Here is a 72,089-nt window from a genome sequence, read left to right as displayed (position 1 = left end):
CACTCACACTGTGCAGAGGGGTAAGGATGTAACAGGTCCATTATAAACATATTTTATGTTACTGTGCACAGTGAACACTCCTCCAATGATGATATCTCCATCCTGAATGTATTTGTATTCATACTCAGGCTTGGTGATGTGACCGCGGCACGGTGAGTCTGACCCACTCAGCTCAGTACTGCAGGGAGTTACCCATATAGCTGCCAAGCAGAATATCACTCTCAGCTGATCAGATAAGAGCTCTCTGGTAGGAATCCATGCACAATGTATCATTTCCCTCTCTGCTGTTTACGTAGCTGTATCCCCATATAATGTGTTCTCAAGCTAATGCTCTCTGACAGGGTGGCTGTATTTATATGTGCCCTTATACTCACTGCCCATTGATAGTTCTTTTGTGTTGTTTGTAAATCCAGCAAGTAAATACATTTTTATAAAACCCAGTGTCCCCTTGTGAGTGCTCCCTACAGGCAACGTCCATAATTGTCTCTGTGCGCCATGTTCTAAATCTGTATAGAGTTGGATATTTCTTTTCATTTAAATGTTCCAAAGAAATAAAAATGTAACTAGATTTGAATTAAATTGATTGAAAGATAACCCAGTCATGGACAAGTCAGATCTGCCCATGAGTGCAGCCAACTTATGCCATTGGTTTAAATAACTATAGGAATTGTAAACTGATATATGATTTGTTGGAAACATGGTTAGATCCTCTGATCCATCTGATGTTGGTTTGTTCTGCTGTACAGCGCTGTGTGTACAAGTAGCACCATATAACTAATAATACCCATAGTTACATACATATTTACTGCATATACAGCTTTTATTATCTTCCCTACACAATGCCAAGATTGCGTTCACTATAAGACTTTATTTTAAAAGGTTTTTGCTTGGTCATAGCTGAAACACACTGAGCATACAGCTTGAATTCATGAGTATTTAAATGTTGAGATCCAGTTTTAAAATTGCCAGTGTTTTTAATGGGGAATGTCAGTCCCACAGCCTGACAATCTGTGACAGAATACAGGAAAGAAGCGGAGTTGCTTGTTGAAGTTGTAGGAAGAGAGAATAATATATTTTTTGCTTTAATGACATCAGGCCCAGAGGGCACCTCCAATTTCAGTAGAAAAGATGGTTTTTGCCAAATGTAACAAAACATTGATTTATATGAAATCAATTCCCATATCAGCAAATTACTAATTACCTGCCCCTACTGCCAGTGCAGGAGCACTAAGGGGAGCAAATTCATATCCCTTAGGGATCATTCTCAACCACTTGCAGTCGGACCATATCTGCCCTCTGTACGACAGCCCACATTAAATACCCAGGGGCAGGGAGAGAGTGGGAGCAACTTAGCCTTGTATTTATCCCCGGCCATAGAGCCGCCCATAAGGAAATAGCTCCATAGCTTGGTACAACCACTGGCGCTCTGGTTTGAATATAATAATGTAACATTTGGGTAGGAATATACAGAAGAGAAGGCCACAGGATGAAGAGATGATGGCAAATATTTCCACTGCCACCATGTATTTGCCTTTGGTGCTCAGATAGGCCGGGATCATTGTGATCCAAACACTGCAGAAGAGCAGCATGCTGAAAGTGATGTACTTGGCCTCATTAAAACTGTCCGGTAAGCTCCGAGCCAAGAAAGCTACAATGAAGCTCACAGATGCCAACAGTCCCATGTAGGAGAGGACAATATAGAAGCCAATGGCTGAGCCCTCATTGCACTGAATGATGATTTTTCCAGGTTCAGAATGTGTGTTGTGCTCCACATAAGGGGGTGCAATGACCAACCAGATAACACTAATCAGAAACTGAATTAATGAGCAAATAAAAACAAGCCCATTTGCCAGTTTTACCCCAACCCATTTTCTCCAGGGACTCCCTGGCTTGGTGGCTTTGAATGCAATGGAAACCATGAGAGTCTTGGCCAGGACACAAGACACAGCTATGGAGAAGGTGATCCCAAAGGAGGTTTGCCAGAGCATGCAGGTTATATCCACAGGGCGACCGAGGAACAGAAACACAGAGAGGAAGCTCAGCTTGATGGAGACAAGGAGAATAAAGCTCAGAGTGTGATTATTGGCTCTCACTACTGGGGTGTCTCGGAATGAAATAAAGATTCCCAGTATAACTGCTGCTATTATAAAAAGGATTACAGATGAGATAATAGAAATTAGAGTTAGGGGATCACCAGCATAGGAAAGAAATTCTATTTGTTTCTCAATACACAGGGTCTTCTCCTGATTTGGCCACTCAGTGTCTTCACATTTGAGACAATTTTCCATATCTGTAACAAAAGTGAAAGAATATTATTTCTATCACATATATATGTTAATATCAGCCTAGACCTCCAATATGCATCCTACAACCATTATTGTTGTTATAGTATGAGTGGAACTGTGAGAGCAGGAAAGAGATGGAAAGTGACAGTAAGTGGTACAAGCAGAGCACAGGGTGGGGGTGGGAACAAGGGAAAAGATATTTGGGGAGGAAGGGCAGTGGGAGGGGAGGAAGGGCAGTGGGAGGGGAGGAAGGGCAGTGGGAGAGGATGAAATGAAAAAATTAGATATTAAGTTAAAAAATTACAGTGGAAGAGTGTGTAACTGAATATGTAACAGAAGGAAAGGGTAGGAAACATCCTACTCATTGCTGCTGCTGCTATTATTATTATTATTAGGACTCAGTACCTGTTCCATTAGAGATCTCCCCATGGGAGCAGGGCACACAGGCATAGCAGCAGGGCACCGCTGATTCCCCTGGTATTTTTCTGGAGCCAGGAGGGCAGTTTGCAGAACACTGGGATTTCACAGTCTGTAAAGAAGAATTGAAAATGCACTAGTGCTATTACTTATAGCAACCAATCAGATCTTTTGTTTCACTTTGTAATTTGCATGATTATTGCAGGGTCGCTGCGCTAGTGCAACTTAGTACCTGTGTTAGTAAATCTGCCTCGTTAGGTTTAGGGAAGATTTTCACTTAATATAAAAGGGAAATTAAAGTCCCAAAAATCATGTGGATTTTTGAAAAAAAATCATTAAAATTTCCCTGGATATTAATATAATATAGTACAACTAAATTAAAAAAAATAATAGTAATATCCAGACTAGAATAAGGCAACTGGTAAAATGATAGAAGTCACTATAAAATTTAAATAAAATCTAGGCATAATAATATGTTTTAGTCAGAATACCAAGTTACAAACCAAAAGTGATTGGCTGCAATAAGTAACTGCCCCGGTGCAATTTAGCAAATGTACCAAATAGGAACGTGGATCAGTTTCTGGGCAACCGAGGCCTCACAACTCATTGCAAAGAGCAGCATTGGCTGATATAATAGAAGCGTGTATGTGTATGTATATAAGGACTGGGTCAGGGCTGTGTAGTTTATGTGAGACCCTGAAGTTGGATGAGGTTGGGGCATTTAGGGGGCAATTACTTCAATATAAGTAGAGAGGTGTTACCCTTAATATACTGTAGGTATGTGCTAATATGTTTAATATTCTGCATTCAAACCTCACTGCCTGTATAATGTCTTTATGTTCAGAATTGTCATTTTATTCCATTAAATAGAAATATTAGAATGGTGAGGGGCGAGTGGGAATAGAAAGAAATGGAAATTCTCATTCCTACCTGATTCTTCTTCCAGATTATTTCTTGGATGTTAATTTGAATTTTGGGTTGGGATTCTGACAGCACAATTATTCCAACAAAGTTTCTATAAATACCCAAATCATAGTAATAGAAGTAGTTTATGATCCAATATTCCCTGAGAATGTCTCTGAACTCCTTATAATGAGTTTCTGTTCCCCAGGGATCACTGAAGTGCAGATTTCTCATATAGCGGTGTAACTGCATAATGAATACAATATAAAGGGGATGTAAACCAACCATAACACTGTCCCACTGCGCCCCCTAGTTTTGTTATAGAAGTTGCCAAAAAACATTATTATAGAAGCAAGACAATTCACCAATGAGAATTCAACTGATCAAAAACTTCATTATAAATATAAAAGAAGTGACCAATGAGAATGCTGATTCCCTGTGTCAGGCCCCTTGCTGGTACCTTACATATAGAGATAATTTAGTAAATTTATACTTACCAAAATTTACTTTTCCCTTAGTCCCTTTGGCAGCAACCCTGAGATTTATTTTCCTCCCTTTTTGGTAGGACAAGTGGAACAATAAAGTTTGATTAATTCATTCCTATAAAAAAAGGGTTAGTAGCGTAAGGCCTCAGTGAATAAACAAGTACACACCGAATGGGGGGGGGCACTTTTGCTGCCGAAGGGACAAAGGGAAAAGTACATTTGGGTAAATATAAATTTACTAATTCCCTTATGTCCCATACGGCAGCAACCATGAGAATTAGCAAGCTTAAGGGCGGGCTCTGGTAATGTCGCCTTCGGGATAATCTTCCTGCCAAAGAAAGCTTCCTGAGAAGCTAAGACATCCACTCTGTAATGTTGCATAAAGGTATTTAGAGCACTCCAGGTAGCTGCCCTGCATATGTTTTCCATGGAGACATTAGCACGTTCTGCCCATGAAGTGGATATGTTTCTTGTGGAACCCGAAAAGGTGGTATACGGTCATCTTTAATATATGCCATCTGAATGGTCTCCTTAATCCATCTAGATCAGTGCTGTCCAACTGGCGGCCCCCCTCTGTGTGGCCCCCCACCTGTCTGGCTGCTTTGATGGCTTACTCTTGTGTAAGCTTTAAATGGTATCAGTACTGTGATTAACTGCCCCCCTGCATGGTTCTCACCTCAGATTCAGGCTGTAATCAGGCTGTATTGTTTAAATATGTAATTCCCTGTGTTGTTCACACTTTTTAATCTCTGCATTGTTCACCCCCTGCAGTGTTCACACCTCAGGCTCAGGCTGTAATCACCCCCATTGTTCCCCTGTTCACACCTCAGGAGCAGTAGAAACCCACAAATAATCCCTGCACACTACAAAAAGAAAATATACTGAGGTGGTACTGCAATTAAAAAGTTTTTTAATATATAGTTATTGTGCAGACTGTAGGAGCAGTGCCAGCATTGTGTCACTGTATGCTGCCTGCGTGTGCCATACACACAGGCATCATAGGGCAAGCAGAGTATGGCACACACAGGCAGGGTAGGGAAGGCAGAGTATGGCACACACAGGCAGAGTATGGCACAAACCAACCAAGAATGGCAAACACAGTGAAAGTATAGCCCACGCAGGCAAGGTGGGGAAGGCAGAGTATGGCACACACAGGCAGGGTAGGGAAGGCAGAGTATGGCACACACAGGCAGGGTAGGGAAGGCAGAGTATGGCACACACAGGCAGGGTAGGGAAGGCAGAGTATGGCACACACAGGCAGGGTAGGGCAGGCAGAGTATGGCACACACAGGCCAAGTATGGCACAAACCAGCCAAGTATGGCACACAGGCAGGGTAGGGAAGGCAGAGTATGGCACACACAGGCAGGGTAGGGAAGGCAGAGTATGGCACACACAGGCCAAGTATGGCACAAACCAGCCAAGTATGGCACACAGGCAGGGTAGGGAAGGCAGAGTATGGCACACACAGGCAGGGTAGGGAAGGCAGAGTATGGCACACACAGGTATGGCAGGTTTTTGCTGTACTACAACCATTAATATGGGTATGGTCATGTGATAACATGGGTGTGGTTTCAAGCGGGTGCGGTTTCAAAAAGGGGAGTGGTCAAAACTGGCTTCCATTATCGGCCCTCCACCATGTAGGTCGGAAAAATTCCGGCCCTCGGTACAACAGAAGTTGGACAGCACTGATCTAGATAATGAGATTTTGGAAGGTTTGCAACCCTTGTTTTTCCCTGAGAAAGAGACAAAGAAACTTTGCTCCACATAAATCTAGATTTCCCTTCCTACATCTAGAAGAGGAAGCTGGTTAGAGTCTTCATCTGTAGTCTGGGTTATAAAAGGAAGCACAATTTCTTGATTGATGTTTGACATAGAGAAAACTTTTGGTCTAAAATTAGGAAGAGGCCGTAGGACCACACGATCGGGCAGTAAGGTAAGATACAGTTCTCTTATCGATAGGGCTTGAAGTTCCCCTATTCTTTTTGCAGAGGTAATGGTCACCAAAGAGAGAGTCTTGAATGATAAGCATTTTAGAGAGCAATCCTCAATTGGCTCGAATGGGCTGCGGCCCAGACAGTTCAACACCAAGGATATATCCCAGGCAGGACAGGAGTGAAACCTTCTGGGATGAATTCTAGAGATAGCCTTTACGAATCTCTTAACAAGAGCAATCGACGACAAGGACTTGTTAAACAGTGCGGAAAGGGCAAAAATCTGAACCTTAATGGTGTTAACAGCTAAGCCCTTATCGAATCCCTCTTGGAGAAACTTAAGCAAAAAGTTGATGGACGATTGATCTTCCACTTGATTCCTCAAGCACCAATTCCTAAAGGTTCTCCAAACTCTCGCATAGACCTTGTTAGTAACCTTTTTCCTGGACTGAATTAGAGTGTTAATGACATTAGGAGCCTGACCCAGAGATTCTAATATGGCCCAATCAGTCTCCAGGCCATCATCCGAAGTGCAGCCAAATTTTGACAACTTAGGGTTCTGTGAGAGATGCAATGGAAAAGATCATTGTTTGGTGTATTTTCCACCAGTGTTAATGGTGGGATACAAATGGCACCAGGTAAAATACCTGGTTTTGCAGCAGGTGATGCTGGGTTTATGTTACTGGCTTAGAAAAAGCCAAATGAATAGGTCCCTGGAGTAAATGGAGGGTTAATTGGGTAGGTCCTCCATTCCAAACTCCCTTTAATGTTTTCATTTGGCCAGCTGTAGGGAGCTGCCTGATTAGACTGCAGGTGAGCAGCAAATAAAAGGAAGTGTGATTACACAGGGATGTTGGAGTTACAGATTGAACCTTGACTGAGTGAAGATCACTCTCAGAGCGGGGCACAGGGCAGGAGGGTTGCTTGTGTTAGGAACTCCCAGAGGAGCTGGGGGTGCCTCCTGCCACTGCAAGGAGCAGAGGGAGTTATGACCAGGTGGATGAGTGCTGAGAGGTGTCAGCAAGGCTTAAGGAGAAACCTGAGTGTGAGTTACCCTAGAAGGTGAGAGCCTTGAAGAAGGGACAAACAATAATCCTGAACTGTCTGTTTATGAACTGCCTTATGTTGATGTTGGGAAGAATTGGCCCTAAATAATCTGTGTTTTGTCTGAAGACATGGTGTCCCTGTCTCTATGCTCCAGATCCTCTGCATGCCTGCCTGCCTGCCTACCATTGGTAATTCCCCCAAAATTGCATGTACAGCATGTCACAGTTCCCTGAGTCAACAAGGAGGGAGTCTGAGGAAGAATCCAGAATCTGTACTGAGCCATTCTCCAAAGTAGAAAAAACAAACTCCTCTTGGGCCAGAAGGGAGCTATTAGAATGGCATTCACCTGTTCCTGCCGGATCTTCTGTGGGACTCTGGGAATCATGGGCAACAGAGGAAATATGTAAACTAGGGGAAAATCCCACCTGAATGACATGGCATCCAGGAAATCTGGCTGATCTTTCTTGTACAGGGAAACAAAGGTCTGAAGTTTCCAGTTCCTCCTGGTCACCATCAGGTTGATATAGGAGAGACCCTACAACCGCAAGACTTCCCCAAATATGTTTGGGTCTAAAGACCATTCCCCCGGCTTTGCAAAATTCCTGCTCAATGAGTCTGCCAGAGTATTGTGTTCCCCTCTTGTATGGACTGCCAAAATCTTGGGCACATCCCTTTCTGCCCAGAAGAGATTCCTGTAAATCTCATTGTTCAGGATCAAAGATCTGGTTCCCCTCTGCTTGTTGATGTATGCCACAGTTGTGGCATTGTCTGATTGGGCTCTCAGATCCTTCCCCTTCAAATGATGTTGGAACACCTGTATGGCTTTGAAGACAGCTCTTAACTCCCTGAAGTTTGATTACATGGAGCTTTCCATCAGATCCCAGTACCCCTGGGCTGTTTGATGCCTAAAGTGAGCTCCCCATCCCACCTGAGAGGCATCAGTGGTTAATAGTGACCACTCTGTCTGTTGAAAGGAAAGTCCCTGAGAAAGATTCTTCTTCTGAAGCCACCACCTCAGTTGAATCTTTGTCTCTCTGGACAGGATGACTTCTGTATCCAAAGAAGAAATCTTCTTGTCCCATCTCAACAGGATTTCTAACTGCAGTGGTCTCTTGTGCAATCTGGCCCATGGGACTGCCTTTATGGAGGATGTCATGAGGCCCAATATCTTCATCAGTTCCCGAAGAGATGATGAGCTGTGTGTTTACATTTTTTGGACTTCCTCTAAAATCCTGTTTATCTTGTCTGGGGGAAGAAAGACCTTCATCTTTTCAGAATTGATAAGCAACCCCAGGAAGCAGACCAAGTGTGAAGGTGTTACCGATGACTTCTCCCAGTTCACTATCCATCTTAGAGTCTGTAGCATCAAAACAGTTCTGGTTAGATGTTTCCTCAGTAAGGAGGCTGACACTGCCATAATTAGCCAGTCATCCAGGTATGGAATAACTAATTCCCTGTTCATTCAGAACTGTTACTACTGCTGTCACAATCTTGGTAAAGATAGGGGGGCTGTGGTTATACCAAAAGGCAGAGCTGTGAACTGCAAATGGCATAGAACTCCTCTGATGTAGACTGTGATGTGCAGAAATTTCCTGTGAGCTTTGCAGAGAGAAGAACATGGAGATACGCATCTTTGATGTCTAATGAGGCCATAAAATCTCCTCGATCTGTTACAGATCTTACAGTTTCCGTACGGAAGGATCTTTTTTCTATAAATTGATTGACAAAATGAAGATCTATGATAGTTTGAAATTTGCCATTTGGCTTTGGAACCAAAAAAACCCTTGAACACGTTCCTAGGCCTTCTTCTGTCTGAGGAACAGGTTCTAACACCTTGGAGGAAATGAACTCCATAACAGATTCCTCAAGAGCTATTTGTTGTAACTGATCTGCTGGATGAGTGACTTTGAACTTTGAAGGAGGGGTAGATTTGAAGTCTATCTGATAGCTGATAGAGTAATTAACTGAAGAACCCAAGGATCTGCAATTGTTTCCCGCCATTCTGGAAGGAAGTAAGCAAGCCTTCCCCCTACAGGTAGGGACTCTCTTGTGTCAGAAGGTGTTCTTTTTCTTTTGAGCGAGGTTCTTATCATAGCTTCTGTCGCTTCTACTTGTGAGAGGCTTTCTAAAGGAGTGAAAGAGCCGAAAGGATTGATTGATTTAAATGATTGATTTATCAATGTGTGTAGCATACGCCGACCATTAACCTGCCTGTCTGGTACAGGGAAACTTCCTCCCACGCACCTTCTGCCCTTTTATTCTCCTCCACAACTTTCCCTTTATACTGGGTTTGATATGATGCTGAACATGCAGACATTCTGCTCTTTCTTTTCTGTGTACCCCAGCTCCTCCATTTTAACAGCCAAACTTTCTCTATTAGTAACTACATATATAAAATACTAGTACATCTATTTATATTGGGGATATTACAGTGTTTGCTCCCCTCTCCCCCCTCTCCAGCCCTCACTTTCCCCTACTCTGCCTAAATCCTCATTAAATTTATCATTTACACAACTGCTCAGCCTCCCCTGATGTTTAGCATCTTCTCCAGCCTTCTTGCCTTCCTCTTCCCTAAAGCAGCGGCACCCCCCTCACTGACCTGCACCCCATCCCTGGCAAAGAGCCTGTAACTGTCACAAATCAGCTCCCTGTTTGCACATCATTTACCTCCTTAAGATCCTTCAGCCAATCAAGTCGCATGGAGCATTGGTTATATATCAGAGATAAGTATTTGGATAGATACCACCTTCAGCTTGCTACCTCATTTTCTAAAACCAGTCTTAAGAACTTCCCCTACTTTTGATTTTGCCATTGGTACCAATGTCAACTACTAGTTCTCCCCCTACTTTTGATTTTGCCATTGGTACCAATGTGAACTACTAGTTCTCCCCCTACTTTTGATTTTGCCATTGGTACCAATGTGAACTACTAGTTCTCCCCCTACTTTTGACTTTGCCATTGGTACCAATGTGAACTACTAGTTCTCCCCCTACTTTTGATTTCGCCATTGGTACCAATGTGAACTACTAGTTCTCCCCCTACTTTTGACTTTGCCACTGGTACCAATGTGAACTACTAGTTCTCCCCCTACTTTTGACTTTGCTGTTGGTACCAATGTGAACTACTAGTTCTCCGGGGCACCCTAGGCAACCCGGTCGGCCTGTCCCCCCCCGAACGGTGAATGCACATCAAAGCACAAGCGACGGGTGGGGAGAGGTGCGAGGGGTGGGGAGATGTGCAGGGGGGGCGCGATCCGAATGGTCATTGTCTCCACTGCTAATGACAAGCAGTGGGGGCAATGACAGAGGAGGAGGACTAGGGGTAGGCAGGAGAGGCTCCTGCCTGGTGCCCCCCAATCGTTGCACCCTAGGCAGCTGCCTGCTCTGCCTACCCCTAGTTCCGGCTCTGATGACAATTGAACTAAATACAATAAAGTTAAGATGATGAACACGGAATACTTGCCAAGCCATGCTGGTCGCTTTCCTTAGCCCAATTCAGTGGGCAAGTCAGAGCAGGGAACCATGATAATACCCCCCGGGCCCTTTATCCAATGAACAGACTGCAGCATATTGGCGGCTCTCTCATTCTAATCAAGATGTTTGGGATTTCTGCAGCGGTCACTTTGTTGAATAGAGATCCAACTCACTAGTGAGGCTTTGGGGGACACAGTGTGATTAGTAAAGTAATAGTTACTTCCCCATGTGTCAGTAGGTGGTAAATACACCCTGGGGGGTTAGAGAGCTGTATGGGCAGCGAATCTTCACGGAGGTTTCACAAAACTATTCGACAATGGCGAAATGCGGAAATTTGCTGCCAATCCACGCCTGGTGAAAAAATTCACTCATCACTAGTAGCAACCAATAAGAAGTCAGTAGCTAATAGTTACCTGTTTAAAAACATATATAGAGCAGAATGGCGGCACACAAACAAATAAACAATAACATATATTTCATAAATGTTCAGTTTGTCTTTAACCCGAGATATTTCGGTTCCCCTCAGTGCCAGACGTTTTGTAAATATTCTGTGTTCTCTTAATTTAGGGGCTTTTACTGGGGGCAGGGTTAAGTTTAGGTAGGCAAACTATACATTGTTTTTTTTTAGTTGATCCAGGGACTGGTCCGATTGCCATCTTGGAGTCAGGAAGGAATTTTTTCCCCTCTGAGGCAAATTAGAGAGGTTTCAGATGGGGTTTTTTGCCTTCCTCTGGATCAACTTGTAGTTAGGCAGGTTAGGTATAGGCATTATGGTTGAACTTGATGGACGTATGTCTTTTTTCAACCCAACTTACTATGTTGCTATGTTACTATGTTTTCAGGAGAACCTGAGCTTTTTTGTGTATTTCCACATCTGGAACAAGATTTACAAATACAAAATACAAAAAAGAAGAAAAAGTGCTACTTTTCATTATATAGGGATTTATACCAGGAACATATTTTATTTTATGGACAAAAATTCAAATGATTTGGAAAGCCTCATGTCTCCCGAATGTGCCAATACCTGATATGTATAGTTTTATTGAGATTTCTGACTTCTATAGATCAAAAACTCCCAGCAGTAAATTACTAAATTTTCAAAGCATTACAGCAGAATATGGCATACTTTACATTCCAAAGCCAAAAATCCTGGAACATTAGGTTTACCCCAGGAAACTATATATTTTTGAAAAGTACACATTCTGACGAATCCAAAATGGGTAACTATGTCTTCCAACTCCTAAGTACCAAACAGCAATGCTTTACTGAATTTAACAGTTTCTATAAAAAATTATGAAAATTCTAAAAAATCACATCAAACCTTCCACTTTCAAGCACCTTATCTCCCACATAGCATTAGGTACCAAGACAACACACCCTAAATATGAAAGCCAAGGGTCCATGGGATTAAATCTGTTCAGGCACCTTGCTCAGGCTTTGCAGGAGACTCTGAAGCATGTGGGTGAGACAGTGAACCAGATCACAAGCACACACATGAACTGGTCTTGTAGAGAATAACTTTTACTAAGGATTAACACAGCAACATGTAATAGCACACTACAAAATGGTGGCTCTTGGACTTCCACACACACAGTTCAGGAACAGGAAGAAGAGAACATGTGACCAGCTGCTGTCCCAAGCTTACGGTGACAGCGCAATATATTACATCCCCCGTTTTTAACAAAGTCTCCCCCCGAGCATACAATCTACTTCTTTATTATAAAGTGTGCTTTCTTTCCACTTAGTTTGGATCTCACATCCTCAGGTGTAGGAATTGAGTAGTGCTGTCTTTTTATAGCTTTGTTAAGATCTCTGGGATCCAGACAGACTCTGAGGTTTCCATTTTTCTTTTCTGTTATTACTAGGCTATTCACCCAGGGTGTAGGTACAGTCACAAGGCTCACAACTCCTGTCACTTTAAGTTCTGTAAGTGTTTGCTTGAATTTGTCCATGATGGCATAGGGAATTTTCCTACAACCATGTATGACAGGTGGCACTGTAGAGTCTACATATATGTGATGTTTTCCAGGAAAGCAACCGAGTCCTTTGAAAACTTCAGGGTGTTTTGTCATTAAGTCTTTTTTAGTTGCAGGTGATGTTATGTTCACTGTATCTATTCTCTGAATGAGTTGTAGATCTACACATGCTTTCCGTCCCAAAATAGGTACTGTATTTTCATTTGCTTGCCGGCCTTTTGCCATAACTTCCAAAGTTGTACAGCCTCTAGGAATCAGCTTTGTACTCCCATATGAAACTAACACAGTGGTAGTTGGTTCAATTCTCACAGGAGTGGACATGGTATTAACCGTTGCAATTGGTAATACATTGGCTTCTGCTCCAGTGTCTAGCTTAAATTTAACTGTATTTTCTCCAATGGTTATTTCTGTGTACCAGGCATCATCCAATTTCTGGGCCTGTGTATATAAATCTGCTGCCTGCAGGACACCAATAAACAGAGAGTCTCTTTCCTTTGGCTTCTCTTTATTCATTTTCCAAAGAGGATTTTTTGTTCTGCAGCATTTAGCAAAATGATTCTTTCCATTACATTTATGACATGGTGCCCCATAAGCTGAACACTGTTCTGGTTTGTGCCTCTGCCCACACTGCTTACAGCTATAAAGCTGTGTATCAGGTGATTTTTGCATGCTTTGCTTTATGTGTCCTGACTTTCTGTCCTGGGCATATTGTTTGCTTGGTTTTCTCTGTGACAGTGCTTGCATTTGCCTCTCTGCTGCACTTGCACCCATAGCTTCAACTTGGGCTTTTGTTGTCTCTTTAATTCTGCAGATTTACACTGCTTTTTCTAATGTTAAATCAGGATCAGCTAACAGCTTCTCTTTTAGTGCAGGGTTAGTAATGCTAAACACAATTTTATCTCTGAGCATGAGATCTTCTGTGTCTTTAAATTCACAATCTTTTGCTTTTAATTTCAGCTCTGTCTGAAACTTGTCTATACCCCCAGTGTCTGGCATGGGATGTGTCCAGAACTGATATCTCTCAAACACACTGTTTTTTCTAGGATTGCAGTGCTTTCTGAATTGTGCCAGTAGTTCATTCATAGTTGGTGGTTCAGGAGTCTCATATACCACATTCATAGTATTATACAGCTCCAAGCCTTCCTCCCCTATGGTGTGTAACAGAATGGCTATTTTCTGTGCCTCTGGGTATTTGCAGGCACCAGTTGCAGTCAGATACAGCTGCAATTTCTGTTCCCATCTCCTCCAGTTTTCACTGAGGTTGCCAGAAAATATTAAAACATTTGGAGGTTTAAACTGCTCCATTCTTAGGCAGATGCACAGTCTTCTATCTGTATTGATAGTATCTGTATCTGTAATGTCCCTTATAGCAAACTATGTATTCTTCTTGAACTACTTTCAGTTCTGTGGGGATTTGCTTGCAGATTTCTGGTTACAGTCCAACTTCTAACACCATGGGCCCGATTCACTAAAGTGCGATAAAACGTGCGCTATTTATAGCGTGCGGTAAAAATTTTATTGCATCTTAGTTTTCGCGACTTTTTGCACAATTCACTATAAGCATACTTGCGCTATTTTACGCACGATATTGCATGCGTTATTTAACTCACAAAGACTATTTCAATGCGGTATTTGCCGGAACATGCGATAAATAACGCACGCGAATAGTCGCCGCATATGAATAGTAGCTTAGAAATAGTGTATAAAAATTGTCGCCGCATATAAATGGTGTATATAAATATTAGCCACATATAAATAGTAGCATATAAATAGTAGCATATAAATGGTAGCATATAAATAGTAGCCACATATAAATAGTAGCCACATATAAATAGTAGCATATAAATAGTAGCATATAAATAGTAGCATATAAATAGTAGCCACTAGTGATGAGCAAATGTGTTCTGGTTTCTTTAGTGAAAAATTAGCAAATCTTTCGAAAGATCCACGAAATGGCAAAAATGTTGTGCGGGCAAAAAAATTGTTGCCCGTGACTATTATTTTTTGATGCTTCTATAAATTTTTGGACGTGCAGTGAATTTTTGTGTGGCGAATTTTTTCATGCGTTTTGCCATTGGCGAATTGTTTTGCGAAACGCATGAAAAAATCCGCCGTGGAAAAATTCAATGCACGTCCAAAAATTCGCTGCGAATCCATGCCTGGCGCAACATTTCATCCCTTGTAGCCACATATAAATACTCAAATGAACGCACGCCATGTTAGCCATACACGCCAATACTTGCAGAAAATTACTGTATTAAAAATGACCATTTCCCTGCAAACTGGCGGCTGCGTCACTCTGGGGGACACGCAGACTTATTTTATTGCCAAAAGCTCATTTACTGTACTTTTCTGCCTGAAGTAGGTGTTAATTTTCGCGTAGCCGAATGCGATATTTAGCGCGCCTAAGTTATAGTGAATCATGCGTATTCTTTTCAGCGCGGAAATTAACGCATGCGGTAAAACTAGCCCGAGAAATACCGTATGCGAAAATGGCGACTTATCGCACGCGATAATACTATGGTGAATCGTGCGCTAATTATCGCAAGTTATTTAACACAAAAAAGCGTGCGATAAATTTTATCGCACTTTAGTGAATCAGGCCCCATGTCTTGTTCCTGATTAAATCTGTTCAGGCACCTTGCTCAGGCTTTGCAGGAGACTCTGAAGCATGTGGGTGAGACAGGGAACCAGATCACAAGCACACACACAAACTGGTCTTGTAGAGAATATCTTTTACTAAGGATTAACACAGCAACATGTAATAGCACACTACAAAATGGTGGCTCTTAGACTTCCACACACACAGTTCAGGAACAGGAAGAAGAGAACATGTGACCAGCTGCTGTCCCAAGCTTACGGTGACAGCACAATATATTACAATCACCGATGTAGCTGGCATTTAGAGACCCCATAAGGAAGTTAGTGCATAGAAATTGCCCCGGAGGTCTCTTTAGCTACTGAAGGAGTAAAGCCACAAAAAAGCAAGCTCTCTGTTTAAGCTGAAATTAAGCAGGGAAATCCCTGTCTGAGGGAAGATTTTTTTGTTTTCATTTGATGTGTGAAGGTGTCGGCCATTTGTTGGTTGAATTTTGAGAAGTTTTGAGTTGATTTACTTTATTTAAAATGAAATTTAATTTGCCCCAGAAGGTGAGTGATTGCCGCCCATTTCCTTTCACTTCTTTGGGCTACAAACTCACTGATAGATCCCCTCCCCCTCCCCCACACCTGGGTGGCAGTTTCATTTGCAGTTTGATTCTGTTTCAGCTTAAATCAATGACTTTTTTCTCACATTGTGTGGGTATTTTTATTTTCATATTGCAGTTTTAGTTTTGTAATGAGAGAAAGCTAAAGGGAGAAGGATTTGGGGATTTAACATCTTTTCTCGGCAGCAGTGCAATTCCCAGGCACCCGCTCACATTAACCCTCTCCCTGCCAGAGCCTCTCTCCTTTATATCTACTTTTTGTTGATTAATAGAATTAAGCTTTTTTTTTGTGGGGTATTTTGTAAAGTAATGGGAGGAAATAAAAACAAAAATGATAAAAAAAAATGCCTCAGGGTACTAAAGGCAAAGACCTGAAAGACCCACTATAGCTCTGGAGCAAAGCAGCAGTCAGAGCCTGTGTCAAAAACCCCAGCGCTTCTACGTCTGCTGCTTCAGCCAATGTGACCCCGGCTAAAACATTTGCGCAGGCAGTAGGTGCGGGCAGTAGCCCAAGCCAAGTCACCCCTGGGGCAGAGCAACTTACACGGAAACATGGGGTCCGATGTCTAATGTCGGGAGCTCAGGGCATAGAGGCTTATATAAAAGCTGCAGCTGAAATAGTGGCCCCTCTGCAATAGTGGCAGCCAGCAAAATGTATGGGAAAGCAATAATCTCTGCCCGTACACTGGCTGCAGTACACACTTTGGTGCAGAGAGGTATCACAGTGGGGGGGAGTTATGTCCCTGTGAAACCCCTAGAAGGGTTGGGCACTAGGATAGTCTTATCCAATGTGCCCCCTTTCCTACAAGACCCCATATTGCACCCCCACCTGCAAGCCCTTGGGGAATTAAAATCAAATATTTCTAAAATCCCCTTAGGATGCAAAGAGAGCAGACTGAAACATGTCCTCTCTTTTAAATGGCAGGTTCAACTGCTTCTTCCTCGAGGTCAAGACAGTATTGAGGGGTCTTTCTGGGTTCTGTTTGAGGGGGTGTTGTATAAAAATTTTTACAACACAGGAAGTGAGGTGTTTTCTTTGCAAGGAGATGGTGCACACATGCCAGAGTTGCCCTCAAAAGGCAAATTAAGACCACAGCCAATACTTGCACCCCTGGCACTTCATGTGCAACAGCTTGCCCGGCTAGGACTATCTCAGCAGGCCCTTTAACCTTTTTACTGCCAACCACGTATGGGATACGTTGTGGCAGAAAAAGGGCTTAACTGCCAACGACGTGTCCCATTCGTGGTGGGCATTTAAAGGTTTCTTTCTGCAGCGACGGCATGTGCCGCTGTTGCAGAGAGTTTCTACTGATGACAGCCCCCTGGGCAACGAGCCAGGGGGGCTGTCATGTGGGTCCTGCGATGATCACGTCGCAGGACCATCACAGAAGCAGCAGATGCGATCGCAACTGCAGCAAAGGAGAAGAGGGGGAATATATTCACCACATCCCCCAGTGGTACAGCTGTTTGTACCACACATCAACCTACCCCTGTGGGTGTGGGGGCACTCAAGATTGTAACATCTGCTGGGGTAGGAGCAGTGAATGACCCTTCCTCTTTAGGTGGCAAGGAAAAGAGGAAGAAATTTAAGTCCAACCACCTCATACCTGAAGAATGGGCATTAGTAGTCAATGATGGAGCACCCCCATCTAAGGGCAAGAAGAGCAGTGAAACATCTGGCCCTCATGTAGTGACATTGTCTAACCCATCTTTTAGACTCAGTCAACAAGTGTCAGACCATACACTCTCAACTCCAGATTCAGAAAGAAATAATGAGGTTAATGGTCTGGAGAGCCTAGAACAGGGGAACATGGGTTTCTCCACAGAGTCAAGGGTGCCTTCAACACATTTAGAGGTTCTGCACATGGAGTGCAAAGGGACACCCAATGAAACACCTGCAGGGTGGGTAGTCAATGTCCCTGAGTTTTGGGGACCACAACCGCCATACTGGAATCTTCAGGTAAGACTGTATGGGGGGATGATGGGGCTGGGGTAGTGGATATGAAGGAGGATAGCATGGCAGACTCAGGAAGAAATGTTTCAGGTACTCTCCTTTCTTAACCAAGGAAGATACTCTGTAAGTTTTCTTCAAGAGACCCATACCACTCCGGAGCTTGAAGCAACCTGGCATCTGGAGTGGAAGGGTAGGGTCTTTTTTAACCACCTCACATGGACTTCATGTGGGGTGGTGACCCTATTCTCTGAATCATTCCAGCCTGAGGTGCTGAGTGCTAAATCTGTCATCCCAGGCCGCGTGTTACCTCTCCAGGTCCAGGACTCGAATAGCACATACAACCTTATAAACATATATGCCCCAACTACCGGACCAGAGAGAACACGGTTCTTTGAAAGTTTGTCAACATACGTGGAGACAATTGACTCAGATAAAGAATTGATTATGGGGGGGTGATTTTAATTACACCCTGGATGCGCAAGACCGCAATGTTCCCCAGAAAAGGGACTCATCGGAGTCAGCACTGCAGGAACTCATTGCCCGCTTCTCTTTGGTTGACACTTGGAGAGAGCAGCACCCAGACACAAATACCTTCACCTATGTCAGGGTGAGAAATGGTCATGTTTCTCAGTCTCGGATTGATAGGATATATCGGGCCATCTCATGTCATGAGCCAGGTGCAGTACCATTAGGTTGGCTCCATTTACAGACCACAACTGTGCATCTGTGATAGTGGCAGATGCACCATCACTGGCCAAAGCTGCTTATTGGCACTTTAATAACAGTTTATTGGAGGATGAGTGGTTTGCAAAGTCGGTCCGAGAAATATGGATGGACTTAAGGGGTTTTCAGGATGAATTTGCCACTTTGAGTCAGTGGTGGGACGTAGGCAAGGTTCACCTAAAACTCTTATGTCAGGAGTATACTAAGAGTGTGAGCAAGCAGCACAATGCAGAGATTGAGGCATTGAATGAGGAGGTGCTTGATCGTGAGCAAAAGCTGTTGTGATGTGAAGACCAAAACCTGCAGCGGGAATACCTAGAAAAGAAGGAGACTCTGCATAACATAGAACAGCATCAGGCTCGTGGTGCCTATGTACGAAGCCGCATGCAGTTACTCTGTGATTTAGATTGTGGCTTGCACTTCTTCCATGCTCTGGAGAAGAAGAAGGGGAACCGAAAACAAATCACATGCCTCCTTGATGAAGATGGCACCCTCCTTGAGGACCCAGAGGCTATCCAGGACAGAGCTCGGTCCTTCTATCAAAACCTTTTTTCTCCTATCTCTCTCCTATCTCTCCAGATGCCTGCAAGGAACTATGGCAGGGCTTCCAGTAGTCAGCGAGAGGAGAAGAGAGAGATTGGAGAAACCTATCACTCTAGATGAGCTCTCTCAAGCACTCCGTTTAATGCCCCACAATAAATCTCCGGGGCTAGATGGACTAACTGTAGAGTTCTTTAAGTTTTTCTGGGATACTCTGAGTCCTGATTTCCAAAGGGTCCTAACTGAAGCCCTTGAGACAGGTGAGATGCCCCTTTCATGCTGTCGGGCAGTGTTGTCACTGCTACCTAAGAAGGGGGATCTCCGTCTTATTAAAAAGTACCTCTTAGGTACTCTGCAAGCCTATGGCTTTGGTCCACATTTTGTAGGCTACCTGAAAACGCTGTACACCTCTGCAGAGTGTCTGGTAAAAATCAATTGGTCTCTAACTGCACCTCTGACCTTTGGGCGAGGAGTTTGGCAAGGATGCCCCTAGTCAGGACAACTGTATGCACTGGCCATTGAACCCTTCCTGTGTCTCCTAAGGAAAAAACTTACGGGGTTGGTGCTCAAAGAAACAGATATGAAAGTGGTTCTCTCAGCCTATGCAGATGATGTAATCCTTGTGGCCCAAGACCTATCTGATCTTGAGCGGGCACAAGAGTGCCAAGAGATTTACGCTGCTGCCTCATCTGCTCAGATCAACTGATCCAAAAGTTCTGGAAGGTCCTTTAGAAGTAGACAATCTGCCTCCTATTTTTCAAGACATCCCATGGGAGACCAAGGTCATCAAATATTTAGGAGTCTACCTGTCAGCTGAGGAGTGCCCTGTCTCACTGAATTTCAGTGAACTAGAAGAGGGTGTCATCATCCGTCTTGGAAAATGGAAGGGTCTTGCTAAAGTGCTTTCTTTGAGGGGGAGGGCATTAGTGATCAACCAGCTTGTGGCCTCTCAACTCTGGTACCGGCTGGTGTGCCTTAGCCCAACTCAAGAATTCGTTGCTAAGATCCAGAGAAGGTTACTGGACCTTGGATGGGAAAGCACTGGGTATCTGCAGGTGTTTCAAGCCTTCCCTTGAGAGAGGGTGGACTGGGAGTTGTGTGCATAAGCTCCCAAGTGCACACTTTCCATCTCCAACAGATACAGAGATACCTTTATGCAGACCCTGCTCCACAGTGGTGTACAGATATGCAGCGCATGAAATTGCGCACCACCAGAGTTCCAAACCGTCTAATCATGGAGATCAAGGACACCATCTCCTCTGGCTCTCACACCTTTATTGATGAGGTTTTACATGTTTCATATTTACTTTTCATGTGCCAGACTGCAACCTTTTTTATCTCTTTTGAGGAAACTCCACCTGCAGTTCTGGTTACACTTTTCCCCTCATGTTTTTATTTTTGGACACCCAGTGTCCCTGGACAATCGAGAAAAATACATTCTCTCCAATTTGCTCGGGGCTTTGGCCAAACTAGCCATTTATAAGTCCAGGAAGCAGCATTTGGAAGGTGGCAACCCTCTGTCAGCAGAGGTATTGTTTTGGGTGCTGGTACGTTCCCACATCAGAGTGGAGTACACCCAGGTCATGTCTGCTTGTCGGTTAAGTGAGTTTGTTGACCAGTGGGCAATAAATGAAATACTCAGTATCCCCAGACTTGGTTTCTGTTCACACAACCCTCACACTCCATATTTAAGTGCATTTTAATTTGAGTGACAGTTTTAATACATTCAATTAATCATCTCCTTTTTAAAGAATGTGTGATTGACTTTGGCGAGCAACTACCCACCTGCAATTTGAATAATATATTAGCTACTGAAAATTCAACACGTTTACTGCTTTTTCTGTGGGGTAAAAACACAAAAAAATACATTGACCCCCCAAAACCATATATTTTTGGGAAGTACACATTCAGGCGAATTCAAAATTGGTATCCATGTCTTTCTACTCCAAACAACAGAGTCACAATGCTTTTCCAAAATTGCCAGTTTTGATGAAATACCTGAAAATCACATCAAATCTTCCACTTTCAAGCACCTTATCTCCCACATAACATTAGGTACCAAGAAAACACACCCTAAATATGAAAGCCAAAGGTCCACTGAACAGTTTGATGCCCATTGTGCATAGGATCACCAATGTATCTGGCATTTAGAGACCCCATAAGGAAGTCAGTGCATACAAATTGCCCCAGAGGTCTCTAGCTACTGAAAATTCAACATGTTTACTGCATTTTCTGTGGGGTAAAAACACAAAAAAATACATTGACCCCCCCCAAAACCATATATTTTCGGAAAGTACTCATTCGGGCGAATTCAAAATTGGTACCCATGTTTTTCTATTTCAAACTACAGAGATGCAATGCTTTTCCGAAAAAGCCAGTTTTGATGAAATACCTGAAAATCACATCAAATCTTCCACTTTCAAGCTCCTTATCCCCCACATAACATTAGGTACCAAGAAAACACACCCTAAATATGAAAGCCAAGGGTCCACTGAACAGTTTGATGCCCATTGTGCATAGGATCACCGATGTATCTGGCATTTAGAGACCCCAAAAGGAAGTTAGTGCATACAAAGTGTATACGCTGCAATAAAAGCTACCGGCATGTGCATTATGTGCCATAAGACCCCCTAACAGTAAGGAGACCCTAGACTCTATACATTTTCAGAAAGTACACATTCTGACAAAACAAAAATGGGTAAATACATCTTTCTACTGCAAACTACCAAACTACAAAGCTATGCTAAACAGAACGGTTTTTGTGACATTTTTGAAAATTGTCACAAAGCTTGCATGTTGCCCCATTATGAACCCCACATTTAGTAACGTACCAACATAAAACACTCTAAGTATGAACGCCAGGGGTCTCCTGAACAGTTTGATGCCCAATATGCATAGATTTACCAAACTATGTGGGGTACAGAGGATGCCAAATTGAAACACAGCATTTCAAAGGGCCCGATTCACTAAAGTCTGAAATAAGGAGTGCTATTTATAGCATGCGTTAAAAATCTTATGACTTCTTATTTTTCACTCGATTCACTAAAAGGACACTTGTCATAATTAAGAAGCGATGTTCTTGGCGTTATTTATCTTACGATGACATATTTTCAAGCAATATATTATGCAGAGTGCAATATATTACGCATGTAACCATTACTTTCGGAAAACCACCATTTCCCTGAAAACTGGAGGATGCATCACTCTAGGGCCAACATATACTTGAAAAAATACGACTGCAAACTCCATGTTGTGTTGCCAAAAGCTCACGAACCGCAATTTTCTTTATTTACCGCCTGCCCCAAGTAGGGTTAATATTCACACAGATTAACGCGATATTTTGCACGTTTAACGCTTCATATGTGTTTGTGAATCATGCGTTAGTACTATTTCTATTCGCTAATTAACACAATGTGTTTTTTTGTGCATGCGATATGCGGATTAACGCATGGATGCATGCAATAATTAAGTACCGATTCATCAAAGTCATTTCGCATGCATTATCACGTTAATCTGTGTGAATATTAACCCTACTTGGGGCAGGTGGTAAATAAAGAAAATTGCGGTTCGTGAGCTTTTGGCAACACAACATGGAGTATGCAGTCGTATTTTTTCAAGTATGTGTTGGCCCTAGAGTGATGCATCCTCCAAAAATATCCACATGCAAAGACAAGTAACAAAGAACAATGTGAAATGCAATAAAATTGATAAAAATAAAAAAAAATTACTAAAATCATTTTTTTTGCCTAATAATATCTGCGGTCAGAATAACAGTTTGAATATTTTGGCTTGGGCAAATAAGTTTTACAGACAAAGTCAAGCAAACAACAACTATGCATAACTGAAAATGCAATAAAATGGCTAAAAAATGCAATAAAATACCCAAAACTGCACCAAAGTCACAGAAACTGTAGTAGAAACAGCAATATAATACACAAAAGGTATTGCATAGTGCATTTAGCCAATACGCTATCCGCAATGGCAATAAAAAAAATTGCAGATAGGAATAAAAAGATGCGATAAAAAAAATTACAAAATTACATAAATGTGTAAGTGTGTGTGTACACTAGGTAAAATGTGTTTTGTGTGCATGTGTGTGTGTGCAAGTAAGTGTCAGTGCTGTAAGTGTGAAACCCCCCAACCCCCACCAAAAATGTATGTGTATGTGTGTAAGTGTGAGTATAAGTGTGTATTAGTGTAATAAGTGTGTGATTGTGTGTTTGTGTGTGAATTTTGAACTTACCTGGGCAGAAGAATCTGGAGAGACACAGGAGAGGCAGTTGCACTGAACGATCTGTGAGTAGGAGGTGCAGGAAGGGGGGGAAGCTGGGGAATGGGGAGGCAATGCAGTGAAAGCCATGTTCATTGCAGGCTTTTCATATGGGGCCCCTGGGAGATTGTGCCCCAGGGGCCACTCATTCCCCCCTTCTGCTTATTGCCTAGGGGTTGGGGAACAAGCGGGGAGTGAAGGAGTGGATTGGAAATCTGCTCCTCTGCTCCCAAATCTGGAAGTGTGGCAGGACGTAGAATCTATGTCCTGTGCCACTTAGGTACTTTTATACACAGGACATAGATTCTAAGCCCTGTGACACTTAAAGGGTTAAATAAGATAATACATACTATTACCATTATGTTTTATTCTCTATACAGATTTAACATCTTACCTGCTCCCCATGTGTGTTTATTGGGATGTATTTATCCCTGTGTGTTACAGATACAGAGAGCTTAGTGTGCAGGGCATGTACCATTGTATATACTGATCTGTACACTTCCGCATTGTGCCTGAAATAAACTTCCAGTTCTTTTAAAGTTTTACTCTCAGTGCAGTTCATAAAATAAGTTTTATTAATATTCTCTTGTTCCCAGCATGAGGGATAATGTGACAGAAGCTCTTTAAGAAATGTGGTGTCTTCAGTAACTGATAAGATATAATCATGGAACTGGGTATCTAATAATTCAATTGGGTAATTTGGATAGATATACATTAAACTGGCATTATATAACAAGTAACAACTATTGTAAGTTTCTCCCCATGACAATGTAACCACCACAGTCTTTTCATGAATCCCTGACTCCTGAGCGCATAGTGATAGATGTACTGAATCAGACGGTGTCCCACACAGGACAATAACCTCAGCAGTTGATATTCGGATTCTTTCAAGATTTCTCTTATTTGTGTCAGCATCTTCTGTAATAAAGATAATGATGTCAACACAGGCGCCATGTTTGCTGATCTCATTTTGAAGGTTCCGACTCTGTTTCTCTCCGCTGTCATTATCGGGGGCCACAATGATCACCCAGGTCCAACCCAACTGTTCCACCAGCTCTGCCACAGCAATGTGCTGAATATCATCACTCAGCCCTGTACTAAAATAGTATGGGAACATCTCTCTGTCACTCAGTGTAGGGTCTGTGGCGCCATAGCTGATCTGAAAGCAAAGCAATAACATATTTATATCAAGAAAAACCTTTATAAAATCTGCACAACATTAACCTTCAGCCTCTCATAAACCCGACTGCACAAGGGGATTTAGAGAACACAGTGAGGGGCAACACTTTATTCTCTTTCCTCTTTAGTTTTATCCCAGAGACACTGACAACAGTCTCATAATAATGTATCTAAACACAACCCTTTAACTATCAGGGAATATTTCTCTAGCCAATGAGAAATGGGAAAATCCAGTGCTGCTTATAAACAGAGGGTTATTAGGTTATTGCTTATATCTGACTGAATTTCAGAATTATTTGCTGAGATTTTTGTTCACTTTGTGTATCACAGTCCCCCCCCTACATATTCCTGATCCTGACCAACTGCAACATGACTGGAACCACAGGCAGAGTTTTTAAAATAAGAGTCAACGTTCCTGACTTACTGCTGAAAATTATAATAATAATTTCTATCTTCCCCAGCCAAAGCATTATGGTTCCTTTCAGTTGTATCAGTAGATCTCACACAGCCCCTCACAGCCTAAAAAAGAAAAATGTAGAACTTTGGTTGTGAAGGTTCAGAGTGACATTAGCACATTAATAAACGTACCTGTGAGTATCCATATACACCCAGCAGCTGGGCTATAGGCAGGGATGTGAGTGAGGACTGATCTCCAATAAATCCAGCAATTTCCCCTTTGCCCCTACAGGAGTAATTAGGCACCACATTCCCAGGGCCAGATAATATCTGCAGGGCACTCCCTATAGCGAGACGGGGATCCCCACAGGAATCATATACACGGTATCCCAGGGTGATGTTGGGTAACAGATCCGGGTTCCTGTTAATCTCATCAATAGCAAAGAGGAAGGTGCGGATTTGCTTATACAGATCTAAAGAAGGCCTGTGGGAAGATATTGTCTGTTATCCATCTAGAAATGTTTAGTTTTCAGCTGACAATTGGTACCGCATTGGTGAACAGTGTGCAGAAAAACTGCAGCTTTTTAGATTAAATCCCCAATAGATTGTACTTTTATTTGACTTAAATTTGCTCTTAGTACATAATGTTCAGGGCAACAAATAGCTTTTGTGTCTTATTTATAATGTATTTCTGTGTCCCCACTGTTGCTTCTTCCCTTTAGCGCTAATGTATTTTACTACATTCCCACTCATATTGCATATTACAGACAGAGTGCAATAAAAATTAGAAATAGTGTATGTACTAGAAGAGAGAGAAACAACATATCTTCTATGGCAGAAACATGAAAACATTACAGTGTGATATTTTGCCAGCTTTGTATGATTCTTTATTGGAGGCCCCCAAAAATCTTTCCCTTAACCCCTTCATTTGTTAGTGCAATAAACACAAAATCACTCACTCTGTGCAGACCGGTAAGGATGTAACAGGTCCATTATAAACATATTTCATGTTATTGTGCACAGTGAACACTCCTCCAATGATGATATCTCCATCCTGAATGTATTTGTATTCATACTCAGGCTTGGTGATGTGACCGCGGCACGGTGAGTCTGACCCACTCAGCTCAGTACTGCAGGGAGTTACCCATACAGCTGCCAAGCAGAGTATTACCTTCAGCTGATCAGATAAGAGCTCTCTGGTAGGAATCCATGCACAATGTATCATTTTTGCTGTTTACATAGCTGTATCCCCATATAATGTGTTCTCAAGCTAATGCTCTCTGACAGGGTGGCTGTATTTATATGTGCCCTTATACTCACTGCCCATTGATAGTTCTTTTGTGTTGTTTGTAAATCCAGCAAGTAAATACATTCTTATAAAACCCAGTGTCCCCTTGTGAGTGCTCCCTACAGGCAACGTCCATAATTGTCTCTGTGCGCCATGTTCTAAATCTGTATAGAGTTGGATATTTCTTTTCACTTAAATGTTCCAAAGAAATAAAAATGTAACTAGATTTGAATTAAACTGATTGAAAGATATCCCGGTCATGGACAAGTCAGATCTGCCCATGAGTGCAGCCAACTTGTGCCATTGGTTTAAATAACTATAGGAATTGTAAAACTGATATATGATTTGTTGGAAACCTGGTTAGATCCTCTGATCCATCTGATGATGGTTTGTTCTGCTGTACAGCGCTGTGTGTACAAGTAGCACCATATAAATAATAATACCCATAGTTACATACATATTTACTGCATATACAGCTTTTATTTGTAAGATTTTGACTATATATAATAATAATAATAATAATATAATATTAATAATAATATTAATCACCCCTCTTACTAGGGTTCCGGTTCTTTTGAGAAGCAGACAAATAACCCACACCAATAAGTGTATATTAAAATGAATATATTGAGTAGCAAATCAATGGATTGTTACAATGAAAAGATTAGTTAACAAACACAATATTTATACATTATTTACATTTACAGATTAATGACAAAATCTACATTATAGCTACCGATGAACAAAGAACATGGTGGTCTGATTCCTTGCCATGGCCTCCTGTCCGGTCTGTCTCACATCCTGCCCGGTCACTTCTGATGCCGTTCCCAGGTGCTCCTTCCACCCAGGTTCCTTTCCCAGGTTGCTCCCTTGACCACTGTCCAGCCCACATTTATGCACCTTTCAGCCACTGCCCCCCACATACCAACTGATCAGATGGGGTTGATAAAAAACCACACCTTGCCCATTGGTCAGAAACTGTTGAGTTTTATGGCTTCTCTGAGACGTACTGTCCCACCATCCACAGAAAAACTCTTAGATATGGAGATTTGGCTTCGGGTGCAACTTGAAAAACTGGTTTATAGTAATCAGTTTAGTAATCAGTAGAGCTCCCCCCATACTCAGTGTATAACACAATAGAGCCACAAACACACATATATATATTTATATATATCACAAATAATGGCACCCAAATACACGATTTCTTACAAATCCCCACCTAGAGGGCGAAGGACTTCACAAGGAAAGAGCCCTCTAAATACAAAAAGGTATAACATTCAGGGACACCCATTAATGTATAATATGTATTTGTGCTGAAAGTGAAAGGATTACTGAGACCCAAATTATATAACACTCACACATGCTTAAGTTTTAGGGTACTGTGAGGTAATATTTAACCTAATTATAAAAACACTCACAGTTTATACTCATAATTTGAACCCTTCTGCCAGTTAGAAAATCTCACACACTTTTAGAGGCTTTGTTTCCAGCTTACTTTGCTGTATTGTCTGTGCGCTGTACTCACCACTTACCCACGTGACACTAACCTACCCATGTCTGGGCTGGATCCAATCTCAGGCCTCTGCAGTAACCCATGGCCATTAAACTTTGGTGTTTGCAACACCCAACACATTTTGCTTACCACGGTTACCATATGAATGAGACCACACAGGGAAAATCCTTTATTATTGTGGGGTAGTGTGAGAAACTCTGTGGCACATTTATTAATCAGCATAGCTGGGATTAGCCCCTCAATTCATGGATAGGTGTGACCATAACCAATACTGACTTCAGGAAATTAAAAAGATACACTACACTAAAGTGTGCAGCACTATCTGAGCCAAATCACTAGTGAGTTGTTTGTCATCTTTGTCTCAGTATTTCCACCTCAGTTTCCTGCCTGATCATCTAAAATAGAGCAAGACAATTGTAAGGAACATCATTGTTTTAGCTGTTTTGGACAGGTACAGACCATAAACATAAACAAAATACTAGAAATGTATAGGACAAACCAAACTGGTAACTATAATGCAAATTAGTGAAGTTAAGTGGTTTTAACTGAGTTTTTAACCCTTTAATCTCCGATATACATTTTGAATTATCAGCCCCTACATTGCTGGTTGAGGTTGCAACCAAACTTTTAATGGTGCCCTCTGCATCTCTCAGCCTCTGTTTGAGCTGCGCAATCTCTTTCTTATTTTCTGCCATTGTTTGCTGGTTGCTAATGGAAATAGCAGCAGCATTTTCAACAGAAAATTTTAGAGAATCTATTGTATCATTCAAATAAAGAATCTTTTCCTCCAGATTCTCCTTCTGCACCGTTAGAGTTTTATACTGTTCTGCTATCCAGCAGGCAGCAAAAACCAGTGCACTTTTCCCTTTTGCTTTAGACATGCATTTTTCCTGTATTGCCCTGGTCACATAAACCTGAGCCTTAGCCCATGGATCTGGAGATCCCTGCATACACTTAACAATCTCCCCTGAGCACGTGACCGTGGCAATCTTTTTAGCTAAGACATCCATTTTTTATTTTTTTTTAAACTTAAAACAAAGACTAAAACAACACAAAACAAAACAATCGATTGGTTTGCTACACAATAATATACACTTATAAATATGAATTAAATGCCATGCATTGCTCTCCTGCCTGGCTCGCCATCTGTAAGATTTTGACTATATATAATAATAATAATAATATAATATTAATAATAATATTAATCACCCCTCTTACTAGGGTTCCGGTTCTTTTGAGAAGCAGACAAATAACCCACACCAATAAGTGTATATTAAAATGAATATATTGAGTAGCAAATCAATGGATTGTTACAATGAAAAGATTAGTTAACAAACACAATATTTATACATTATTTACATTTACAGATTAATGCAAAAACAAAGAACATGGTGGTCTGATTCCTTGCCATGGCCTCCTGTCCGGTCTGTCTCACATCCTGCCCGGTCACTTACATATTATCTTCCCTACACAATGCCAAGATTGCGTTCACTATAAGAATTTATTTAAAAAGGTTTTTGCTTGGTCATAGCTGAAACACACTGAGCATACAGCTTGAATTCATGAGTATTTAAATGTTGGGATCCAGTTTTAAAATGGCCACGATTTTTGCCAAATCTAACAAAACATTGATTTACAGTGGCTTGCAAAAGTATTCAGCCCCCTTGAACTTTTCCACATTTTGTCACATTACAGCCACAAACATGAATCAATTTTATTGGAATTCCACGTGAAAGACCAATACAAAGTGGTGTACACGTGAGAAGTGGAAGGAAAATCATACATGATTCCAAACATTTTTTACAAATAAATAACTGCAAAGTGGGGTGTGCGTAATTATTCAGCCCCCTGAGTCAATACTTTGTAGAACCACCTTTTGCTGCAATTACAGCTGCCAGTTTTTTAGGGTATGTCTCTACCCGCTTTGCCCATCTACAGACTGAAATCCTTGCCCATTCTTCTTTGCAAAACAGCTCCAGCTCAGTCAGATTAGATGGACAGCGTTTGTGAACAGCAGTTTTCAGATCTTGCCACAGATTCTTGGATTGGATTTAGATCTGGACTTTGACTGGGCCAGTCTAACACATGGATATGTTTGGGTTTAACCCATTGTTGCCCTGGCTTTATGTTTAGGGTCGTTGTCCTGCTGGAAGGTGAACCTCCGCCCCAGTCTCAAGTCTTTTGCAGACTCCAAGAGTTTTTCTTCCAAGATTGCCCTGTATTTGGCTCCATCCATCTTCCCATCATCTCTGACCAGCTTCCCTGTCCCTGCTGAAGAGCACCCCCAGAGCATGATGCTGCCCCCCCATATGTGACAGTGGGGATGGTGGGTTCAGCGTGATGTTCAATGTTAGTTTTCCGCCACACATAGCGTTTTGCATTTTGGCCAAAAAGTTCCATTTTGGTCTCATCTGACCAGAGCACCTTCTTCCACATGTTTGCTGTGTCCCCCACATGGCTTGTGGCAAAATGCAAACGGGACTTCTTATGGTTTTCTGTTAACAATGGCTTTCTTCTTGCCACTCTTCCATAAAGGCCAACTTTGTGCAGTGCACGACTAATAGTTGTCCTATGGACAGATTCCCCCACCTGAGCTGTCGATCTCTGCAGCTCGTCCAGAGTCACCATGGGCCTCTTGGCTGCATTTCTGATCAGCGCTCTCCTTGTTCGGCCTGTGAGTTTAGGGGGACGGCCGTGCCTTGGTAGGGTTACAGTTGTGCCATACTCCTTCCATTTCTGAATGATCGGTGGAACAGGGCTCCGTGGGATGTTCAAGGCTTTGGAAATCTTTTTGTAGCCTAAGCCTGCTTTAAATTTGACCTGTCTGGTGTGTTCTTTGGACTTCATGGTGTTGTTGCTCCCAATATTCCCTTAGCAACCTCTGAGGCCGTCACAGAGCAGCTGTATTTGTACTGACATTAGATTACACACAGGGGCACTCTATTTAGTCATTAGCACTCATCAGGCAATGTCTATGGGCAACTGACTGTACTCAGACCAAAGGGGGCTGAATAATTACGCACACCCCACTTTGCAGTTATTTATTTGTAAAAAATGTTTGAAATCATGTATGATTTTCATTCCACTTCTCACATGTACACCACTTTGTATTGGTCTTTCACGTGGAATTCCAATAAAATTGATTCATGTTTGTGGCTGTAATGTGACAAAATGTGGAAAAGTTCAAGGGGGCCGAATACTTTTGCAAGCCACTGTATATGAAAACAATTCCCATATCAGCACATTACTAATTACCTGCCCCTACTGCCAGTGCAGGAGCACTAAGGGGAGCAAATTCATATCCCTTAGGGCTCATTCTCAAGCACTTGCAGTCGGACCATATCTGCCCTCTGTACGACAGCCCACATTAAATACCCAGGGGCAGGGAGAGAGTGGGAGCAACTTAGCCTTGTATTTACCCCGGCCATAGAGCCGCCCATAAGGAAATAGCTCCATAGCTTGGTACAACCACTGGCGCTCCCTTACCCAGAGGGTGGGTGGGTGGGACAGGGGGACAGTATTTGTACCCTGTATGATAAATGAGCTTTTATGTATTACATTTTCCCAACAAATATTGTTTTGAGTTCATCTCTGGTTTGAATAAAATAATGTAACATTTGGGTAGGAATATACAGAAGAGAAGGCCACAGGATGAAGAGATGATGGCAAATATTTCCACTGCCACCATGTATTTGCCTTTGGTGCTCAGATAGGCCGGGATCATTGTGATCCAAACACTGCAGAAGAGCAGCATGCTGAAAGTGATGTACTTGGCCTCATTAAAACTGTCCGGTAAGCTCCGAGCCAAGAAAGCTACAATGAAGCTCACAGATGCCAACAGTCCCATGTAGGAGAGGACAATGTAGAAGGCAATGGCTGAGCCCTCATTGCACTGAATGATGATTTTTCCAGGTTCAGAACGAAAGTTTTTCTCTACATAAGGGGGTGCAATGACCAACCAGATAACACTAATCAGAAACTGAATTAATGAGCAAATAAAAACATGCCCATTTGCCAGTTTTACCCCAACCCATTTTCTCCAGGGACTCCCAGGCTTGGTGGCTTTGAATGCAATGGAAACCATGAGAGTCTTGGCCAGGACACAAGACACAGCTATGGAGAAGGTGATCCCAAAGGAGGTTTGCCGGAGCATGCAGGTTATATCCACAGGGCGACCGAGGAACAGAAACACAGAGAGGAAGCTCAGCTTGATGGAGACAAGGAGAATAAAGCTCAGAGTGTGATTATTGGCTCTCACTACTGGGGTGTCTCGGAATGAAATAAAGATTCCCAGTATAACTGCTGCTATTATAAAAAGGATTATAGATGAGATAATAGAGATTAGAGTTAGGGGATCACCAGCATAGGAAAGAAATTCAATTTGTTTCTCAATACACAGGGTCTTCTCCTGATTTGGCCACTCAGTGTCTTCACATTTGAGACAATTTTCCATATCTGTAACAAAAGTGGAAGAATATTATTTCCATTATATATATATATATATATATATATATAGCTAGCATCAGTTGCTTAAGAATTTTGCACCGCCCCCATAAAAAAATTTGTATTGGTCAACTGCTGTTGTTTATTATGAGATTATGAGTGGAACAGTGAGAGCAGGAAAGAGATGGAAAGTGACAGTAAGTGGTACAAGCAGAGCACAGGGTGGGGGTGGGAACAAGGGAAAATATATTTGGGGAGGAAGGGCAGTGGGAGAGGAAGAAGGGCAGTGGGAGGGGAGGAAGGGCAGTGGGGGGGGAGGAAGGGCAGTGGGAGCTGAAGAAGGGCAGTGGGAGGGGAGGAAGGGCAGTGGGAGTAGAAGAAGGGCAGTGGGAGGGGAGGAAGGGCAGTGGGAGGGGAGGAAGGGCAGTGGGAGGGGGGAAGGGCAGTGGGAGGGGAGGAAGGGCAGTGGGAGGGGAGGAAGGGCAGTGGGAGGGGGGAAGGGCAGTGGGAGGGGAGGAAGGGCAGTGGGAAGGGAGGAAGGGCAGTGGGAGGCGGGAAGGGCAGTGGGAGTGGAGGAAGGGCAGTGGGAGTATAAGAAGGGCAGTGGGGGGAGGAAGGGCAGTGGGAGTAGAAGAAGGGCAGTGGGGGGGAGGAAGGGCATTGGGAGGGGAAGAAGGGCAGTGGGAGTAGAAGAAGGCAGTGGGAGGGGAGGAAGGGCAGTGGGAGTAGAAGAAGGGCAGTGGGAGGGGAGGAAGGGCAGTGGGAGTAGAAGAAGGGCAGTGGGGGGGAGGAAGGGCAGTGGGAGTAGAAGAAGGGCATTGGGAGGGGAAGAAGGGCAGTAGGAGTAGAAGAAGGCAGTGGGAGGGGAGGAAGGGCAGTGGGAGTAGAAGAAGGGCAGTGGGAGTAGAAGAAGGGCAGTGGGAGGGGAGGAAGGGCAGTGGGAAGGGAGGAAGGGCAGTGGGAGGGGAGGAAGGGCAGTGGGAGTATAAGAAGGGCAGTGGGGGGGAGGAAGGGCAGTGGGAGTAGAAGAAGGGCATTGGGAGGGGAAGAAGGGCAGTGGGAGTAGAAGAAGGCAGTGGGAGGGGAGGAAGGGCAGTGGGAGTAGAAGAAGGGCAGTGGGAGGGGAGGAAGGGCAGTGGGAGTAGAAGAAGGGCAGTGGGAGTAGAAGAAGGGCAGTGGGAGGGGAGGAAGGGCAGTGGGAGGGGGGAAGGGCAGTGGGAGTAGAAGAAGGGCAGTGGGAGGGGAGGAAGGGCAGTGAGAGTAGAAGAAGGGCAGTGGGAGTAGAAGAAGGGCAGTGGGGGGGAGGAAGGGCAGTGGGAGTAGAAGAAGGGCAGTGGGAGGGGAGGAAGGGCAGTGGGAGGGGAGGAAGGGCAGTGGGAGTAGAAGATGGGCAGTGGGAGGGGAGGAAAGGCAGTGGGAGTAGAAGAAGGGCAGTGGGAGGGGAGGAACGGCAGTGGGAGTAGAAGAAGGGCAGTGGGAATAGAAGAAGGGCAGTGGGAGGGGAGGAAGGGCAGTGGGGGAGGAAGGGCAGTGGGAGTAGAAGAAGGGCAGTGGGAGGGGAGGAAGGGCAGTGGGAGTAGAAGAAGGGCAGTGGGAGGGGAGGAAGGGCAGTGGGAATAGAAGAAGGGCAGTGGGAGGGGAGGAAGGGCAGTGGGGGAGGAAGGGCAGTGGGAGGGGAGGAAGGGCAGTGGGAACAAAAGAAGGGCAGTGGGAGGGGAGGAAGGGCAGTGGGAGGGGAACAAGTGAAGTAGATACTGGGTTATATAATTACTTTGAGGGGAAAACCTTCATATGTTTTTTTTCTAATTGTATAACTGTGTTGGACAACTTGCTGCCAGGTCTCTAGATTTATAGAAATGACACAAAAGAAACCAACAACTCAGTAAATCCCATGCCCCACAGGCCGGTGCCCCTCACAGAGAGCCAAATGTCTGTTTAAAATGTCAACATCACAAATATTTTTCTAATCTATCTCTAAAATCCCCTTCTAAGCATTTCCTAATAGAAACATCCATGTACAGGGCTATTATTTTCTTTTTACGAATGGAAAAATTAATACATTGAATCATCTTGAACAAAAGAAAAGTGCCCCAAAGCCCCCAACCTTCCCATTGCTTTCACCAGCCAGTTTGCCAGACTCAGTTATTGTTTATTGAATTAAAATATAATTTCTACTTATTTTGTATGCATCTTACTTTGTTGTAAAACAAATAATAAAAACAAAGTTTAAAAAAAAAACATAATCTCTACTTTACTTTAGTAACATTTATTTGTTATTACTGGTTTGCCTTCATTTTGCAGTCATTTTCAGTTCTTTAAATATGAAATTGAATGAGAGATCTCAGCTGCCTTGACTGCCCTAAATGTCTAGAGCCCCTTTATTTGTAATTCCTCTCTCTCTAGTTCTAATTACCCCCCCCCATGCAGATCAGTCTGTAACTACAAACCTATGAAAGTGAGTGTGTAACTGAATATGGAACAGGCGGAAAAATCTAAACATCCTATTCGTCATCATTTATATTATTATTATTATTATTATTATGACTCAGTACCTGTTCTATTAGAGATCTCCCCATGGGAGCAGGGCACACAGGCATAGCAGCAGGGCACCGCTGATTTCCCCGCCATTTTTCTGGAGCCAGGAGGGCAGTTTGCAGAACACTGGGATTTCACAGTCTGTAAAGAAGAATTGAAAATGCACTAGTGCTATTACTTATAGCAACCAATCAGAGCTTTTGTTTCACTTTGTAATTTGCATGATTATTGCAGGGTCGCTGCACTAGTGCAACTTAGTACCTGTGTTAAATAAAGACTTATTTTAATATTAAATGGAAACTAAAGTCTCACAAATGATGTGGGTGCTGCAACATTTCTTTCATATCCCACAAAACAAAAACTAGTTCCGTGTTAGCCAGTGTCAAAAATAATAAAAAAAAAAACAACAAAACACAAATACAAGAGAATTGTAGAAATGATACCTATATTGGCTAACAAGAGGAATAGAGTGCAAGCTTTCGGAGCTCTAAGGCCCCTTCATCAGGATATATACAAATGAGAACTGAAATGGCACAACATTTATACTGATAGATCAGAGAGAAGTGTCAAAAGCAATAAATTAAACAAACTGGCTACCATAGGTCCACTTCCAGAGGGCACCATCCTAGCTACCATGGATGTGGAGTCTCTTTATACCAACATCCCACATGAAGATGGTATTGCAGCCTGCCAGTATTTCCTTGAAAAATCTTATATGTCCACAATGCCAACTCTACAACTAATCAGATTTATACTAACACACAACTACTTCTCATTTGGAGATGCCATATACCTCCAACTGATGGGAAGTGCTATGGGAAGCAAAATGGCACCTCAGTATGCAAACTTGTTTATGGCCCATTTAGAAGAAAATTTCCTGTCTTCCTGCAACACCAGACCGTTGACCTATTTACAGTATATAGATGACATACTTATAATATGGACAGCATCAGAAAAGGAACTATTGACATTCCACCAAAGATTCAACCAATTTCATCCCACGATTAACCTTACCCTTAACCATTCCTCTTCACACATCAATTTCCTGGATACCACTATCTACATCAAAAATGGAATCATACAGACATCCCTATACCAAAAACCAACAGGCCGTCCAGCATATCTTAGGTGGGACAGTTTCCATCCACATCACATTAAAAAATCAATTGTTTTTAGCCAGGCTCTTAGATACAACCAAATTTGCTCAAATCCTGATGAAAGAAATAAACATTAACAGTAATCAGGGCTACCATCCACAGGTTATTGATGATCAGATCCACAGAGCAACTGAAATACCCAGTGTCACGATCTCCCTGAGGAGACGCCATGGAGTACCAGGAAGGTGGGAGCCTGAAGACTGTGTAACCCGGAGTGTATCCATAAATCACAGAACTGGTGTCAGAGGCCTTGGGACTGGAGGGGTAAACAGGAAAGGTTTAACAGAACCAGCAGTCACAGTGGTAATTGAAGAAAATAAGTCAGAGGAAACTGGGAATAAATCCCCAGTAAAAGTAGCTTTCAGATAGGACAAAAAAGCACAGGGATTCTCCAAAAAACTGGCATTTTCTGCAATGCACCATTCCGCCCATACACGAGCATCTCCCTCTAGGAGATAACGAGCTATAAGTCTACTCCTTAATGAATTAGTGGCTTGTACAAAAAATGGAGCAGAACTTAAGTCTTTACATGAAAGCAGAAAGGCAGAAAAAGAATCTTCCTCATCTTTGTATTTCTTCAGATTAGAGCAGCAGAGAGTTGTAGTTCAACATCACAGGACATGGAGGAGTTACCAGCAGGCTCCATTTTGTAGGGCTTGGTCATTCTGTCACGATCTCCCTGAGGAGACGCCATGTAGTACCAGGAAGGTGGGAGCCTGAAGACTGGGTAACCCCGAATGTATCCATAAATCACAGAACTGGTGTCAGAGGCCATGATACAGTGAAGAACTTTAATAACTAGAAGCGTAGCAGTGCATACAATGGTAATACAGACTGAATAGAACGGCAGGCAGAGGCGGAATCCAAAACAGGCAAAGGGTCAGGGCAAGCGGCAGTCAAGTGAAGTCGAGGACAGGCCAAGGTCAGAACCGGGAGATCAATGCAGAACTAGGAAGGGCACCAGGGAACAGGAACAGGGTAGAAAGCAGGAACAGGACACGGGAACACTGGAGCTTGGAACCAGTACGATAACAAGAAAGTCACAGGAACAGGAAACATGGAGGCAGGGTCACAAGAAACAATTAATGACCAAGCAAGGGGCAATAGTCAGGGAAAGGCTTATAAAGGGTGAAGATTAGGAGATGGGAAACACATGAGGTTAATCAGGTGGGCGGAGGAAAGGAGCAGACAGAAAGCAGATGACAGACAAAAGAAGAATCAAACAGACAGCCCAAAATGCCTCCAGTGGCTACAGAGGCAAATGCACACCGCCAGGAACACCCCAAGTGGTGTTCGAACCCTGGCTGATCCTGACACACTCTTGGATTACAAACAAAAAATAGGAATCAACAGGGTACCAATTGTAGTCACCTACAACCCACAGCTGAACATTATAAGAAAAATAGCCAGGGGCCTGCAGCCCATGCTCCATACAGATACCAGACTAAAGGAGATATTCCCTGAACTGCCCCTTCTGCCCTATAGACAACCACCCAGTCTGAGGGAAATGATTGTTAGAAGTCTCTTCCCCAAACAACTAAAGCAGGTACATTTCCCTGCAACAGCAAAAGATGTGAGACTTGCAAATACATCCTGTGCCAAGATCCAATTGCAATACCGAATACACAAAAAGTCTACACCATTTGGGACTATTCATGTGCTTCCTCCAATGTGGTGTACTTGATCATATGTACTAAGTGCCCTACAGGAGGAATGTACATTGGGGAAACAGGGCAAAAACTGCGCACAAGGATCCTATCTCTCTAACCGCTCCTTCTCTGTCACTCTCGCTAACAAATCCTCTACCCCGGTTCCACTTAGTGTGGGGGTTCCGCTTAGTGTGGGGGTTCCACTTAGTGTGGGGGTTCCGCTTAGTGTGGGGGTTCCGCTCAGTGTGGGGGTGCCTCAGGGCTCTGTGCTTGGTCCCCTGCTGTTCTCCCTGTACACTCTCTCTCTAGGAGACCTTATTTCGTCGTTTGGGCTTAAATACCACTTATATGCAGATGCACCCAGATATATTTAGACACCCCTGCACTAACCACTGATGTTCAAACCCAGATTGGTAACTGCCTCCTGGCTATCTCCTCCTGGATGAACCGACGCCAGCTCAAACTTACCCTAGCTAAAACAGAGCTCATGGTCTTCCCACCCAAACCTGGCCCTCCTCCTCCTTTCCCCATTACTATAGATGGCATGACCATCAACCCTGTAAATTCTGCACGCTGCCTTGGGGTTATCTTTGACCAGTCCCTCTCCTTCTCTAACCATATTAATAACACTGCCAAAACCTGCTGCTTTTCCCTCTGCAATATTGCCAAGATACGCCCCTTTCTTTCCCAAGCAACAGCTAAAACACTAATCCATGCCCTTATGCTTTCCCGCTTAGATTACTGCAATCTCCTACTAACCGGCCTCCCAGACTCCCACCTCTCTCCCCTGCAATCAATTTTAAACTCTGCTGCCAGGATCCTCCTGCTCTCTCCTAAGAGGGAACCTGCTCAGCCTCAATTAAGCTCACTAGCATGGTTACCTGTCAAGCAAAGGAGCTTACAGAATCCTTCTGCTGACATTCAAAGCCCTTCACTCCTCTGCTCCTCACTACATTACTTCACTGGTCTCCCTGCTCCTCACTACATTCCCTCACTGGTCTCCCTGCATGTTCCTGGTCGTCTCCTCCGCTCCTCTCAGAGCCTCCGTCTTTTTACACCATCCACACCCACTGTGCTCTCTCGTCTTAAACCTTTCTATCTCGCTGCCCCTTCCCTCTGGAACTCTATCCCTGAATCCCTCCGTAGGGAACACTCACCCACTCTCTTTAAGATAAAACTCAGCTGTTACCTTCTGGAGCACTAAGACATTGTCTTGCCCAGTCCTGCGCTTAAGGGCAAATGCCCATACCTGATGCACTCTTACCTTCCGCTTTGTGCCTGTATGTTACCCAACCACTTAGATTGTAAGCTCTACGGGGCAGGGACCTCCTTCCTACTATGTCTCATACCACATGGCACTTATATATATATTTATTGTATTTATTATATCACTTGCCCTCCCTGTGTGTAATTTTATATTCTGTAACACTGTACAGCGCTGCGTACCCTTGTGGCGCTTTATAAATAAAGTTATACATACATACATACATACATCACAGACATAAGATCAAGACCAAAGCATGTGATACACCAGTGGGACAACCGTTCTGCAATCAGGACCACAGGCTTCAGGGCATGAAGGTGTTAATTCTAAAAGGGAACTTTGGATCTGAATGAGAAAGAAAGATCTATTAATATTTATTTATTGCTTGTGCCACTTCTCTCTGATCTATCAGTATAAATGTTGTGCCATTCCAGTTCTCATTTGTATTTTGCCTGACGAAGGGGCCTTAGAGCCCCGAAAGCTTGCACTCTATTCCTATTGTTAGCCAATATAGGTATCATTTCTACAATACTCTTATATTTGTGTTTTGTTGTTTTTTTTATTATTATTTCATATCCCAACAACTCTCATTACCTCCATTGATGTCACTGCACGGAAAGCAAACACTGTTCCACAATTACAAAACACTAATAAATTAAAATAGACTTTGGGGAATAATGTTCTCTCTTTCTCCCCTTACGCCTTACATTGCTTGGGGTTCATGTGACTAGAGGCAGCCAACTATATGCATCACAGGGGTAGGAAATAATTATCCACCAATGTTTCATAATGAAGAAGCTCATTTAATTAGCAGGACAAACACTAATTTGGTTTTTCAAAGCTGGATTTTTTTATCCCAAATTTAAATGAAAGAGAAATGATTGTGTCAGGCACTGGGTGTTTCCTTATGTGTTCCTGCTGGGCCTGTAATTGAATTGAATAATGTGCTGCCTCTAAGATGGAACGCATGGACTTATTGTCTAACTGTTTAAGCTGCCCGTACATTTGTACATCTTGGGGTCTCTAAATCAACTTAGTTTTGTCCATTTTGAACCCCCGTCAGATGTTGGTGTAAAACTTAGGATAGGGACTGATTCCATGGCCAAATGCCCACCGGGATTTACTTCTATAACACTCAATTCCTGCCCTGAGGCCTGCCTTCATTAAATAGAAATATTAGAATGGTGAGGGGCGAGTGGGAATAGAAAGAAATGGAAATTCTCTTTCATTCCTACCTGATTCTTCTTCCAGATTATTCTTTGGATGTTAATTTGAATTTTGGGTTGGGATTCTGACAGCACAATTTTTCCAACAAAGTTTTCATGAATACCCGAATCAGGGAAATAACACCAGTTTATGATCCAATATTCCCTGAGAATGTCTCTGAACTCCTTATAATGAGTTTCTCTGCCCCAGGGATCACTGAAGTGCAGATTTCCTATGTAGTGGGGTAACTGCATAATGAATAAAAATTAAAGGGGATGAAAACCAACCATAACACTTTGTTGCAGAAAAACATAATTATAGATGCAAGAAAATTCCCCAATGAGAATTCTACTGATAAAAACATCATTATAAATGCAAGAGAATTGACCAATGAGAATGCTGATTCCCAGCACTGTGTCAGGCCCCTTGCAGGTACCTTACATATAGAGATAATGATGGCATTTTTCAAAGAAAATCTCACCTAGACACACGGAAGCTGCACAGACGGCGGCGTATCGGCACTAATTCTACTGGCGCTGTTTGGGATTTCTGCAGCGGTCACTTTGTAGATGTTCCCTGATCTACAGTAAATCACTAGTGAGGCTTTGGGGGACACAGTGTGATTAGTAAAGTAATAGTGACTTCCCCACGTGTCAGTAGGTGGTAAATACACCCTGGGGGGAGGGTTAGAGAGCTGTAAAGGGAGTGAATTGGGGGCTAGGGACTGGCTGAATAGTGACTTAGTTGGTGACTTCATCTGTATAAATAATTGGGAATAGAGAATCTTGTTATAGATTACAGCCATACAACACTTTTCCCCATGATGCTCATGGTTGATAATATATATATTGATAATATATGTAAACTTTATTTATAATTCACAATTGTGAATAACGGCCCCATTTGGGAACCAAACAGGTCTAAATGGCACATACACCCATGAGTCAGAGAACCTGGGGGTAACTCTCAAGAATGTTGTGTTTATGTTATGTTGAAAGTTAAGTTTTAGCTAAATACACACAACCTTACAGTATGTGACTAGATACAAGTAAATAAATACACACTATCGGCACACAAATAAACCTGAGGCCTTGCCCCCACTCATTGCTCCTCAAGCTGTGATTGGATTAAGATCAGACCTCCCTCCCCATTGACTCTCAATATGTTTCTCCCAGGTTTTCTAGGCGTTGTAACATTGTTATTAGACTGGGTTCTTACATGGGACTTGGAGCTTTCTGGACCTGCCAAGCTCACTATTTTGAATTTTGCTCCTTTAGACCCCCGGAAGCAACAGGATGTAAATAGTTTTGATTTTCCATCGTCCTCTTCCAGAAATCCACGGCAAAGGCATAGATTCCTCCCGGGACTGAGACTGCTTTTGTGCTTTTTGTCTTGTCAAGTTCTTCATCGGGACATTTGGCCAGTGGACTGGAGAGGTGAATTTTAGTTGTAAGTTGTAATTATTGGCCGGCATGTCGGTCTGAGTTATGTTAATTCTTTCTTGTGAAGTTTTTAATAAAAACACATAAAAACCCTATCTGACGTGGGTAATTACTGTTCAATTTCCCTTTTTCCGACCTTGACATGGAATTCTCTCCCCGGGTTCGGGTATTCTGCAACTGGATTCAGGATAAAGTTTGGAAAGTGGAGCACAAAGTTAACACTGTGACACTCAATGATCCTGAAATCCTAATGTACAAAGCCAACCAATCAAGGGGTCATGTCTGCAGCATAAGTTGCATAATCTTTGACCCTTTGGAACCAACATACTTCTAACATGTGACCAATTACAATGCATTGTGGGAGTGCAGACTCCATTTTGTAGCCCATGCTGTGGAAGGAGCAGACTATATTCCTCTATGGCAGCAGCACCGGTAAGCACACAGGCTTCTACACCTGCCGGCGCCTCAGGGTCACTCCGGCACGTACGGCTTGTGTCAGTGTATATATGTCTGATCCCTGCAGCCACTTGCTCCCTGCAGCCATGCTTTCATGTCTTTGTTCTTCATGGGAGTTACTGTATCGGGATCCAAGTTGGGGCTGGCCAAGTACAGAGACTGTGCCAGGAGTGGATAGCCCACACAAGTTTCCTCAGGGCAGGATTGTCAGTCATCCCTAAAGCTGTTCTACTGTCTATTTCAAAAGTTATATAAAGTTTGATATTGCTGCAACCCGTGTGTTATTATTCCTAGTGGAAATCCCCTAGAGGTGTGTTCCTCAGTGTCCACTAGGGGGAGGCACTGCGCTGTTCCCAGTATCAATATTACTCTGAGAACACATATTTCCTTGAAATACAGCCCAATATAAGTGAATGTGCCAAGAAAGGGTTACACAAACAAATAAATAGTAGCAGTATATTTCATAAATGCTTAGTTTGCCTTTAAAGAAGATAAAGATATTTGTACCATTATGTTTTAACATCTTACCTGCTGTGTGTTTATTGGGATGTATTTATCCCTGTGTGTTACAGATACAGAGAGCTTAGTGTGCAGGGCATGTACCATTGTATATACTGATCTGTACACTTCCGCATTGTGCCTGAAATAAACTCCAAGTTCTTTTATAGTTTTACTCTCAGTGCAGTTCACAAAATAAGTTTTATTAATATTCTCTTGTTCCCAGCATGAGGGATAATGTGACAGAAGGTCTTTAAGCAACTTACTGTCTTCAGTAACTGATAAGACATAATCATGGAACTGGGTATCTAATTCTTCAATTAGGTTATATGGATAGAAATACATTAAACTGGCATTAAATAAAAGGTTACAATCATATTCATAGTCACCCCATGACAATGTAATGACCAAAGTCTTTTCATGAGTCACTGACTCCAGAGCGCATAGTGATTGTTGTACTGAATTAGACGGTGCCCCACACAGGACAATAACCTCAGCAGTTGATATTCGTATTCTTTCAAAATTTCTCTTATTTGTGTCAGCATCTTCTGTAATAAAGATAATGATGTCAACACAGGCGCCATGTTTGCTGATCTCATTTTGAAGGTTCCGACTCTGCTTCTCTCCGCTGTCATTATCGGGGGCCACAATGATCACCCAGGTCCAACCCAACTGTTCCACCAGCTCTGCCACAGCAATGTGCTGAATATCATCACTCAGCCCTGTACTAAAATAGTATGGGAACATCTCTCTGTCACTCAGTGTAGGGTCTGTGGTGCCATAGCTGATCTGAAAGCAAAGCAATAACATATTTATATCAAGAAAAACCTTTATAAAATCTGCACAACATTAACCTTCAGCCTCTCATAAACCCGACTGCACAAGGGGATTTAGAGAACACAGTGAGGGGCAACACTTTATTCTCTTTCCTCTTTAGTTTTATCCCAGAGACACTGACACCAGTCTCATAATAATGTATCTAAACACAACCCTTTAACTATCAGGGAATATTTCTCTAGCCAATGAGAAATGGGAAATTCCAGCGCTGCTTATAAACAGAGGGTTGTAAGATTATTGCTTATATCTGACTGAATTTCAGAATTATTTACTGCACAAATAAGTTAGATTTTTGTTCATTTTGTGTATCACAGTCCCCCCCACATATTCTTCCCCAGCCAAAGCATTATGGTTCCTTTCAGTTGTATCAGTAGATCTCACACAGCCCCTCACAGCCTAAAAAAGAAAAATGTAGAACTTTGGTTGTGAAGGTTCAGAGTGACATTAGCACATTAATAAACGTACCTGTGAGTATCCATATACACCCAGCAGCTGGGCTATAGGCAGGGATGTGAGTGAGGACTGATCTCCAATAAATCCAGCAATTTCCCCTTTGCCCCTACAGGAGTAATTAGGCACCACATTCCCAGGGCCAGATAATATCTGCAGGACACTCCCTATAGCGAGACGGGGATCCCCACAGGAATCATATACACGGTATCCCAGGGTGTTGTTGGGTAACAGATCCGGGTTCCTGTTAATCTCATCAATAGCAAAGAGGAAGGTGCGGATTTGCTTATACCGGTCTAAAGAAGGCCTGTGGGAAGATATTGTCTGTTATCCATCTAGAAATGTTTAGTTTTCAGCTGACAATTGGTACCGCATTGGTGAACAGTGTACAGAAAAACTGCAGCTTTTTAGATTAAATCCCCAATAGATTGTACATTTATTTGACTTAGATTTGCTCTTAGTACATAATGTTCAGGGCAACAAATAGCTTTTGTGTCATATTTATAATGTATTTCTGTGTCCCCACTGTTGCTTCTTCCCTTTAGCGCTAATGTATTTCACTACATTCCCACTCATATTGCATATTACAGACAGAGTGCAATAAAAATTAGAAATAGTGTATGTACTAGAAGAGAGAGAGGGCAAAAACTACATATCTTCTATGGCAGAAACATGAACACATTACAGTGTGATATTTTGCCAGCTTTGTATGATTCTTTATTGGAGGCCCCCAAAAATCTTTCCCTTAACCTCTTCATTTGTTAGTGGAATAAACACAAAATCACTCACTCTGTGCAGATGGGTAAGGATGTAACAGGTCCATTATAAACATATTTTATGTTATTGTGCACAGTGAATGCTCCTCCAATGATGATATCTCCATCCTGAATGTATTTGTATTCATACTCAGGCTTGGTGATGTGACTGCGGCACGGTGAGTCTGACCCACTCAGCTCAGTACTGCAGGGAGTTACCCATACAGCTGCCAAGCAGAGTATCACCTTCAGCTGATCAGATAAGAGCTCTCTGGTAGGAATCCATGCACAATGTATCATTTTTGCTGTTTACATAGCTGTATCCTCATATAATGTGTTCTCAAGCTAATGCTCTCTGACAGGGTGGCTGTATTTATATGTGCCCTTATACTCACTGCCCATTGATAGTTCTTTTGTGTTGTTTGTAAATCCAGCAAGTAAATACATTTTTATAAAACCCAGTGTCCCCTTGTGAGTGCTCCCTACAGGTAACGTCCATAATTGTCTCTGCGTGCCATGTTCTAAATCTGTATAGAGTTGGATATTTCTTTTCACTTAAATGTTCCAAAGAAATAAAAATGTAACTAGATTTGAATTAAACTGGTTGAAAGATATCCCGGTCATGGACAAGTCAGATCTGCCCATGAGTGTAGCCAACTTGTGCCATTGGTTTAAATAACTATAGGAATTGTAAAACTGATATATGATTTGTTGGAAACCTGGTTAGATCCTCTGATCCATCTGATGATGGTTTGTTCTGCTGTACAGAGCTGTGTGTACAAGTAGCACCATATAAATAATAATACCCATAGTTACATACATATTTACTGCATATACAGCTTTTATTATCTTCCCTACACAATGTCAAGATTGCGTTCACTATAAGAATTTATTTAAAAAGGTTTTTGCTTGGTCATAGCTGAAACACACTGAGCATACAGCTTGAATTCATGAGTATTTAAATGTTGGGATCCAGTTTTAAAATTGCCAGTGTTTTTAATGGGGAATGTCAGTCCCACAGCCTGACAATCTGTGACAGAATACAGGAAAGAAGTGGAGTTGCTTGTTGAAGTTGTAGGAAGAGAGAATCATATATATTTTGCTTTAATGACATCAGGCCCAGAGGGCACCTCCAATTTCAGTAGAAAAGATGGTTTTTGCCAAATGTAACAAAACATTGATTTATATGAAATCAATTCCCATATCAGCAAATTACTAATTACCTGCCCCTACTGCCAGTGCAGGAGCACTAAGGGGAGCAAATTCATATCCCTTAGGGCTCATTCTCAACCACTTGCAGTCGGACCATATCTGCCCTCTGTACGACAGCCCACATTAAATACCCAGGGGCAGGGAGAGAGTGGGAGCAACTTAGCCTTGTATTTATCCCCGGCCATAGAGCCGCCCATAAGGAAATAGCTCCATAGCTTGGTACAACCACTGGCGCTCCCTAACCCAGAGGGTGGGTGGGTGGGACAGGGGGAGGGGATTCATGTGGAAGAAGCAGATCTCTGTGCTATAAAATGTGCTGTAGCAATGCAGAAATCTGGTACAGGAAACAAATTCACTTTGTACCCTGCTTGTTAAATAAGCTTTTATGTATTATATTTTCCCAACAAATATTGTTTTGAGTTCAACTCTGGTTTGAATAAAATAATGTAACATTTGGGTAGGAATATACAGAAGAGAAGGCCACAGGATGAAGAGATGATGGCAAATATTTCCACTGCCACCATGTATTTGCCTTTGGTGCTCAGATAGGCCGGGATCATTGTGATCCAAACACTGCAGAAGAGCAGCATGCTGAAAGTGATGTACTTGGCCTCATTAAAACTGTCCGGTAAGCTCCGAGCCAAGAAAGCTACAATGAAGCTCACAGATGCCAACAGTCCCATGTAGGAGAGGACAACATAGAAGGCAACTACTGAGCTCTCATTGCACTGAATGATGATTTTTCCAGGTTCAGAATGTGTGTTTTGCTCCACATAAGGGGGTGCAATGACCAACCAGATAACACTAATCAGAAACTGAATTAATGAGCAAATAAAAACAAGCCCATTTGCCAGTTTTACCCCAACCCATTTTCTCCAGGGACTCCCAGGCTTGGTGGCTTTGAATGCAATGGAAACCATGAGAGTCTTGGCCAGGACACAAGACACAGCTATGGAGAAGGTGATCCCAAAGGAGGTTTGCCGGAGCATGCAGGTTATATCCACAGGGCGACCGAGGAACAGAAACACAGAGAGGAAGCTCAGCTTGATGGAGACAAGGAGAATAAAGCTCAGAGTGTGATTATTGGCTCTCACTACTGGGGTGTCTCGGAATGAAATAAAGATTCCCAGTATAACTGCTGCTATTATAAAAAGGATTACAGATGAGATAATAGAGATTAGAGTTAGGGGATCACCAGCATAGGAAAGAAATTCAATTTGTTTCTCAATACACAGGGTCTTCTCCTGATTTGGCCACTCATTGTCTTCACATGTGAAACAATTTTCCATATCTGTAACAAAAGTGAAACAATATTATTTCTATCTCATGTATATGTTAATATCAGTTGTGTAACAATTTTGCACCCCATAAAATATTTTGCCCAGACCCCGAATATGTATCCGACAACCACTATTGTTGTTATAGTATGAGTGGAACAGTGAGAGCAGGAAAGAGATGGAAAGCGACAGTAAGTGGTACAAGCAGAGCACAGGGTGGGGGTGGGAACAAGGGAAAAGATATTTGGGGAGGAAGGGCAGTGGGAGGGGATTAAATGAAAAAAGTAGATATTAACTTAAAAAATTACAGTGGAAGAGTGTGTAACTGAATATGCAACAGAAGGAAAGAGTTAAACATCATTTATATTATTATTATTATTATTATTATTATTATTATTATTATTATGACTCAGTACCTGTTCCATTAGAGATCTCCCCATGGGAGCAGGGCACACAGGCATAGCAGCAGGGCACCGCTGATTTCCCCGCCATTTTTCTGGAGCCAGGAGGGCAGTTTGCAGAACACTGGGATTTCACAGTCTGTAAAGAAGAATTGAAAATGCACTAGTGCTATTACTTATAGCAACCAATCAGATCTTTTGTTTCACTTTGTAATTTGCATGATTATTGCAGGGTCGCTGCGCTAGTGCAACTTAGTACCTGTGTTAGTAAATCTGCCTCGTTAGGTTTAGGGAAGATTTTCATTTATTTTGATATAAAATGGAAATTAAAGTCCCAAAACTCATTTGGATTTTTAAAAAAAAAAAGTCATTCAAATTTCCCTGGATATTAATATAATGTATAGTAAGAATTAAAAAAAAAAAACAGTAATATCCAGACTAGAATAAGTAACTGGTAAAATGGTAGAAGTCACAAAAGAATTTAAATAAAATCTCGGCATCCATCATGAAAAGAACTAGGAAAATGCAGCAGTGCAGTTATCATTAGCAACTAACCAATAATATGTTTTAGTCAGAATACCGAGTTACAAACCAAAAGTGATTGGCTGCAATAAGTAACTGCCCCGGTGCAATTTAGCAAATGTACCAAATAGGAACGTGGATCAGTTTCTGGGCAACCGAGGCCTCACAATTCATTGCAAAGAGCAGCTGTTACAGTCTGTATGCTTAGGAGCCTGGTAACTGCCCAGAATAACCCCTTAGATAAGCAGGAGAGCCCTGCCGACCCCGGTGTTCACCGACGCCCTTTTGGGGCCCCGGACTTTCTGCGGCGGGAGAAGCAGGGATCCTACTTACAGCCAAGGTTATTCAAACGCGGTACAAAGGGATGAGATAAAATCGGAGTCGTGGTCAGGCAACGGTCAGTGGCAGGCGGCAAGGATCGTAGTCAAAAGTCAGGGAAGAAGTCAAAACCAGAGAATCAGATACAAAACAAGCTTAGCAAGGCACCAGGAAATCAGGACCAGCTTGGCAAGAAAAACAAGCAAGGAAACGCTTTTAAAGTTTGAATTTGGCACCAAAGTGACATCAGCGCGTCCGCTGACGTCATTGCGCAGTGCCGGGAGAGCCCAAAGCTACTGTGCATGCGCGCGCGCGCCCCTTGCCATTGCGCCAAAGAGAGGTGTGTGCAGGAGTGCTGTACAGGAGGAGGCCGGGGACCGGCGCGCCTGAAGGTAGGAACGCACGCCGGTCTCCTGTTACTCCTTACAGCAGCATTGGCTGATATAATAGAAGCGTGTATGTGTATGTATATAAGGACTGGGTCAGGGCTGTGTAGTTTATGTGAGACCCTGAAGTTGGATGAGGTTGGGGCATTTAGGGGGCAATTACTTCAATATAAGTAAAGAGGTGTTACCCTTAATATACTGTAGGTATGTGCTAATATGTTTAATATTCTGCATTCAAACCTCACTGCCTGTATAATGTCTTTATGTTCAGAATTGTCATTTTATTCCATTAAATAGAAATATTAGAATGGTGAGGGGCGAGTGGGAATAGAAAGAAATGGAAATTCTCTTTCATTCCTACCTGATTCTTCTTCCAGATTATTTCTTGGATGTTAATTTCAATTTTGGGTTGGGATTCTGACAGCACAATTATTCCAACAAAGTTTCTACAAATACCCGAATCAGGGAAATAACACCAGTTCATGATCCAATATTCCCTGAGAATGTCTCTGAACTCCTTATAATGAGTTTCTGTTCCCCAGGGATCCCTGAAGTGCAGATTTCTCATATAGCGGTGTAACTGCATAATGAATACAATATAAAGGGGATGTAAACCAACCATAACACTGACCCACTGCGCCCCCTAGTTTTCTTATAGAAGTTGCCAAAAAACATTATTATAGAAGCAAGACAATTCACCAATGAGAATTCAACAGATCAAAAACTTCATTTGATCTACAGTAAATCACTAGTGAGGCTTTGGGGGACACAGTGTGATTAGTAAAGTAATAGTGACTTCCCCACGTGTCAGTAGGTGGTAAATACACCCTGGGGGGAGGGTTAGAGAGCTGTAAAGGGAGTGAATTGGGGGCTAGGGACTGGCTGAATAGTGACTTAGTTGGTGACTTCATCTGTATAAATAATTGGGAATAGAGAATCTTGTTATAGATTACAGCCATACAACACTTTTCCCCATGATGCTCGTGGTTGATAATATATATATTGATAATATATGTAAACTTTATTTATAATTCACAATTGTGAATAACGGCCCCATTTGGGAACCAAACAGGTCTAAATGGCACATACACCCATGAGTCAGAGAACCTGGGGGTAACTCTCAAGAATGTTATGTTTATGTTATGTTGAACATTAAGTTTAAGCTAAATACACACAACCTTACAGTATGTGACTAGATACAAGTAAATAAATACACACTATCGGCACACAAATAAACCTGAGGCCTTGCCCCCACTCATTGCTCCTCAAGCTGTGATTGGATTAAGATCAGACCTCCCTCCCCATTGACTCTCAATATGTTTCTCCCAGGTTTTCTAGGCGTTGTAACATTGTTATTAGACTGGGTTCTTACATGGGACTTGGAGCTTTCTGGACCTGCCAAGCTCACTATTTTGAATTTTGCTCCTTTAGACCCCCGGAAGCAACAGGATGTAAATAGTTTTGATTTTCCATCGTCCTCTTCCAGAAATCCACGGCAAAGGCATAGATTCCTCCCGGGACTGAGACTGCTTTTGTGCTTTTTGTCTTGTCAAGTTCTTCATCGGGACATTTGGCCAGTGGACTGGAGAGGTGAATTTTAGTTGTAAGTTGTAATTATTGGCCGGCATGTCGGTCTGAGTTATGTTAATTCTTTCTTGTGAAGTTTTTAATAAAAACACATAAAAACCCTATCTGACGTGGGTAATTACTGTTCAATTTCCCTTTTTCCGACCTTGACATGGAATTCTCTCCCCGGGTTCGGGTATTCTGCAACTGGATTCAGGATAAAGTTTGGAAAGTGGAGCACAAAGTTAACACTGTGACACTCAATGATCCTGAAATCCTAATGTACAAAGCCAACCAATCAAGGGGTCATGTCTGCAGCATAAGTTGCATAATCTTTGACCCTTTGGAACCAACATACTTCTAACATGTGACCAATTACAATGCATTGTGGGAGTGCAGACTCCATTTTGTAGCCCATGCTGTGGAAGGAGCAGACTATATTCCTCTATGGCAGCAGCACCGGTAAGCACACAGGCTTCTACACCTGCCGGCGCCTCAGGGTCACTCCGGCACATACGGCTTGTGTCAGTGTATATATGTCTGATCCCTGCAGCCACTTGCTCCCTGCAGCCATGCTTTCATGTCTTTGTTCTTCATGGGAGTTACTGTATCGGGATCCAAGTTGGGGCTGGCCAAGTACAGAGACTGTGCCAGGAGTGGATAGCCCACACAAGTTTCCTCAGGGCAGGATTGTCAGTCATCCCTAAAGCTGTTCTACTGTCTATTTCAAAAGTTATATAAAGTTTGATATTGCTGCAACCCGTGTGTTATTATTCCTAGTGGAAATCCCCTAGAGGTGTGTTCCTCAGTGTCCACTAGGGGGAGGCACTGCGCTGTTCCCAGTATCAATATTACTCTGAGAACACATATTTCCTTGAAATACAGCCCAATATAAGTGAATGTGCCAAGAAAGGGTTACACAAACAAATAAATAGTAGCAGTATATTTCATAAATGCTTAGTTTGCCTTTAAAGAAGATAAAGATATTTGTACCATTATGTTTTAACATCTTACCTGCTGTGTGTTTATTGGGATGTATTTATCCCTGTGTGTTACAGATACAGAGAGCTTAGTGTGCAGGGCATGTACCATTGTATATACTGATCTGTACACTTCCGCATTGTGCCTGAAATAAACTCCAAGTTCTTTTATAGTTTTACTCTCAGTGCAGTTCACAAAATAAGTTTTATTAATATTCTCTTGTTCCCAGCATGAGGGATAATGTGACAGAAGGTCTTTAAGCAACTTACTGTCTTCAGTAACTGATAAGACATAATCATGGAACTGGGTATCTAATTCTTCAATTAGGTTATATGGATAGAAATACATTAAACTGGCATTAAATAAAAGGTTACAATCATATTCATAGTCACCCCATGACAATGTAATGACCAAAGTCTTTTCATGAGTCACTGACTCCAGAGCGCATAGTGATTGTTGTACTGAATTAGACGGTGCCCCACACAGGACAATAACCTCAGCAGTTGATATTCGTATTCTTTCAAAATTTCTCTTATTTGTGTCAGCATCTTCTGTAATAAAGATAATGATGTCAACACAGGCGCCATGTTTGCTGATCTCATTTTGAAGGTTCCGACTCTGCTTCTCTCCGCTGTCATTATCGGGGGCCACAATGATCACCCAGGTCCAACCCAACTGTTCCACCAGCTCTGCCACAGCAATGTGCTGAATATCATCACTCAGCCCTGTACTAAAATAGTATGGGAACATCTCTCTGTCACTCAGTGTAGGGTCTGTGGTGCCATAGCTGATCTGAAAGCAAAGTAATAACATATTTATATCAAGAAAAACCTTTATAAAATCTGCACAACATTAACCTTCAGCCTCTCATAAACCCGACTGCACAAGGGGATTTAGAGAACACAGTGAGGGGCAACACTTTATTCTCTTTCCTCTTTAGTTTTATCCCAGAGACACTGACACCAGTCTCATAATAATGTATCTAAACACAACCCTTTAACTATCAGGGAATATTTCTCTAGCCAATGAGAAATGGGAAATTCCAGCGCTGCTTATAAACAGAGGGTTGTAAGATTATTGCTTATATCTGACTGAATTTCAGAATTATTTACTGCACAAATAAGTTAGATTTTTGTTCATTTTGTGTATCACAGTCCCCCCCACATATTCTTCCCCAGCCAAAGCATTATGGTTCCTTTCAGTTGTATCAGTAGATCTCACACAGCCCCTCACAGTCTAAAAAAGAAAAATGTAGAACTTTGGTTGTGAAGGTTCAGAGTGACATTAGCACATTAATAAACATACCTGTGAGTATCCATATACACCCAGCAGCTGGGCTATAGGCAGGGATGTGAGTGAGGACTGATCTCCAATAAATCCAGCAATTTCCCCTTTGCCCCTACAGGAGTAATTAGGCACCACATTCCCAGGGCCAGATAATATCTGCAGGACACTCCCTATAGCGAGACGGGGATCCCCACAGGAATCATATACACGGTATCCCAGGGTGATGTTGGGTAACAGATCCGGGTTCCTGTTAATCTCATCAATAGCAAAGAGGAAGGTGCGGATTTGCTTATACCGGTCTAAAGAAGGCCTGTGGGAAGATATTGTCTGTTATCCATCTAGAAATGTTTAGTTTTCAGCTGACAATTGGTACCGCATTGGTGAACAGTGTACAGAAAAACTGCAGCTTTTTAGATTAAATCCCCAATAGATTGTACATTTATTTGACTTAGATTTGCTCTTAGTACATAATGTTCAGGGCAACAAATAGCTTTTGTGTCTTATTTATAATGTATTTCTGTGTCCCCACTGTTGCTTCTTCCCTTTAGCGCTAATGTATTTCACTACATTCCCACTCATATTGCATATTACAGACAGAGTGCAATAAAAATTAGAAATAGTGTATGTACTAGAAGAGAGAGAGGGCAAAAACTACATATCTTCTATGGCAGAAACATGAACACATTACAGTGTGATATTTTGCCAGCTTTGTATGATTCTTTATTGGAGGCCCCCAAAAATCTTTCCCTTAACCTCTTCATTTGTTAGTGGAATAAACACAAAATCACTCACTCTGTGCAGATGGGTAAGGATGTAACAGGTCCATTATAAACATATTTTATGTTATTGTGCACAGTGAATGCTCCTCCAATGATGATATCTCCATCCTGAATGTATTTGTATTCATACTCAGGCTTGGTGATGTGACTGCGGCACGGTGAGTCTGACCCACTCAGCTCAGTACTGCAGGGAGTTACCCATACAGCTGCCAAGCAGAGTATCACCTTCAGCTGATCAGATAAGAGCTCTCTGGTAGGAATCCATGCACAATGTATCATTTTTGCTGTTTACATAGCTGTATCCTCATATAATGTGTTCTCAAGCTAATGCTCTCTGACAGGGTGGCTGTATTTATATGTGCCCTTATACTCACTGCCCATTGATAGTTCTTTTGTGTTGTTTGTAAATCCAGCAAGTAAATACATTTTTATAAAACCCAGTGTCCCCTTGTGAGTGCTCCCTACAGGCAACGTCCATAATTGTCTCTGTGCGCCATGTTCTAAATCTGTATAGAGTTGGATATTTCTTTTCACTTAAATGTTCCAAAGAAATAAAAATGTAACTAGATTTGAATTAAACTGGTTGAAAGATATCCCGGTCATGGACAAGTCAGATCTGCCAATGAGTGCAGCCAACTTGTGCCATTGGTTTAAATAACTATAGGAATTGTAAAACTGATATATGATTTGTTGGAAACCTGGTTAGATCCTCTGATCCATTTGATGATGGTTTGTTCTGCTGTACAGCGCTGTGTGTACAAGTAGCACCATATAAATAATAATACCCATAGTTACATACATATTTACTGCATATACAGCTTTTATTATCTTCCCTACACAATGTCAAGATTGCGTTCACTATAAGAATTTATTTTAAAAGGTTTTTGCTTGGTCATAGCTGAAACACACTGAGCATCCAGCTTGAATTCATGAGTATTTAAATGTTGGGATCCAGTTTTAAAATTGCCAATGTTTTTAATGGGGAATGTCAGTCCCACAGCCTGACAATCTGTGACAGAATACAGGAAAGAAGCGGAGTTGCTTGTTGAAGTTGTAGGAAGAGAGAATAATATATTTTTTGCTTTAATGACATCAGGCCCAGAGGGCACCTCCAATTTCAGTAGAAAAGATGGTTTTTGCCAAATGTAACAAAACATTGATTTATATGAAATCAATTCCCATATCAGCAAATTACTAATTACCTGCCCCTACTGCCAGTGCAGGAGCACTAAGGGGAGCAAATTCATATCCCTTAGGGCTCATTCTCAAGCACTTGCAGTCGGACCATATCTGCCCTCTGTACGACAGCCCACATTAAATACCCAGGGGCAGGGAGAGAGTGGGAGCAACTTAGCCTTGTATTTACCCCCGGCCATAGAGCCGCCCATAAGGAAATAGCTCCATAGCTTGGTACAACCACTGGCGCTCCCTAACCCAGAGGGTGGGTGGGTGGGACAGGGGGAGGGGATTCATGTGGAAGAAGCAGATCTCTGTGCTATAAAATGTGCTGTAGCAATGCAGAAATCTGGTACAGGAAACAAATTCACTTTGTACCCTGCTTGTTAAATAAGCTTTTATGTATTATATTTTCCCAACAAATATTGTTTTGAGTTCATCTCTGGTTTGAATAAAATAATGTAACATTTGGGTAGGAATATACAGAAGAGAAGGCCACAGGATGAAGAGATGATGGCAAATATTTCCACTGCCACCATGTATTTGCCTTTGGTGCTCAGATAGGCCGGGATCATTGTGATCCAAACACTGCAGAAGAGCAGCATGCTGAAAGTGATGTACTTGGCCTCATTAAAACTGTCCGGTAAGCTCCGAGCCAAGAAAGCTACAATGAAGCTCACAGATGCCAACAGTCCCATGTAGGAGAGGACAATATAGAAGCCAATGGCTGAGCCCTCATTGCACTGAATGATGATTTTTCCAGGCTCAGAATGTGTGTTTTGCTCCACATAAGGGGGTGCAATGACCAACCAGATAGCACTAATCAGAAACTGAATTAATGAGCAAATAAAAACAAGCCCATTTGCCAGTTTTACCCCAACCCATTTTCTCCAGGGACTCCCAGGCTTGGTGGCTTTGAATGCAATGGAAACCATGAGAGTCTTGGCCAGGACACAAGACACAGCTATGGAGAAGGTGATCCCAAAGGAGGTTTGCCGGAGCATGCAGGTTATATCCACAGGGCGACCGAGGAACAGAAACACAGAGAGGAAGCTCAGCTTGATGGAGACAAGGAGAATAAAGCTCAGAGTGTGATTATTGGCTCTCACTACTGGGGTGTCTCGGAATGAAATAAACATTCCCAGTATAACTGCTGCTATTATAAAAAGGATTACAGATGAGATAATAGAGATTAGAGTTAGGGGATCACCAGCATAGGAAAGAAATTCAATTTGTTTCTCAATACACAGGGTCTTCTCCTGATTTGGCCACTCAGTGTCTTCACATTTGAGACAATTTTCCATATCTGTAACAAAAGTGAAACAATATTATTTCTATCTCATGTATATGTTAATATCAGTTGTGTAACAATTTTGCACCCCATAAAATATTTTGCCCAGACCCCGAATATGTATCCGACAACCACTATTGTTGTTATAGTATGAGTGGAACTGTGAGAGCAGGAAAGAGATGGAAAGTGACAGTAAGTGGTACAAGCAGAGCACAGGGTGGGGGTGGGAACAAGGGAAAAGATATTTGGGGAGGAAGGGCAGTGGGAGGGGAGGAAGGGCAGTGGGAGGGGATTAAATGAAAAAAGTAGATATTAAGTTAAATAATTACAGTGGAAGAGTGTGTAACTGAATATGCAACAGAAGGAAAGAGTTAAACATCATTTATATTATTATTATTATTATTATTATTATTATTATTATTATTATTATTATTATTATTATTATTATTATTATTATTATTATTATTATAATTATTATTATTATTATCATTATTATTATTATTATTATTATGACTCAGTACCTGTTCTATTAGAGATCTCCCCATGGGAGCAGGGCACACAGGCATAGCAGCAGGGCACCGCTGATTTCCCCGCCATTTTTCTGGAGCCAGGAGGGCAGTTTGCAGAACACTGGGATTTCACAGTCTGTAAAGAAGAATTGAAAATGCACTAGTGCTATAACTTGTAGCAACCAATCAGAGCTTTTGTTTCACTTTGTAATTTGCATGATTATTGCAGGGTCGCTGCGCTAGTGCAACTTAGTACCTGTGTTAGTAAATCTGCCTCGTTAGGTTTAGGGAAGATTTTCACTTATTTTGATATACAATGGAAATTAAAGTCCCAAAACTCATTTGGATTTTTAAAAAAAAAAGTCATTCAAATTTCCCTGGATATTAATATAATGTATAGTAAGAATTAAAAAAAAAAAACAGTAATATCCAGACTAGAATAAGTAACTGGTAAAATGGTAGAAGTCACAAAAGAAGTTAAATAAAATCTCGGCATCCATCATGAAAAGAACTAAGAAAATGCAGCCGTGCAGTTATCATTAGCAACTAACCAATAATATGTTTTAGTCAGAATACCAAGTTACAAACCAAAAGTGATTGGCTGCAATAAGTAACTGCCCCGGGGCAATTTAGCAAATGTACCAAATAGGAACGTGGATCAGTTTCTGGGCAACCGAGGCCTCACAACTCATTGCAAAGAGCAGCTGTTACAGTCTGTATGCTTAGGAGCCTGGTAACTGCCCGGAATAACCCCTTAGGTAAGCAGGAGAGCCCTGCCGACCCCGGTGTTCACCGACGCCCTTTTGGGGCCCCGGACTTTCTGCGGCGGGAGAAGCAGGGATCCTACTTACGGCCAAGGTTATTCAAACGCGGTACAAAGGGATGAGATAAAATCGGAGTCGTGGTCAGGCAACGGTCAGTGGCAGGCGGCAAGGATCGTAGTCAAAAGTCAGGGAAGAAGTCAAAACCAGAGAATCAGATACAAAACAAGCTTAGCAAGGCACCAGGAAATCAGGACCAGCTTGGCAAGGAAAACAAGCAAGGAAATGCTTTTAAAGTTTGAATTTGGCACCAAAGTGACATCAGCGCGTCCGCTGACGTCATTGCGCAGTGCCGGGAGAGCCCAAAGCTACTGTGCATGCGCGCGCGCACCCCTTGCCATTGCGCCAAAGAGAGGTGTGTGCAGGAGTGCTGTACAGGAGGAGGCCGGGGACCGGCGCGCCTGAAGGTAGGAACGCACGCCGGTCTCCTGGTACTCCTTACAGCAGCATTGGCTGATATAATAGAAGCGTGTATGTGTATGTATATAAGGACTGGGTCAGGGCTGTGTAGTTTATGTGAGACCCTGAAGTTGGATGAGGTTGGGGCATTTAGGGGGCAATTACTTCAATATAAGTAAAGAGGTGTTACCCTTAATATACTGTAGGTATTTGCTAATATGTTTAATTAATATTCTGCATTCAAACCTCACTGCCTGTATAATGTCTTTATGTTCAGAATTGTCATTTTATTAAATAGAAATATTAGAATGGTGAGGGGCGAGTGGGAATAGAAAGAAATGGAAATTCTCTTTCATTCCTACCTGATTCTTCTTCCAGATTATTTCTTGGATGTTAATTTCAATTTTGGGTTGGGATTCTGACAGCACAATTTTTCCAACAAAGTTTCTACAAATACCCGAATCATGGAAATAACACCAGTTCATGATCCAATATTCCCTGAGAATGTCTCTGAACTCCTTATAATGAGTTTCTGTTCCCCAGGGATCCCTGAAGTGCAGATTTCTCATATAGCGGTGTAACTGCATAATGAATACAATATAAAGGGGATGTAAACCAACCATAACACTGTCCCACTGCGCCCCCTAGTTTTGTTATAGAAGTTGCCAAAAAACATTATTATAGAAGCAAGACAATTCACCAATGAGAATTCAACAGATCAAAAACTTCATTATAAATGTAAAAGAAGTGACCAATGAGAATGCTGATTCCCAGCACTGTGTCAGGCATCTTGCTGGTACCTTACATATAGAGATAATTTAGTAAATTTATAATACCTAAATGTACTTTTCCCTTAGTCCCTTCGGCAGCAACCCTGAGATTTATTCTCCTTCCCTTTTTGGTAGGACAAGTGGAACAATAAAGTGTGATTAATTTATTCCTATAAAAAAGGGTTAGTAGCGTAACTCCCTTACGTCCCATACAGCAGCAACCATGAGAATTAGCAAGCTTAAGGGCAGGCTCTGGTCATGTCGCCTTCTGGATAATCTTCCTGCCAAAGGAAGCTTCCTGAGAGGCTAAGACATCCACTCTGTAATGTTGCATAAAGGTATTCAAAGCACTCCAGGTAGCTGCCCTGCATATGTTTTCCATGGAGACATTAGCAACTTCTGCCCACGAAGTGGATATGTTTCTTGTGGAATGTGCTCTGACCCGAAAAGGTGGTATATGGTCATCTTTAATATATTCCATCTGAATGGTCTCCTTCATCCATCTAGATAACGAGGTTTTGGAAGCTTTGCAACCCTTGTTTTTCCCTGAGAAAGAGACAAACATTCATCCTTCCTGAATTCCTTTGTATGCTCCACATAAATCTTGATTGCCCTTCCTACATCTAGAAGAGGAAGCTGGTTAGAGTCTTCATCTGTAGTCTGGGTTATAAAGGGAAGCACAACAGCTGAGCCCTTATCGAATCCCTCTTGGAGAAACTTAAGCAAAAAGTTGATGGACGATTGAACTTCCACTTGATTCCTCAAGCACCAATTCTTAAAGGTTCTCCAAACTCTAGCATAGACCTTGTTAGTAGCCTTTTTCCTGGACTGAATTAGAGTGTTAATGACATTAGGAGCCTGACCCTGAGATTCTAATATGGCCCAATCAGTCTCCAGGCCGTCATCCAAAGTGCAGCCAAATTTAGACAACTTAGGGTTCTGTGAGAGATGCAATGGAAAATATCATTGTTTGGTGTGTTTTCCACCAGTGTTAATGTGGGATACAAGTAGCACCAGGTAAAATACCTGGTTTTGCAGCAGGTTATGCTGGGTTTATGTTACTGGCTTAGAAAAAGCCAAATGAATAGGTCCCTGGAGAAAATGGAGGGTTAATTGGGTAGGTCCTCCATTCCAAACTCCCTTTAATGTTTTTTTTTGGCCGGCTGTAGGGAGCTGCCTGATTAGGCTGCAGGTGAGCAGCAAATAAAAGGGCTGTGTGATTACACAGTGTTGTTGGAGTTGGAGATTGAACCTTGACTGAGTGAAGATCACTCTCAGAGCGGGGCACAGTGCAGGAGGACTGCTTGTGTTAGGAACTCCCAGAGGAGCTGGGGGTACCTCCTGCCACTGCAAGGAGCAGAGGGAGGTGTCAGCAAGGCTTAAGGAGAAGCCTGAGTGTGAGTTACCCTGGAAGGTGAGAGACCTGAAGAAGGGACAAACAAAAATCCTGAACTGTCTGTTTATAAACTGCCTTATGTTGATGTTGGGAAGAATTGGCCCTAAATAACCTGTGTTTTGCCTGAAGACATGGTGTCCCTGTCTCTATGCTCCAGATCCTCTGCATGCCTGCCTGCCTACCATTGCCAATTCCCCCAAAATTGCATGTACAGGCAGTCAGCATGTCACAGTTCCCTGAGTCAACAAGGAGGGAGTTTGAGGAAGAATCCAGAATCTGTTTTGAGCCATTCTCCAAAGTAGAAAAAACAAACTCCTCTTGGGCCAGAAGGGAGCTATTAGAATGGCATTCACCTGTTCCTGCCGGATCTTCTGTGGGACTCTGGGAATCATGGGCAATGGAGGAAATATGTAAACTAGGGGAAAATCCCACCTGAATGACATGGCATCCAGGAAATCTGGCTGATCTTTCTTGTACCATTCCCCCGGCTTTGCAAAATTCCCCTCTTAAATGGACTGCCGAAATCTTGGGCACATTCCTTTCTGCCAAGGAGAGAATCCTATAAATCTCGTTGTTCAGGATCAAAGATCTGGTTCCCCTCTGCTTGTTAATGTATGCCAGTTGTGGCATTGGACTCTCAGATCCTTCCCCTTCAAATGATGTTGGAACACCTGTATGGCTTTGAAGACAGCTCTTAACTCCCTGAAGTTTGATGACATGAAGCTTTCTCATCGGATCCCAGTACCCCTGGGCTGATTGATGCCTGAAGTGAGCTCCCCATCCCACCTGAGAGGCATCGGTGGTTAATATTGACCACTTTGTCTGTTGAAAGGAAAGTCCCTGATTCTTCTTCTGAAGCCACCACCTCAGTTGAATCTTTGTCTCTCTGGACAGGATGACTTCTGTATCCAAAGAAGAAATCTTCTTTTCCCATCTCAACAGGATTTCTAACTGCAGTGGTCTCTTGTGCAATCTGGTCCACGGGACTGCCTCTATGGACGATGTCATGAGGCCAAATATCTTCATCAGTTCCCGAAGAGATGATGAGCTGTGTGTTTACATTTTTTGGACTTCTTCTAAAATCCTGGTTATTGTGTCTGGGGGAAGAAAGACCTTCATCTTTTCAGAATTGATAAGCAACCCCAGGAAGAGGAACGAGTGTGAAGGTGTTACCGATGACTTCTCCCAGTTCACTATCCATCCTAGAGTCTGTAGCATCAGGACAGTTCTGGTTAGATGTTTTGTCAGTAAGGAGGCTGACACTGCCATAATTATCCAGTCATCCAGGTATGGAATAACTGATTCCTTATTCATTCAGAACTGCCACTACTGCTGCCACAATCTTGGTAAAGATACTGGGGGGCTGTGGAGATACTCTGGAGATACGCATCTTTGAGGTCTAATGAGGCCATAAAATCTCCCCAATCTGTTACAGATTTTAAAGTTTCCATACAGAAGGATCTTTTTTCTATAAATTGATTGACAAAGCAAAGATCTATGACAGTTGAAATTTGCCATTTGGCTTTGGAACCAAAAAAACCCTTGAATACTTTCCTAGGCCGCCTTCTTTATGAGGAAAAGGTTCTAACTCCTTGGAGGAAATGAACTTAACAGCTTCCTCGAGAGCTATTTGTTGTAACTGATCTGCTGGATTAGCGACTTTGAACTTTGAAAGAGGGGTAGGGGATCTGCAATTGTTTCCTGCCATTCTGGAAGGAAGTAAGCAAGCCTCCCCCTACAGGAAGGGAGTCTCTTGCGTCAGAAGGTGTTCTTTTTCTCTTGAGCGAGGTTCTTATAATAGCTTCTGCCACTTCTACTTGTTAGAGGCTTTCTAAAGGAGTGAAAGGGCCAAAAGGAACTTTGTTCTGGCTTGTTTCTGGGTGTTTGTGATGGGTGTTTGTATTCTCTCTTTTAGGAGAATATCTTCTGGAGCGAAAAAAGAAATTCTTTTTCCTGTTTGACTCTTGAGGGAGACGCTTCCCTTTGGAACCAGAAATGGCCTCCAACAGCTTATATAATTCTGCTCCAAATAAATGATCAGGCTTAAATCCCATTGAACAGAGGCTATTTTTAGAGGTGACACCTGAAGACCAAGTTCTAAGCCACAAAGCCCTTCTAGCAGCCGTTGACAGAGCCATAGCCTTAGAGGAAAGCTTAATGCTTTCGATAGTAGTATCACAGAGGAAGTCTATTGCAGAGCTTATCTGAGCAAGAGACTCTAACAATGCATCTTTGGATACCCTGTTGTCTCTATCCTCCCCATCTGGCAACTCCAGATGCTGCCAGAGCAGGCTTACACAGAGCTACAGCTGTAGAATAAGAATGTTTTAACAAACACTCCACCTTCCTATCCATAGGGTCCTTGAGGCCCGACCCATCTTCCACAGGGATTAACGTTTTCTTTGACAATCTGGCTACAGCGATATCTACCTAAGGAGGTGCTTCCCAGCTCTTAAGGTCTTCCTCCTGGATCACCCAACCACCTAGCACTCCATATGCAGTGCGTCATTACACAAGTAGCCATAAGCGGGGAACATCCGGATGCGCACCGCACCGCTCCAAAAAAACACCACAAAAGGGTATAAAGTCTTCTGCAATCCTAGGGCTGGCTGCATAACACCCCCCTCCATCTTGGAATCCCAGTCGGCCATCCTGGGATCTGGCAACCCTTGGCTGCATACTTTTGGATAGCGGACCGCTACCCCCGGCACTTAACCCCTAGGGTACTGTGCCTTCGGTCAACAGGCCCCCTAGGGACCACTTATCTACCGCAGGTAGGGAAAAAAACACTGAGGTCTTATGCTAGTAACCCTTTTTATAGGAATTAATTAATCAAACATTATTGTTCCACTTGTCCTACCTAAAAAGGGAAGGAGAATAAATCTCAGGGTTGCTGCCGTATGGGATGTAAGGGAATGTGTAATTTTTCCTGTCATTATATGGCACAGGAATCAGACATGGGGATAAAGGGACAGACTTGTTCAGTGCTGGAAAATTGTGCTTATTGCACCCAACTCCAGACATTTTAGAACTTCAGAAATGATCGTGGTTACTTTGAAATTATACCAAATCATGTTTTGAGGTCATTGGTACCAATGTGATGTTCTAGTTCTCCCCAGCCCCTCTAAAAAAACCCTGCAAATGCACATTTTTATTCCATTTATGTATTTGGTGGAAAAGTATATAATAATAAGAGAAGGCAGAATTCCCTCACCCCTTTAAGACTTGTAGTTGAGGGGGAGGAGTTTATATAAATGACAAAGTGGGCACACAATGTGCCAGTAGGGAAGCAAAGGCACGCTGACTCTACAGGGCCGATTTAGCAATATTTGAATTTGAATTTTTACTGCAGTTTTTTTTGCTCTAATATGAATTTGAACTCGAGCTACCAAAACTCACATTTTGGATTAAACCATTGAAAATGATGAGTAGAATGCAAATTTGATGCATTTGCATTTTTCTCCAGTTTAATTTGATTGATATATTTAGATTTTAAGTTTTTTTAATAAATAAGCAAAGATTTGAGTTTGGTACAATTTTGAACTGAAAATTGTGTATTATGTGCCATAAGACCCCATAACAGTACAGAGACCCTAAAAAAACCATATATTTTCCAAAAGTACACATTCTGACAAAACAAAAATGGGTAAATACAACTTTCTACTGCAAACTACCAAACTACAAAGCTATGCTAAACAGAATGGTTTTTATGATATTTCTGAAAATCATCACAAAGCTTGCATTTTACCTCATTATGTACCCCACATTTTTTACTGTATCAACATAAAACATTCTAAATGTGAATGCCGGGGTCTACTAAACAGTTTGATGCCCTATATGCATAGATTTAACAAACTATGTGGCGTACAGGGGCACCCAAATACAAATAGTGCATATGAATTTTCATATAAGACGCTCCGGCTCATGCAGTTTTTGCACCCAGTATGTGTATTATGTGCTATAAGACCCTCTAACAATACAGAGACCCTAAAACACCATATATTTTCCGAAAGTACACATTCGGACAAAACAAAAATGGGTAAATACAGCTTTCTACTGCAAACTACCAAACTACAAAGCTATACTAAACAGAATGGTTTTTGTGACATTTCTGAAAATTGTCACAAAGCTTACATGTTGCCCTATTATGTACCCCACATTTAGTAACGTACCAACATAAAACACTCTTGAGTAAAATGCCAGGGGTCTCCTGAACAGTTTGATGCCCAATATGCATAGATTTACAAAACTATGTGGGGTACAGAGGATGCCAAATTGAAATACAGCAGACAAAATATCCATGTGCAAAGACAAGTTACAAAAAACAATGTGAAATGCAATAAAATTGATAAAAATAAAAAAAAATCACTGAAATCATTTTATATCTGCGGTCAGAATAACAGTTTGAATATTTTGGCTTGGGCAAATAAGTTTTACAGACAAAGCGAACAACAACTATGCATAACTGAAATGCAATTAAATGGCTAAAAATGCAATAAAATACCCAAAACTGAACCAAAAACACTGAAAATGTAGAAGAAACACCAAAATAATACACAAAAGGTATTGCATAGTGTGTTTAGTGAATACGCTATCTGCAATGGCAATAATAACATTTTTTTTCAGACAAGAATATAAAGGATGAGATAAAAAAAATTACATAAATGTGTAAGTGTGTGTGTACACTAGGTAAAATGTGTTTTGTGTGCATGTGTGTGTGCAAGTAAGAGTGAGTGCTGTAAGTGCTTTGAATGTGTGAAACCCCAAACCCCCACCAAAAATGTATGTGTATGTGTGTAAGTGTGAGTATAAGTGTGTATTAGTGTAATAAGTGTAGGATTGTGTGTTTGTGTGTGAATTTCGAACTTACCTGGGCAGAAGAATCTGGAGAGACACAGGAGAGGCAGTTGCACTGAACGATCTGTGAGTAGGAGGTGCAGGAAGGGGGGGCAAGCTGGGGAAGGGAGAGGCAGTGCAGTTAAAGCCACGTTCATTGCAGGCTTTTCATTTGGGACCCCTGGGTGATCGCGCCACAGGGGCCACTAATTCCCCCATTGTGCTTGTTGTCTAGGGGCTGGGGAACAATCGGGGAGCGAAGGAGCAGCTTAAAAATCTGCTCCTCCGCTCCCCAATCCGGAAGTGCAGCAGGACGTAGAATCTATGTCCTGTGCCACTTAGGTACTTTTATACACAGGACGTAGATTCTAAGTCCTGTGTCACTTAAAGGGTTAAATAAGATAATACATACTATTACCATTATGTTTTATTCTCTATACAGATTTAACATCTTACCTGCTCCTTATGTGTGTTTATTGGGACGTATTTATCCCTGTGTGTTACAGATACAGAGAGCTTAGTGTGCAGGGCATGTACCATTGTATATACTGATCTGTACACTTCCGCATTGTGCCTGAAATAAACTTCCATTTCTTTTATAGTTTTCTTCTCAGTGCAGTTCCTAAAATAAGTTTTATTAATATTCTCTTGTTTCCAGCATGAGGGATAAAGTGCCAGAAGGTCTTTAAGAAATGTGGGGTCTTCAGTAACTGATAAGACATAATCATGGAACTGCTCATCTAATAATTCATTTAGGTTATTTGTATAGATATACATTAAACTGCCATTATATAACAAGTCACAACTATAGTGAGTTTCTCCCCATGACAATGTAACCACCAAAGTCTTATCATGAACCACTGACTCCAGAGCGCATAGTGATTGTAGAACTGAATCAGATGGTGTCCCACACAGGACAATAATCTCAGCAGTTGATATTCGTATTCTTTCAAAATTTCTCTTATTTGTGTCAGCATCTTCTGTAATAAAGATAATGATGTCAACACAGGCGCCATGTTTGCTGATCTCATTTTGAAGGTTCCGACTCTGCTTCTCTCCGCTGTCATTATCGGGGGCCACAATGATCACCCAGGTCCAACCCAACTGTTCCACCAGCTCTGCCACAGCAATGTGCTGAATATCATCACTCAGCCCTGTACTAAAATAGTATGGGAACATCTCTCTGTCACTCAGTGTAGGGTCTGTGGCGCCATAGCTGATCTGAAAGCAAAGTAATAACATATTTATATCAAGAAAAACCTTTATAAAATCTGCACAACATTAACCTTCAGCCTCTCATAAACCCGACTGCACAAGGGGATTTAGAGAACACAGTGAGGGGCAACACTTTATTCTCTTTCCTCTTTAGTTTTATCCCAGAGACACTGACACCAGTCTCATAATAATGTATCTAAACACAACCCTTTAACTATCAGGGAATATTTCTCTAGCCAATGAGAAATGGGAAATTCCAGCGCTGCTTATAAACAGAGGGTTGTTAGATTATTGCTTATATCTGACTGAATTTCAGAATTATTTACTGAGATTTTTTTCACTTTGTGTATCACAGTCCCCCCCACATATTTTTCCCCAGCCAAAGCATTATGGTTCCTTTCAGTTGTATCAGTAGATCTCACACAGCCCCTCACAGCCTAAAAAAGAAAAATGTAGAACTTTGGTTGTGAAGGTTCAGAGTGACATTAGCACATTAATAAACGTACCTGTGAGTATCCATATACACCCAGCAGCTGGGCTATAGGCAGGGATGTGACAGTTGAGCGATCTCCAATAAATCCAGCAATTTCCCCTTTGCCCCTACAGGAGTAATTAGGCACCACATTCCCAGGGCCAGATAATATCTGCAGGGTACTCCCTATAGCGAGACGGGGATCCCCACAGGAATCATATACACGGTATCCCAGGGTGATGTTGGGTAACAGATCCGGGTTCCTGTTAATCTCATCAATAGCAAAGAGAAAGGTGCGGATTTGCTGATACCGGTCTATAAAAGGCCTGTGGGAAGATATTGTCTGTTATCCATCTAGAAATGTTTAGTTTTCAGCTGACAATTGGTACCGCATTGGTGAACAGTGTACAAAAAAACTGCAGCTTTTTAGATTAAATCCCCAATAGATACATTTATTGTACATTTATTTGACTTAAATTTGCTCTTAGTACATAATGTTCAGGGCAACAAATAGCTTTTGTGTCATATTTATAATGTATTTCTGTGTCCCCACTGTTGCTTCTTCCCTTTAGCGCTAATGTATTTCACTACATTCCCACTCATATTGCATATTACAGACAGACAGAGTGCAATAAAAATTAGAAATAGTGTATGTACTAGAAAAGAGAGAGGGCAGAAACAACATATCTTCTATGGCAGAAACATGAACACATTACAGTGTGATATTTTGCCAGCTTTGTATGATTCTTTATTGGAGGCCCCCAAAAATCTTTCCCTTAACCCCTTCATTTGTTAGTGTAATAAACACAAAATAACTCACACTGTGCAGACGGGTAAGGATGTAACAGGTCCATTATAAACATATTTTATGTTATTGTGCACAGTGAACGCTCCTCCAATGATGATATCTCCATCCTGAATGTATTTGTATTCATACTCAGGCTTGGTGATGTGACTGCGGCACGGTGAGTCTGACCCACTCAGCTCAGTACTGCAGGACATTCCCCATACAGCTGCCAAGCAGAGTATCACCTTCAGCTGATCAGATAAGAGCTCTCTGGTAGGAATCCATGCACAATGTATCATTTCCCTCTCTGCTGTTTACGTAGCTGTATCCCCATATAATGTGTTCTCAAGCTAATGCTCTCTGACAGGGTGGCTGTATTTATATGTGCCCTTATACTCACTGCCCATTGATAGTTCTTTTGTGCTGTTTGTAAATCCAGCAAGTAAATACATTTTTATAAAACCCAGTGTCCCCTTGTGAGTGCTCCCTACAGGCAACGTCCATAATTGTCTCTGTGTGCAATGTTCTAAATCTGTATAGAGTTGGATATTTCTTTTCACTTTAACATCTCAAAGAAATAAAAATGTAACTAGATTTTAATTAAACTGATTAAAAGATAACCCAATCATGGACGAGTCAGATCTGCCCATGAGTGCTGCCAACTTGTGCCATTGGTTTCAAGAGCTAAAGGAATTGTAAAACTGATATATGATTTGTAGGAAACAGCTCCATAAACCAGAAAACATGATTAGATCCTCTGATCCACTCATTATAGGGCTCATTTACCAACGTATATGCAACGTGACTTATTTGGATGCAAATAGCTGTTTTCGTTACCACCAACACATTGTTACACCACATTGTTACATTGCAGGTTCCCCGCTAAGAGGAGTCTGATGCAACTCACAAGGGATGCGCAAATAGGATGCAAATTAGCAGCCATTTTGGCCAACTGGGCTCAAGTTGGTGCAGGTTTTTCATAGTAGGGACGCCATTAGTTTCCTATTTACTCAAAGCAACTTTGTTGGGTCCGTGGGTACAAGCTGCTGGGGGGGCCCTCAAATTACTGCCAGATCATGGCTGAAGGTGTTAGAGCTAAACATCCAGTGTTAACATGTGTTTTGCTGACCAATCAGTGATAACAGGTCTCGGGACCCTTGTGCATTAACATTCAGGGCTAAGCTGGTGGCTAGAGATGTAGCGAACTGTTCGCCGGAGAACTAATTCACGGGAAGATCGGGTGTTCGCAAGTTCGCAAACTTTTAGCGATGTTCAAAATTTTGGGTTCGCCTTAGCTGGAGCCAAATTTTGATCTCTCACCCCAGAGCCAGCAGATACATGGCAGCCAATCAGGCAGCTCTCCCTCCTGGACCACCCCCCCGGACCATTCCCTTCAATATATAAACCGAAGCCCAGCAGCCATTTTACATTCTGGCTGTGTGTGCTTGATGAGTTAGCATAGGGAGAGAGCTGTGTAGGGGTTTTAGGGACAGTTTAGGTAGCTTTGCTGACTACTAATCTACTTCACAGTGGTTGGCACAGGATATGGTGCTTAAAGGGTTACACACGATAAATGTAAACAAGGCACCTGGTCCAGATGGAATACACCCTCGGGTACTGAGAGAGCTAGGGGCAGAATTGCAGTGGCCCTTGTTTCTGATATTCTCAGACTCGCTTTCATCAGGTATGGTACCTAGCGATTGGGGGAAGGCGAACGTCATTCCTATATTTATACAGGGAGTAAGATCTCAGCCTGGCAATTATAGGCCTGTAAGTTTGACATCCGTGGTGGGCAAGTTATTTGAAGGCTTGTTAAGGGATCACATACAAAATTATGTAGTGGAGAATGGCATTATGAGCAGTAATCAGCATGGCTTTATGGGACTGCACTAGGCAAATCCATAATGGAGAAGGACCTTGGAGTCCTTGTAGATAATAAACTTGGCTGTAGCAAGCAATGCCAGGCAGCAGCTGCAAGGGCAAACAGGGTTTTGAGCTGTATTAAAAGGGGTATAGATTCACGGGAGGAGGGGGTTATTCTTCCCCTTTACAGAGCGCTGGTAAGGCCCCATCTAGAATATGCTGTTCAGTTTTGGTCTCCAGTGCTCAAACGGGACATTACTGAGTTAGAGAGGGTCCAGAGAAGGACAACTAAGCTGGTAAAGGGTATGGAAAGTCTCAGTTATGGGGAAAGACTGGCCAAGTTGGGTCTGTTTACACTGGAAAAGGGGTGCTTAAGAGGTGACATGATAACTATGTATAAATATATAAAGGGATCATATAATAACCTTGCTAATGTTTTATTTACCAGTAGGTCCTTCCAACGGACATGAGGGCACCCACTCCGTTTAGAAGAAGGGAGGTTCCATTTAAATATTCGGAAAGGAATTTTTACAGTGAGAGCTGTGAAGTTGTGGAATTCCCTCCCCGAATCAGTTGTACTGGCTGATACATTATATAGCTTTATATAAGGGCTGGATGGATTCTTAGCAAGTGAGGGAATACAGGGTTATGGGAGATAGCTCTCAGTACAAGTGAGGAATTACAGGGTTATGGGAGATAGCTCTTAGTACAAGTTGATCCAGGGACTGGTCCGATTGCCATCTTGGAGTCAGGAAATAATTTTTTCCCCTCTGCGGCAAATTAGAGAGGCTTCAGATGGGGTTTTTTGCCTTCCTCTGGATAAACTTGTAGTTAGGCAGGTTATATATAGGCATTATGGTTGAACGTGATGGACGTATGTCTTTTTTCAACCCAACTTACTATGTTACTATGTTACTTTCTACTGCTCTGTATTAGCACATAGGGAGAGTTGTGCAGGGATTTGAGGGACAGTTTAGGTAGCTTTTCTGACTAGTAATCTACTTTCTACTGCTCTGTATTAGCACATAGGGAGAGAGCTGTGCAGGGACTTGAGGGACAGTTTAGGTAGCTTTGCTGACTAGTAATCTACTTTCTACTGCTCTGTATTAGCACATAGGGAGAGAGCTGTGCAGGGGTTTGAGGGACAGTTAAGTTAGCTTTGCTGACTAGTAATCTACTTTCTACTGCTCTGTATTAGCACATAGGGAGAGAGCTGTGCAGGGGTTTGAGAGAGAGTTTAGGTAGCTTTGCTGACTAGTGATCTACTTTCTACTGCTCTGTATTAGCACATAGGGAGAGAGCTGTGCAGGGGTTTGAGGGGCAGTTTAGGTAGCTTTGCTGACTAGTAATCTACTTTCTACTGCTCTGTATTAGCACATAGAGAGAGAGCTGTGCAGGGATTTGAGGGACAGTTTAGGTAGCTTTGCTGACTAGTGATCTACTTTCTACTGCTCTGTATTAGCACATAGGGAGAGAGCTATGCAGGGGTTTGAGGGACAGTTTAGGTAGCTTTGCTGACTAGTAATCTACTTTCTACTGCTCTGTATTAGCACATAGGGAGAGAGCTGAGCAGGGGTTTGAGGGACAGTTTAGGTAGCTTTGCTGACTAGTAATCTACTTTCTACTGCTCTGTATTTGCATAGGGAGAGAGCTGAGCAGGGGTTTGAGGGACAGTTTAGGTAGCTTTGCTGACTAGTAATCTACTTTCTACTGCTCTGTATTAGCATAGGGAGAGAGCTGTGCAGGGGTTTGAGGGACAGTTTATGTAGCTTTGCTGACTAGTGATCTACTTTCAACTGCTCTGTATTAGCTCATAGGGAGAGAGCTGTGCAGGGGTTTGAAGGACAGTTTAGGTAGCTTTGCTGACTAGTGATCTACTTTCAACTGCTCTGTATTAGCACATAGGGAGAGAGCTGTGCAGAGGATTGAGGGACAGTTTAAGTAGCTTTGCTGACTAGTAATCTACTTTCTACTGCTCTGTATTAGCATAGGGAGAGAGCTGTGCAGGGGTTTGAGGGACAGTTTAGGTAGCCTTGCTGACTAGTGATCTACTTTCTACTGCTCTGTATTAGCACATAGGGAGAGAGCTGTGCAGGGGTTTGAGGGGGCAGTTTAGGTAGCTTTGCTGACTAGTGATCTACTTTCTACTGCTCTGTATTAGCACATAGGGAGAGAGCTGTGCAGGGGATTGAGGGACAGTTTAGGTAGCCTTGCTGACTAGTGATCTACTTTCTACTGCTCTGTATTAGCACATAGGGAGAGAGCTGTGCAGGGCATTGAGGGACAGTTTAAGTAGCTTTGCTGACTAGTAATCTACTTTCTACTGCTCTGTATTAGCATAGGGAGAGAGCTGTGCAGGGGTTTGAGGGACAGTTTAGGTAGCCTTGCTGACTAGTGATCTACTTTCTACTGCTCTGTATTAGCACATAGGGAGAGAGCTGTGCAGGGGTTTGAGGGGCAGATTAGGTAGCTTTGCTGACTAGTAATCTACTTTCTACTGCTCTGTATTAGCTCATAGGGAGAGAGCTGTGCAGGGGTTTGAGGGACAATTTAGGTAGGTTTGCTGACTAGTAATCTACTTTCTACTGCTCTGTATTAGCACATAGGGAGAGAGCTGTGCAGGGGTTTGAGGGACAGTTTAGGTAGGTTTGCTGACTAGTAATCTACTTTCTACTGCTCTGTATTAGCACATAGGGAGAGAGCTGTGCAGGGATTTGAGGGACAGTTTAGGTAGCTTTGCTGACTAGTAATCTACTTTCTACTGCTCTGTATTAGCACATTGGGAGAGAGCTGTGCAGGGGTTTGAGAGACAGTTTAGGTAGCTTTGCTGACTAGTAATCTACTTTCTACTGCTCTGTATTAGCTCATAGGGAGAGAGCTGTGCAGGGATTTGAGGGACACTTTAGGTAGCTTTGCTGACTAGTAATCTACTTTCTACTGCTCTGTATTAGCACATAGGGAGAGAGCTGTGCAGGGGTTTGAGGGACAGTTTAGGTACCTTTGCTGACTAGTAATCTACTTTCTACTGCTCTGTATTAGCATAGGGAGAGAGCTGTGCAGGGGTTTGAGGGTCAGTTTATGTAGCTTTGCTGACTAGTAATCTACTTTCTACTGCTCTGTATTAGCTCATAGGAAGAGAGCTGTGCAGGTGTTTGAGGGACAGTTTAGGTAGCTTTGCTGACTAGTAATCTACTTTCTACTGCTCTGTATTAGCATAGGGAGAGAGCTGTGCAGGGGTTTGAGGGACAGTTTAGGTAGCCTTGCTGACTAGTGATCTACTTTCTACTGCTCTGTATTAGCACATAGGGAGAGAGCTGTGCAGGGGTTTGAGGGACAGTTTAGGTAGCTTTGCTGACTAGTAATCTACTTTCTACTGCTCTGTATTAGCTCATAGGGAGAGAGCTGTGCAGGGGTTTGAGGGACAGTTTAGGTAGGTTTGCTGACTAGTAATCTACTTTCTACTGCTCTGTATTAGCACATAGGGAGAGAGCTGTGCAGGAGTTTGAGGGACAGTTGAGGTAACTTTGCTGACTAGTAATCTACTTT

General features: G+C 42.3%; 4 protein-coding genes across 4 annotated transcripts; all 4 read right to left on the bottom strand.

Annotated features, from left to right (window-relative positions):
• Positions 1-1,361: 1,361 nt before the first annotated feature.
• Positions 1,362-2,288, bottom strand: LOC116408402 (vomeronasal type-2 receptor 26-like). The gene has a single exon (XM_031895187.1). It carries the CDS (start codon positions 2,286-2,288, stop codon positions 1,362-1,364), a length of 927 nt encoding a protein of 308 aa, XP_031751047.1.
• Positions 2,289-22,840: 20,552 nt separating this feature from the next.
• On the bottom strand, positions 22,841-32,040 carry LOC100489380 (vomeronasal type-2 receptor 26). Its single transcript, XM_031895186.1, has 5 exons — positions 31,146-32,040; positions 25,746-25,938; positions 24,979-25,270; positions 23,606-24,370; positions 22,841-22,849 (listed from the first exon to the last, which is right to left on the bottom strand). The coding sequence occupies exons 1-5, from the start codon at positions 32,038-32,040 to the stop codon at positions 22,841-22,843; spliced, it is 2,154 nt and encodes a 717-aa protein (XP_031751046.1).
• A 13,834-nt stretch (positions 32,041-45,874) lies between these two features.
• Positions 45,875-53,287, bottom strand: LOC101731100. Its single transcript, XM_012956127.2, has 4 exons — positions 53,022-53,287; positions 52,248-52,539; positions 51,212-51,734; positions 45,875-46,782 (listed from the first exon to the last, which is right to left on the bottom strand). Exons 1-4 carry the CDS (start codon positions 53,285-53,287, stop codon positions 45,875-45,877), a joined length of 1,989 nt encoding a protein of 662 aa, XP_012811581.2.
• Positions 53,288-54,582: 1,295 nt separating this feature from the next.
• On the bottom strand, positions 54,583-60,304 carry LOC100487264 (vomeronasal type-2 receptor 26). The gene is made up of 2 exons (XM_012955814.2): positions 60,157-60,304; positions 54,583-55,340 (listed from the first exon to the last, which is right to left on the bottom strand). Exons 1-2 carry the CDS (start codon positions 60,302-60,304, stop codon positions 54,583-54,585), a joined length of 906 nt encoding a protein of 301 aa, XP_012811268.2.
• Between the last annotated feature and the right edge of the window lie 11,785 nt (positions 60,305-72,089).

This window comes from Xenopus tropicalis, chromosome 1 (genome assembly GCF_000004195.4).
Source record: "Xenopus tropicalis strain Nigerian chromosome 1, UCB_Xtro_10.0, whole genome shotgun sequence".
Taxonomy (NCBI): Eukaryota; Metazoa; Chordata; class Amphibia; order Anura; family Pipidae; genus Xenopus; species Xenopus tropicalis.
This window is presented reverse-complemented; position numbering and strand designations above follow the sequence as displayed.

Coding starts and splice junctions, on each gene's coding strand:
- LOC101731100 (XM_012956127.2), bottom strand. CDS start 53,287: ATGATACATTGTGCATGGATTCCTACCAGAGAGCTCTTATCTGATCAG. Junction 52,540..53,021: donor TCCTTACCCATCTGCACAGA/GTGAGTGATTTT, acceptor ATCTTCCCACAG/GCCTTCTTTAGACCGGTATA. Junction 51,735..52,247: donor GTGTATATGGATACTCACAG/GTATGTTTATTA, acceptor CTTTGCTTTCAG/ATCAGCTATGGCACCACAGA.
- LOC100489380 (XM_031895186.1), bottom strand. CDS start 32,040: ATGGAAAATTGTCTCAAATGTGAAGACACTGAGTGGCCAAATCAGGAG. Junction 25,271..25,745: donor TCCTTACCGGTCTGCACAGA/GTGAGTGATTTT, acceptor ATCTTCCCACAG/GCCTTCTTTAGATCTGTATA. Junction 24,371..24,978: donor GTGTATATGGATACTCACAG/GTACGTTTATTA, acceptor CTTTGCTTTCAG/ATCAGCTATGGCGCCACAGA.
- LOC116408402 (XM_031895187.1), bottom strand. CDS start 2,288: ATGGAAAATTGTCTCAAATGTGAAGACACTGAGTGGCCAAATCAGGAG.
- LOC100487264 (XM_012955814.2), bottom strand. CDS start 60,304: ATGGGAAAAGAAGATTTCTTCTTTGGATACAGAAGTCATCCTGTCCAG. Junction 55,341..60,156: donor TAACCACCGATGCCTCTCAG/GTGGGATGGGGA, acceptor TTTTTATAATAG/CAGCAGTTATACTGGGAATG.